This window comes from Apostichopus japonicus, chromosome 19, assembly GCF_037975245.1.
Source record: "Apostichopus japonicus isolate 1M-3 chromosome 19, ASM3797524v1, whole genome shotgun sequence".
Classification (NCBI taxonomy): domain Eukaryota; kingdom Metazoa; phylum Echinodermata; class Holothuroidea; order Aspidochirotida; family Stichopodidae; genus Apostichopus; species Apostichopus japonicus.
This window is the reverse complement of record NC_092579.1, coordinates 8,745,310-8,806,257: the sequence shown is the minus strand read 5'-3', so window position 1 is coordinate 8,806,257 and position 60,948 is coordinate 8,745,310. Positions and strand designations below refer to the sequence as shown.

Here is a 60,948-nt window from a genome sequence, read left to right as displayed (position 1 = left end):
CGAAATAACTGCATGCGAAGGATTAATATCCTACAAATCAAATGTTACAGTCACATTATTGCCGCTAGTCTCTGGTTGATTCTGAAGATATTATGTCTGTTCAATTGCAAAGACATAGTAACCACACGAAAGTGCTTCAAATGTAGTAATCGGGAATTCAAAACTAAGCCAAACGTGTTCAACTCGACAAACCACGTCGTAGTGTTGCAGCTATTCGTCCTGATATGTTTACCTTAAATCGAGACCATAAACGTTCCAAGAAGAAAGAATCTTCACGAAGAAAGTGAACCCCCTTTGTCCTCTTGCATACAAATGAAATGAATGTGACGTCTGCAGTTCACTTTGGTGGCATTAAAATGGACAACCTCAACAGTACAGTTGAGAATATATAGTGAGGAAGGTATAGGGGAGTGATATCATTATTTTCAAATATGCCAATTATTGTACTGTTTTGTTACCAATTTGAGGTAATGGAAACCACCGTAACATCATTGTGACTATTGCACTATTTATTTCAGTCGCCAGCATCATAGTTAGTCCATATGAAGCCTTTTTTTTGTTGAAGGATTTAAGATCCACAAATTATACACCGAATGATAGATGTGAGTTGGTTATGTATTTGATATTCATATCTGCAACGACCAATGGGATTAACGATCACACAGTCATAACTTAAGCTGAAAAAATTAATGATTCTCGCAAAAATCGGGAATCGATTTACATATTATATTATTCAAACAAAGTAAAATATCCCATAATTCTAGCCGAGTTCAACAACCGCGTCCCTCTAAAACTTCCAATTGTTTTCTATTATACATTTTGATTGATTTAATTACTTAAACTGTAACACATAATATATTTACCTATAAGTAATACAAGTGTATATTCGTTCAGCTACATGGTTATGTTGTTGTTGTTATTGTTGTTGATTCGGTTTTTATTATCCAAATATCAGTTTCGTTATTCTGTTGAATGTCTACCTTCAAGGTGCTAAATTATAGAATCACTGTGGGAGTAGCTTCCTTTCACTGACGAGTGTGGTCCTCTACCTTGTTGCAAACATCTACGAGTTTTGGATTACTATGGCGGAAATGTGGGGTCATTCAGAGTACAGCCTCAGATTAGTCAATACATTCTGGCTTTTGCTATGCTTAATCCGTACCATATTTTGGCTTCATGCTGCGCAGTCGGAATCTTATTCTGTCGAGACATCCATTCTGAGTGGCCTACAGTTCTTAACATTAAGTACTTGGTAAAGCGAATGCAATTTCTGGATTTACCAAACAAAGGAATTCTTTGCTCATCATAAGCAACAGGAAGATTTGTTCCGTCACTAGACCTAAGAAAGGAATATATGCAGGGGAAGAAGAGACATTCCTCCGTTTTGTACAGGAATGGTGCAACAGCTCGACGTCACGTTTTTTGATCAATGGTGAAGTGAGCCCTCATCCACATTAGCATCGATGCATCGTTTTCCTTCAAAAAAGTAAGAACAAGGATAAAAAGGAAGACATCGGTAACAACGATAGCATTATATATAGTTCAATTTGATAAGCCTTGTTTTCTTAATTAATTAACTTACTTAAATAATGTAATTCACGAAAAAAACAATCATGCATATGTCTCTCATTAACTGTAAATTTAAGAGTAGTCATCTAATTCAAGTCCGAGTCGTTTATTTACATATAGACACATAGGCTAGTACACATAGTTGCATACATCAATCAAGTGTATGTGCTATATTCCATTCTTAAAAGTTTGAACAATTTATGATGAATATAGATGGTATCAAATGCAGTAAACAGTAAATACAGAGTATGGGAATAATATATGTGAGATGGAAGTAGAGGAACCAGAAATAACTGGATACTTTTATCGTATGGTCCCTTTGTAACACAGAAATTACAATGTACAACACCCACCTAACCCCCACCATCACAAAAGATAACCAACAAAATCTATATCTTATGGGGGGAAAATATATAAAAATATAAGAAAAAACAGGAAGTATAACTTAGATGGATTGCTCTGCAGTAGGTATTCTTTAGGTTTTGCTTAGTGTATTGAGTGTTTGAAAAATTGACATGAATAAGAGAATTCCAAAAGGATACACCTGTGCTACGAATTTGAGAATGATTGAGACTAGTTCTAGAGTAAGGATGATGTAAAATATTCATCGAAAGAGTGTTATAGGAGTGATAGCTTGAATTGCAAGTATAAAAGTTATTAAAAGCTGGCTTGCTCGCGTTACGGATTTCATTCGGTAGGATGTGAATTTGACAAGAATTGCTCTATTTGCCCAGGGTCTTTGTCGTTCCTACTCGGTGAGATCTGTCTATGTCTGGGTCGGTAATGGTTACAGATAGCTCTTCTGCTGCCAGTTTCTTTACAATTTGATTTGTGTCTTCACCTTCAACTTGGTTGATTCCGGTAATCCGTACGCTGTTTCTGCGGGAGTTTTGTTCAGTATTGTTGAGTGCAGCATTTTGTGATAGTGGGGCTTTTTCTAAGTTGTTGAATTGAATTTTTATGCCAGTTTCTTGTAGTCGCTTATTTTATGGTCTAGTTTATTTTCGACTGCAAATAGTCTTCATTCATGCTCATCTATTTGCTCTAAGGGGCTGCTAAATTTGCGTTCAATAGCTTTGGTCACACACAGTTGTATTAGTGCCTTTAACTCTCGAAGAGATCAGCTGTAACCATGAACGCGACTTCGGCTATTGACTGCTTGCTTTGTATTGTAGCTACCGCAGGTCATTTGCTATTGCTTCCTTTGTTGTCTCCAGTCATTGTTGCGCAAAAGAATTCAGTAGATCCAAGGATTTGAGACAAACTTAAATTTTATCTCGGAAGTAAGCAAAGCTTAGACTCCTTGCTGTGTGTAGATCACTTTGGAAGGATATTTGTGTCACATGAATGCCTCACTGGTTAGAGCAGAATCATTACCGTTTTTGCCATTTGTGTTAATAATAGGACGAATAATTGGTCTTCAAGTCGGTATGTAGTGATAGCTCACATGGTTTTTAGAAATTACTCCATGAGCGTTATGTTAAACATTGTAAGAGAAGAGAAGTTGCAGACTGAAGAGATAATTTATAGCAACTCATATAAGGGTATCATATCTATGCGCAGTGATGGGGCTAAGGAGGGCATAGGGGGAAATTGTTTACTATCGCTGGGTGTCAGGTTCCAGGAAATCGCATCTAATGGTATTGAATTTTAACAATTTTTTTTTTTTTTGGGGGGGGGGCTCCTCCCCTCACCCAAGACAAACTAATGTGTATCATTTCTGGCTCTCATGTGTCAGGAAATCGCATCTTAAGGAATTGAACATTTCCCGGGGACACCCCCACTCGACGTCAAGTTCATTCCTTGGGAGCTCCGGTTGGGAAATGTTCTTTATTCCTTCCATCTAATTTGCAGAATTTCCGCCACCAACCCCCTCCCCCTCTTCCAAATTTAAGAAAGTTCCTACACATTGTCGTAGATATCATGGCAACCGAACTCAAACTGGCATTCAAATTATCATCTGGGAGTATCAATAAATAAACCGATTTGTTTCACTAACAGATCGTATTAGTTTTCAGCAGGAATTTAGTGCAACGATGAGATATACAATACCCTTTAAAATCCTCTGACAGCTATTTCGACACTTCAGTGTGGCTATGAACTTGTTTTCAACATTTGAAGTTGCGACAGTAACAAGCTGGGTTACAGAAAGAAAATAAATATTGAATGTAGAAGGAAAATAATCGCAGACAAAGCAAAACACACAAACAGTTATTACTCAAAGCAGAAAATTCTCATTTTAGTGTCTATAACAATTTATGTCGAATTTGTTAGTACATTAGTATACTGTTTAAAAATAATAGTAATTATTACTTCAGACTGTGAAGAACAAAGAGAGATAGAACATTAAAGTACTTGTATAACATGAAAACTGTGCAATTCATTCTCCACAATGCCTATTTGCTAGGCCTACTATGTGGCTAAACAAAACTTTGTTTGTCTTTCAAAATATGACCTCATACTATGGACCATCTGAGCCCCTAACTCTGAAGATAAAAGAGTTTCGGAGGCAATTTGGAGAGTTTTGGTGTTGTAAACTGCCATTTTTAGACTACCCAAATTGCATGAAAACTAACAGTCATGGAATATCAATTATGAATGTATTGTCAATAGATTGTTGGAAAATTGCTTCGAAGCAATAATAGAAAGGGTTCTATTGATGACATTAATACCAAAAAAAGTCTTTGGCAATGTAAAATGCAATTATAGGCACACATGTAGCAGCAATGTTAGTCAGTCGTGTACCAGGCATGTCCCTTATTGAACATATTAAATTAGAGACGCGACAGAGGAAAGGGGGAGTGTGTTAGAATGGAATGCACTGCAACCCATTAGAAAGTGTCTTTCAACTTTTTTAAGTATACGAAAACATCAGATCACTTTCAAATTACATTTAAAGCTGTTTTAGTGTTCACGAGACACCTTGATTTCCTCCTTTCTGCGAGAGTTGACGAAAGCTATATTCACCCATCATTCCGTGCTTATGATTGTTTCACTCTATCAACGTTATAGTAGAATACCTAACATCATATAACGTAACATAATAATTAACTCTGGAGGACTTTGTTGTTTCTCTTTTTAATTTTTGTTAATCATGGATATGCCACTGAGTGGAACAAGTTAACATCACAAAATAAACAGTATTAAGGATAGTAGAATAAACCTTTAAATAGATTACCGACATTTATAGGTAGATTTATCTTAATTATTTGTAAATATTTATTGAAGCTTAGTTGGAGTGAAACTAAAACTAAATTTCGTAGAGGAAGTTTACTTTCAATGTTAAAGTTACCTTTCAACAATCGATACACCGCGCATGCATCCGGCGTAAGAAATCAAATCTGCTGATTTATGTTCACAAAATCATTGCTTCCTTTTAGATATACATATCTACATATACAGTTTCACATATCATACAGATACAGTTATACATATCATAAAGACACATTTACATAGCTAGGTCTTTAAATATTCCGTGAACTACATGTAGTTAAACATTCCTTGGAAGGTTCACTGACATTTATTCTTGTGTAGCGATAGTAATTTAAATTTATTTAAAAAAAAAAAATTTCACTTTAACTGATATCCGTCGTTGAGTCAAATGTTGCCAGGTGCATTCGAAAAACTATCACCCATTACATGATACATATCAACAAATGCTACATTTGATTCTCTATATCAAGATTGCTCTTAGTTGATCTACCAAAAAAAAAATCACAATTGGTCCATATACACTTCTAACGCCCTGCCAAGGGAAAATAAACTACGCTAGCTTTCTCTTAAACTTTGGCGTTCGACAGAACTTTATTTTGATGACAATTTGTAAACGACAGTGGTACAGTTCAAAGCCAAAGTAAAATAATTGTTTCTCTTCATATAAGTCTAAATTGCTTTGCAGCTGATAATAAGCAAATCTCAGTGGGTTAAAGCATAATACAAAACATATACTACTATAATGACTTCTCCCTTCGAGTCAAAGTACCCCTATCATGTGTACTGTTTAACATGAGGAATAACGTATCAAGTTTAATACATTCACGAGATATTTCTTTCAAATATGAGTGTCACCGCAATAGAAAAGGATATAATCAAATGTTAAACGGAGAGCTTAATGTGACAATTATATCCAACTCCAAGCATTGCGTGATCGATTCTTATAGGTGTTTGATCTCAACACAGCCGTTAACGGCCCAGGAACCTGGTCGTTGTTGACATGATGTTCCTTGCCAGTATTTGTGTCTGTACTCAAAGGTGGGCTTGACGTACTGGCTTCGTTGCTCTTGACTGCCTCAGTCCTTCGAGAATACGTTTGTTGCGAGAGATCTTCTTTGAACTTCTGCACTGTGACCAATTCAACACGCGTGGTTTGACTTGTGTCACACTCAACATGTCTTCCATATACTTCATCTTGGCGAGCATAGCGGCGAAAGTTTTTCTTTGTTGAGTACCACTGATATAAAGTAGCAAAGAGGGTGGCTACAAGGATTGCCATAATTATCCCCGAAATACCCAAGATATACCACACCAACGAATCGTCGTGAACTGGCATCTGATCTGTTGGTATGGTGGAAACATCTCTTGTCATGTATGTGGTTGTCACAGAGTCTAGCAAATACGTTGTCTGAACTGTACTAGTACCAATCAATTCTGATGTACCTTCTTTTATACATTCAATATCAGGATCACATGTATAGTCGCATTGAGTTTGCTTCGGACTGGAGCCATGATATTCCTTGCTACAATCAAACGGATTACCTCCTACGTAAACTTTTGTTTTCTTAATGCAGTTTAAGGAAGAAATATTTTTCAACTTGTGACAGGTAAGATCCAAAGCTTGTAAGCTGATATTGTCATTTGCTATATATTGTAGGAAGTTTCTGCTCAGATTTAGAAGTCGCAATAAAGGAGGTGATGTCGCTTCAAATATTGATATATGATTATAACTCAAGTTTAAGGACTCCAACTTAATAATATTGGAGAAAGCCTCTCTCGATATGTTAGAAATATTGTTATTAGAAAGATCCAGGTCAGTTAGTTTCGTCATTCCAAGAAATGCGTCATCTTGTATTTCAGTAATTTTATTGAAGCTTAAGTTAAGGTATTGTAATTCTCGATTCTCTTCCACTAAATGATTTCTAAGATCTTTAATTTTGTTCAAGCTTAAATCTAAAAACTTTACATCAATTTGAAGATTCAAATCAGGAAAGGAAGATATTTCATTTTGACGTAAATAAAGACTCAGGAAATCTCCGCTTTCGATATGTTTCCAACAGTCTTCCTGTAACGATGCGTTCGAAAAGCTGGTCAGATTACTGCATCGGATAACACTCACATTACACTGACAATAAATTTCAGAATCCACATACGAAATGTTTAGTGAAACGGCTAATAACATAAAATTAAGGTAGATTAAAGCATTCCGCAAGTTTTCCATTTTGAATTCAAAATGCCAGATATCCGTATAACTCATTAATGAGCTGATTCGAATAATATTTTCATGCTAACATGATGGTTGCCCCTAATGTTATAAGCGTTTCACTTCTTCTAGCTCTTGTTATGGCAAAGACTGACTGTAATGACGAGGGAAATATACGCTTTCGATATGTTTCCAACATTCTTCAATTAACGTTGCGTTCAAAAAGTCGGTCATATTCAGATAACTGCATCAGATAACAATTACATTAAATTGGTAAGAGGTTAAAGCCACAGACCAAAGATTCAAACAAACGACGAGCTCATTATACAATTCCCTCAGCGAGTCGTGTCGTAATTAGAAAATAACATACGGTCATTATGTTATGTTTACTGGCTATTGCGTTTATCTTTGTTCACTTGGCAAAGCTCGTTTATTTGCAAAAGAGCTGCTTTCATTTTCGTTTTCATTGTGCAAGTGCTTTTCATAAAGGGTTCCATGATGAACAATAGGCCTATACTTTAAATATGCACTTAGTTGCCTTCTTCATGCTTATTTATAGCTAATCGAGTGGTATGGTTTGGTAACTTTATTGTATCCAACAAGGGAAAATACATGTTTGCAGGTACAAAAATGTAAGATAATACGAACAATAAGAACAACAAAACATAAAACTACTAATACATCTAACAAAAGAAAAGCATGTTCTTCACCAAATGTCCAGAAAGAAAAGCCAACATCACTAACTGATCATCATTTCCCTTAGCCGAACAATCAAAGCAGCTAGCGAAAGCGTTTAAACTCTATATTTGCGTGAGCGAAAAATAAAATCAATGCCGGTGGCGTACGACATTCTAATGATGCATTTCATTGAGTTATTGATTCACCAATTAACAAAATAATTTGCAATCACACAATTGTCTAGAGCCAAAATGTTGGTCACGGTTCTACGGTTGCGTACGTACTCATTATCATATACTTTACAAACGTTTATGTCACTGCGCAGTCCTGCATGTAGGCCCTACATTCTAAATTCACACGAAGCCTACTGTAACTTTTGTATGTAGAATGTAGTAATTTTCTACATCACTTATTTCAAATGTAATTGGAACCACGTTAGATCCAACTCCAGACAGTACGTGTTCGAGTCAAAGATCGCTTTGGTCTCAATACCACAACCCTGGAAGCTCCAACAGAATGTTTCATAATATCATTTTCGTTTACAGTGGTTGCCATGATGCGTGTGTTTACTCTACCGAGGTTGATTTCGTTAAATGCCAATTCCCCTAAACCTGTAACGGATGGTTGTGATTCGTGAGCATCCTGGAAGCTTTGCATTGCGATTAATTCAGGACTGGTCCTTGGACATCTGTGACTCATAGCAGGAAGTCCATACACTTCGTCTTGGCGAGAGTAACGAAGAAATTCTTTCTTCGTTAAATACCACTTATATAAAGTTAGAAAAAGTAATATGAAAGTAGCTCCAGAAACAGCGACAACACACCAAAACGATGTACCTAGAATTGTGCTAGTATTGTTACCACCAATTTCAAAGCTGCGTGAAGTAGCTGTTGTTGTTGTTGTGGCATATAATACAAGAGTACTCATCCAATTATCATTAATGTGAGTACTATAACCTTGGTCGTTTCGTGAATTCTCTGAGCTCGTTGTCTTCCACTTACCATTACTGATTATGGTTTTGTTTTCATTGCAGCTCATCTTACACTGAATCTCAGGAATACAGGTATAATTGCATGTTTTCCGATTCTGGTTTCGGATAAGGAATTCATCGCTGCAATCAAATTGGTTACCTCTAATAAACACATTCGACTTATGGGTGCAGTTCAGAATAGGAACGCTGGTAAACAGATTGCAAGAGAGATCAATAAATTTGAGGAAGTTAGTCTCAATTGTTATAGTGTTCAGACAGTTTGCGTTCAGATTGATCTCCTTTAAGAGCTGGGGTACTTGCAGGCTTAGTCTTGAAATAATGTTAAAACTCAAGTTTAAGTACTCCAATTTCAAAAGACTAGACAATGGCTTAGAGGATAACACAGAAATGTAATTATTACTCAAATCCAGGGTTGCAAGTTTCACCATTCCTCGAAAAGAATCTTCCGTTATGGACGTTATTTGGTTGAAACTGAAATTAAGGGATTCCAGTCCTCCACAAAGTTCCTTAGAAGGATGCGGCAATGCAAGATTGATAATATTGTTAAAACTAATATCAACAGTGGATACGGTCGTAGCGAGATTAAGATCCAGAAAGGAAGAGAACTCATTATGACTTAGAATTAGTGTGAGGATAGATTTTCCAGAAATAATATCCCGGCAATTCTCGTCTAATGAATTATTTGAGATATTGGTCAAGTGTAAGTTATTACATGCAATGGAAGTCCCGTTACATTTACAGTAGGTTATCAGAACTCCTGAACAGAAAATTGTTAAGCAACTTAACAAAGAAACAAGAAAGCAATAGAAAGATAAGCGGAATATTCGAGATAGTTCCATCTTCATCGCTGTTTGTGAATTTGTCAACATTACCTTGGGATTTGTCAAAAGAGTTAGACTCGCCTGAATAATGCTTCAGTCATGTCAACTAATTATTGGCAGTCATATAAAGCAGTTATTTAATTGACTATGAACTGGATTATTCTATTTAATTATCACTTTCGACAGTATTATTGATGAGAGGCGATTTGCTTAACACTGCCTGGGAATTAGAGTGCGATACCTTTGTTATTATTCTATATATAGATGAATTTATATATTACTGCAATTTTCTATCTTACTATTCATGAGAGATTGTTGATCTCAATTGTACTCTATGTACTTCAGTAGACTTTCAAAAGTTGTGATCCTCATAAATCATATTCGATGTAGTAAATCGGCTCCTAAATGCCTTTGAAAAGCACTGTAGAAACAGAAAACAATATATGATGAAACAATGAACAATCTCTGGGTCGCTGTGTACAATTGTAGTGAAAATAAAAAATCATAAAAAGAAGTAACTCGGTAATATTGTTGTCAATAAAACCTTTTCAAATGCATTCAATTGATTACAATATGAAGTATTTGACAATGATGACACATAATACCCTGTTGTGACACATTCATGTTTTGTTCTAAACTTGCTGACATGCTTAAGAAATCACCTCAACGATCAACGTTAAGGATTTGGCAAGTTGCCAATACCTTGGAATTTAAATTATAACGAGAGAGAGAGAAAAAGAGCGAGGGAGCTTGGACCCTGGGAATATTTATCACTCTAAGTATCATCAGACTGAGTGAATATCTCTGTTAAATCGATATGATCATGATTTTCACGAAGTAAGCTTAGATCACTGGTGGTCGCATATTTGTAGTCACCGCAAGTTGGTTTTTAAAGCCATCAACGCGGCTCGTGGAACCATTTCGCAAAGAAAAACATGCAATATGCATATTCCGGGGATATTTTATTGATATGGCCGACATGTGATGTGATATTGTAAACATAACAGATGGACTATGGTGTGATCGTGATAAGTGACATGGTTCAGAAGGCGTGTGTCCAGAGATGTGATTCTAAAACGCTATATTTGCCTGACAAGTACTCTAAAATATGATAATTAGTTCGTGGAGTGACAGTGACGGCTACAATGGCATATCGTATCCAGTAAGATAAAACTATAGTTTAATTTGGTTAAAAGAAGTGGTTATTTGCCGGACATTTATAGAAAATATAGAACACAAAAAAAAAACGATATTGGAAAGCCATCTTCTAGTCAGTAGCAGAGGTTTCCTCCAATGCACTGATTCTTTAATACACATTTTGCTCGTATTAAAGTACGGTAAAATGCTTGGAAAGAGTCATTCAAGGATGTTAGCCGTCAACGTGATTGGTTATTTAAATACTTAATGACAGGCTGGAAGAAGATGGACTAGGTGGAGGGGGATGGGAACGTTTTCTTCTTCTATTACTCGCCATATCAACTAAATGCATTCATCATTTCTTGTGACAAGAATGTTTCATACAGCAATTCGCACTTTGTAACGTTATAAACATTATAAATGACTAAATTTGGTGGGGAAAAAACATTAATTTTGTAATTTTAATAATAAAACTAAATGGATATGCTTTGTATCATATGTACTTGTTCATTTTCAATAGCAATTAAGTGCAGAATGAGTGAATAATAGACAAACCAAAGGTAAAATGAGTAATAAAACAGCAAGGAAGACATGCTACCATATATAACATTATCAACTGCTTCACTGAAGTTACTAGTGCAATGTTTCACACGAACGGATAGAGTTGAATCCATTCTCTCCCCCCTCCCCCACCACCATTTCTACTCAGCTGCAGTGTATACCTTATGGTTATTCTACTCATTTCGCTTTTTCTAAACTAAGTGACTGCCACATTTGTGAAGAATCCAACCAGAATAATTGCCTATTGTCTTTAGTGAAAACTACCCGTAAATGAGAATTATACTAATTTTGGTATGAACCTTCAATCGTTCAAGCGGTGAAGAGAGGCAATGCGAAGGATACCGGGGGATCAATGGCACATGTTCCCCTATTCAAAGTGATGAACAATAGACATTTGCCCATTTTTCATAGACTAAAATGTCCTATTGTTCATACGTGCGACTGGCCCTCCCCAACCCAAAGCTCAGTCAAGAATCCAGTTTCGTCTGTTGTGCCTGCTAAAATGCAAGGAAGACTACAACAGCTATATCAAGCAGTTGTTGCAGACCAAACCTTCATATTCACACATAAAAATTCGCACGGAATGGAGAGGCAGTGAAAGGATCAACACATTAGCATGACATTATACCCATAATAGGGTATAACTGCAGTTTGAGACAGGGCTACAGAAGGATTGAAGACAACTTGCCTAGGAAGATTTTGAAATTGCAGAGACTGTAAAACTACTGATATTCGTTTTGGAACTAAGGAAACATTTCACGGAATAACAATCAGTACTATGGTTTTTTCATGATTTTCAATTTTTTTTTTAACATGTACATTTCTCATGGCCTTCGACAATATACATCGAATTCAATCATTTGCATAACAATTAAGCAGTATATTAAATTTTCAAAACACCCTTGCAATCTAATATATATCTTATCTGCATTTATTTAAAGTTAAATCAATAACAGAAATCTGATTGGAATTACCAATAAAATTTTGAAAACAACAGGGAAATTATAAGTTAGAAAATGATACAAAAATAATATATAATAACACACCTTCAAGTATGTGTAACATACGGGGTCTTAACTTCAGGCTGACTCAAATGTTACGTTTCTTGCAAAATGCAAGATATACATTTGCTGTATAGCCTAATACAATAACAGGGATAAATCCATGTTTAATATTTCCAACTTGATATTGTAATTCTGGAATCGATGTCTAGAATTTGTCAATACCCTGACGCTCCCGCGTGTAACCCCATTCTACACATCTCAGCATAGATGGCTACAGCTGAACAAAAATGTATATACTACATAATATATATTGATTTACGACGCTCTCTTAATTGTTATTTAGCCACAAGCAGCACAAACGATACCTAACTGTTTTAGTTAACACCTTACTAGAGACAATATAGATAATTACCCAATTGTGCATTTTAAATAAATTGTTTTGTAAACTTATGTTTTATTTTAAATTACTGGTATACATTATAGCTTTCAAATAAAGACTATAAAGATATTTTATAAATTGAAGTCCGTCTAATTCAATTAATCACCATTTAGCTTAATTACATGGACAACTATGACGGAAAACTCTGCCCCTTGCTATTATTATACCCTGTCCCCAGAAAGGCAATGCATGGATTTGTATGAACTTGATACAAGTTCAACCACCCGCCATCGTGTTCTCTACTTTGAAAAGCTCTTGCATTTATCGTTCTGGTTTCGTGCGAGTTATTATTACTTTCTTGTCAGTGTTTGGTATTCTCTATTCTCAGACAGATTGGACCCAAGAATGCCGCATACAGAATAAACGACCGTGCCCTATTACAACTTACCATTTCCATTCTTTGCACAAGTGAGGGTATTCTGTCTAGTACAAATTCTACCGCATGAAGAAACCATCCCTTGTCTTCTTTGAAATATCATTTGAAAATTACAATCAAAACGGTTTCCACTAATGAAAATATCTCCTTGTACCGTTTGATTCTCAACGGGATAAATTTCCAATCTGTTACAAGTAAGATCTTAAGTTTGTAACTGTTGGAAGTTTGTTTTGATGTCCATTAGACAGTTGTAACTTAAATTTACAAATCTCAAAACGGTAGGAATATCTGACTCAAATACAGACAGTTTATTGTGGGTCAAATTCAACTTCTCCAGCCTCAAAACTCCTGATAAAAGTCTGGGATGTAGCAAAGTGATGTTATTATAACTAAGATCTAAACTTGATAATTTAGTCATCCCATGGAAGGAATCTTTTGGAACAACACCGGATCTCTCATTGAAACTTAAATTCAAGGATTTTAAATGAACGAAACCATTTGCTTTAACGAGCGTTTGAAGTCGTTGAATGTTGTTGTAAGCTAAGTCCAAATATTGCACTTCCGGTTCGAGTTGAAACCCCGAAAATGAAGAAATTTTGTTATGCGACAAATTCAAGAAACACTTCTTACTTGTGTTATTATAAAGACACCTTTGGTTGATTAGTAAACTTTCATAACTGGTCAGATTTCTGTGATCGCAAGAAATGACGTTTTCAAAGCAATTACATTCGATGGTCGAAGCTACGAGACCAGAAATTAAAGTAAAGATCACCACAATCCTCTGGAAACACTAGCCGGTTATTTTCATCCTGCATTGCTTTTAAAAAGTGACGAAAGATGTGATTTCAAAAGAAACTATATAGATAGATTCAACAAATTAACAGATAAAAGCAGTTTATTGACAAAATTGGGAAGAGTCAACAACACAAATTCTTGTTCACTTTGTCTTCTAATATCCATAGCAATTGCATATCGTACATAGAACAACATATGAAGTTGTAGATTTCCGAAAAGATATTTGGGAATTCAGTCTCCTACCAAATTTCGCACAATTGATCCACGCTATAAAAAATATACACACATGATTGTTCGGGCAATGAACGTGAACAGAAATGTTATTCAGTTAAAGTATATAGATGAAACAGTGTTGTTGAGGTTAGAGCTAAAGAAACTGTTTGTCATAAATCATCTTAAAATAAGTAAGAACTCGAGTGTGGACGATAGATCTTTTGAAAACGATTAATTTGTTGCTATTCAGTTGTTTCAAATCCTTTGTTAACAACAAAAAGATAAGAAAGAAATTTAATAAAAGAAAAGAAAGAGCGAACATCGGAGGCATATTTTATTCGGCTGGATGATGTCAATTAAAAGCAAAAGTATATATCATCAACTATCGTGTGCTAGAACTATTGGCTCGAACTTTCCTTTGTTACTTATAATACATGAAGTGAAAAGAAAAGTACTATCTTCTGTTAACTTGATTTAGTGTCCGTTCATTCCCACGGTTTAAAATTGAGATGAACAATATCAGCCTATTATGTAAAGCGAAAGTAGACTATAACATTGTAAATATCGAAAGAAAAGGAAGCTTGCAACTGCCGAATAATAGGACACATGCCCACTAAATGGAAACTGCCAGGCATCAAACATCATATACAAGGCCGAAGTGAAAACCACCGACAACTGCAAGACATACATAGGCCTAACGGAACCCCCTTTCAAGCTCAGATACGGTAACCACAAGATGTCGCTCAACCACGAAAAACACCAAAACGCAACGGAACTCTCGAAGCACATCTGGCAGCTGAAACAGAACAACCAGCCATTCACTATCAATTGGTCGATCGCCAGCAGAGCCAAAGCCTACAACAACGAGTCGAAGCGGTGCAACCTCTGTCTCACTTAAAAACTTATCATTATTAACGCAGACAAACGGACCCTCCTGAACAAACGCCCAGAGCTCATATCGAAGTGCCGCCACGAAAACAAGTTCTACATGAACAAGTCCAGTCCAACCACCAAACACCGTCAAGGGAACCACACAAAACCACACAAAGAGCGAGCACCGAAGGAAGGCAAAAAACCCAACAAAAGAACGGACGCAAAAGAGAATACACCAACAGCCGAACAGCGAATGATATGATATGATACACCTCGTATTACGCTTCCACCCGAAGGTGCTTCAGCAGACTAAGGAAATCCTTAGTCGGAAATTATTGAGGTTCCAAGTTTTTGTGCGTGGAAGGACACCGGCGAATCTCGCCTTCTCTTTTCGAATAGTGCCCGGAAGTAACGAGGCAGGGGTTTGTGTATATATATATATATATATATATATATATATATATATATATATATATATATATATATATATAAATATATATATATATATATATATATATATATATATATATATATATATATATATATATATATATATATATATATATATATATATATATATATATATATATATATATATATATATATATATATATATATATATATATGGTTTGACTTTTGTCACACTCAACATGTCTTTCATATACTTCATCTTGGCGAGCATAGCAACAAAAGTCTTTCTTTGTTGAGTACCACTGCTATAAGTAATAAGAACATGTTTAAAGTGGATGTTATTTTTCTTCACCAAATTTTCAGAAAGAAAAACCAATATCAACTAAATAATCATTTATTTCTCTTAACCGAACAATCAATAATGAGAATGGCTCAGAGGATAACACAGAAATGTAATTATTACTCAGATCCAGGGTTGCAAGTTTCACCATTCCCCGCAATGAATCTTCCGTTATTGACGTAATTTATTGAAACTGAAATTAAGGGATATCACTCCTCCACAAAGTACCTTTGAAGGATGCGGCAAAGGAAGATTTTAATCTTGTTCAAACTATTATCAACACTGGTTACGGTCGTACCGAGATTAAGATCAAGAAGGACTCAGAGAACTTATCATGACTTAGATTTAGCGTGAGGATAGATTCCCAGTAATTTTATTCCAGCAATTCTCGTTCAATAAAGTATTTGAGAAATTTTTCAAGGGGATACAGTTATTGCATGCAATAGAAGTCCCGTTACATTGTCATCAGATTATCAGAACTCCTGAACAGAGTTTTGTTAAGCAACCTACCAAAGGAAAAAAGAAACAATAGAAAGAAAAGCGAATATCCGAGATTTTTCTATGAATCTTCATCGCTGTTTGTGAATTTGTCAACATAGCCTTGAGGTTTGAGACTTGAGATTTGTCTCGTCAACTAATTATTAACAGTCACCTAAAGCAGTTATTGTGAACTGGGTTCTTCTGTTTCATTATCACGTTAGCCGGTATTATTGATGAGATATAAACAAATGCTTCACACTACCTGGGAATTGTATATATAAAGATGAATTTATATATTACTGCAATTTTCTGTCTTACTAATCAAGACAGATTGTTGATCACAGTTGTGCTCTATGTACTTCCGTATACGTTTATAAGTTGTGATCGCCATTAAATCATATTCGACGTAGTTAATCAATTACCAATTGCTTTTGTTAAGGAATATAGGAACAGAAAACAATGTATGAAGAAACAATGAGAAATATCTGAGTTGTTTTTTAACAATTGCAGTGAAAGTGAAAAAGTCATCTAATAATATGTTTTGAATAACACCATTTCAAGTACATTCTATAAGTTATTGCAATATTAAGTAGACGACGATGACGTATAATACACTGTCGTGACAGAGTCATTTTTTTGTGCTAAACTTGCTGACACGCTTGAGAAGTCACCTCAACGTTAGATCAATAAAACAACGAGCAATATCTGAGTCTCTGTGTACAAATGTAGTGAAAAGAAAACCAAAATCAGGAAAAAATTGTTACTCGGCAATAAGTTTTTCAATAACACCTTTTCAACGTGTAAGGAATGCTTCACCTTGATTTCGACTGGAGGTGTCAAGTCAGTATTTAGGCAGAAAACACTTAAAAAAGAACACAAAGAAACAGTGTTTAGCTAGCTAAGTACACCATATATACAGAAAATTGTATTCGAGCACTATAGATTCAATACAAACAGACCAGTCTCATATACTTCTGAAAGGTCAAATATGTAAAGTATAGAATATGAATATTAAATAGTGATATGAACATTGGTAGGAGGGGATTGAAACTGTTGGGCCCAGTTTTAATGTAAAAGAAAGGAATTATTTAAGTTATAGTTTTGTTGGTTGTTACTTCCCATTCGCACACACAAACACCCATTCTTACACAATATGAAAGCACGTAGGGAAAAATAAATTAAAGTCCACGGTTGACCCAAATGAGATTAGTTGTTCTGCAGGAACTGTCACCCTAGGGTAGAAACCAAGGCTAGTTATCCTCCAAAGTTACAAACTTGATGGAAACAAATGGAAAATGTAAAAAGTTCCATAGAGACAACCAAATCTTCCAATTAGAACAATAATAAATTTACCAATGTGACGACCACAGCGTTAATATAGTAAAAATAGTGTTGAAGGGTTCCTGTTGTAGCCGAGAGCAAGGCTTCTGTGGAGAATCCACTGCATGGGTAGGTCAGTTCAGGGACAGTCCAATATTAGCAATGAACTGATCTTATGCGGATATATCAGTCTTCTGCACTTTAAATGGAATTCCGAAAGAGCAGATTCAGATTCTCAAGATTATATACCAATTGGTTAACACTCTTATCCATTTTCAAACTTTTAACTTGGGATCCAAACAATCTCGCTCAATCTACATCCTAATGGTTTGGAGGGTAAAGGTTCTCTGCAGCCACATGGCCTTCCTAGCAATTTCTTTGTCTATTTAGAGGGAGGGGCCAAATTGGAGGGAGGATACAGTACCCAATCAGGAAAGGTACTTTTCAAACAAATCCTTTGGAGAACTCCTGATTGGAGTTGCTCCCAGAAAACTCACAGCAGTGATGATGCCACTTTTCCAAAAAAGGTAGTCCTGTACAAATGTGCAACCCATATGCTAATGGACATCTAAAGTATACATATACAATGAAAACTGCAGAAGAAACAATAAACTTTTGTTCTGATGCACACAGTCACACTGTTATCTGGATAATTACACACCAAATAATTATAATTATCAAATAATTACAATACCCCACGTTTATGACACTTTCCAATGCAAATGAAAGAGCAGACTCCTTCATTTCACATTAATCGAAGTTAACGGGGTTTTGTTTTCAGTCAACTTCAAAAATATACGAGATTCTTTCCCAATAACGCAAAATATTTAAACAACGAGGTTTAAAATGTGAAGATCTCATAATTATGTGTCGTAATTGTGTTATAATTGTGTGTATGAGTTATCGCAATAAGACATATCTTGGAAATGCAAATCTTAGGTATATCCACCGTTTTCATAATTGACTTTTTTCAGAATATTGCACTATCGAAATCAGTGTGTAAGTGTAAGTGAGTAAGTACGATTGTATATAAAGAGCTTTATCATTCTCAAACAATACGATACAAATGCGATGTGACCTTAAAGAAACAAAAACCTTGTATGCAGTACTGACAACAGTAAATCAATAAAAGAAACGAACGAGTCTAATGTAAATTGTTTAACATTTATTCAAACCCTTTCCGGATATTTAATGACTTGATAACTTTTCCACAACAGCCAGCTTCCTTTTCTATTCCACTGACCGAAACTATAATGTTATATATATTCCCTGTAAACTCCAATACCGTAACCTGTTGAAGATAATCTAAATTAACATGTTAAAATTAGTCCATTCAAACAGCTATTCTGTTTGAATGCAAATATATCAATTACATAAAAAAAAACCTACAACAATTTCTAGCACGTAATGAATATTTACATAGTAACACATAAAACTGACTGGGAAATTTTAGACTACAGAAAATAGCAAAAAAATGTATGGCTATCACCCATTAAGCTGCTAGCGCTCGCCAAGATTCGACGGTCTTAATATAGATAAGCGTACGAGGCGTTGGAGGGGGGGGGGGGGGGACGAGTGGCAAACGGGGCAGAAATGTTCCTGACTCTTTCCCAAATCGATCCCGATTCTAGCCCGAATTGTCAACGACTCTTGCCTGAATATTGCAACACATAATAAAAAACGTCGCGAGACAACAAGAAAATGCCAGTCTTCCTTATAACCCTTAACTTCAGGAGACTTAAAACTCGGCAAAATTTTGTGAAAAATTCGGGCAGCCTCAGGACATTTACTTTTCCGATGTAAAATTTCTTCCAAGAGCACTGTTTAAAGGCTCTCCAGACTGTCCATGCTATAATATACTTGGCCATAATCTCCCCCGTAGTTACAAAAAATCCATCCCCATTAACATTAATAACAGCGGCCACACAGAGGTGGGTCTATCAGTAATTTTAAGAAAAATATATTACGGAAAGTCAGATCTCCGAATGTGAAGCACCCTTATAAATGCAGTGGCGTAGCCTACTAAGCAGAGCGGGAGATCTGCCAAGGTGCCAAGGGGGGAGCCATGCCACAGCTCAAAACAAGAAAAAGAGAAATATGTAATAGAAATAAAGTGAGAAATCCAAAACATATAATCAGCCCAAAGTTTTGCCAAAGATAACACCTTTTTACATCCAAGCCACCTTAAATAAACACAAATTTCTCATAAAGGAGGTAAACACCTCTCATCTTTGACCCTTATTCAGGACTGCATACCCTGCACGAGGCGGCAACGAAGGATCCGCCCGGGTGCGAAATATTTTGGGTACACCACTGCTTACAAAATGACAATATCAATAAAATCATACTCGCAACCAGCGTCAGCATGCATGTTTCATGCGGCTCGTGTAGTTCGTCTTGAAATTCTGGCAAAGTTTAAATATTCGGGCAAGTAAGACTTGTAATTAATGATTTGTAATTAATGCAACCTTCTGCTACCCTCAATCTACTATAGGTGAATGTTGAGGAAAGTAACTTCGCAGTCACCAGTATGTAAGTTAGATTAATACTGCAGCTGTGTGTATTGCCAACTTTACATCTTATATTTCATCAATACAGATTGAGTATGAAGTATAACTGTGAGCAATACTAACGTTTACTTATGTTAAAAACGAAAAATAGCTGATTGCAACACTTAGCTGAGTCAATGCATCAGTTCTGGGATTCGGAGCGTTTACTATTATTATACTAAACTGTACTTAAAAATTGAATTTGTTTCATTCTGACCAGCCCCTATTCGCAAGCATATAATTGATCAGCTCTCTATTTAATTAATAGGTCTAGTTTAATTACACCATTCGGTTTTCCTAATTAGCAAAAAATATCCTTGTAATTAATCCTGTCCAGAACATGCTGTGGCCCACAAATTCATGCAAATTGGGAAGCATGATAAATTTATTACGTAGTTTATGTTCTTTCTGGATATTGACAATATATTTAATATTTCGATCGAAATATGAATTAAGTATGTTCTGCACTGTGAAAAAAATGAAAGAGATAAACATTGTAATAATATCTGAGTATAAACACAATCAATATAAAAGAGGCACGAAAAGTCTCGTCTCTCGCTCTCTGTAATCACTCGCCAGTTTTCGGGTCACAAGTGTGACTACTGCAACGCTGGGTGCAGCCTGCTCCGTATGTACCTGGTGAGCATTCTGTGAAAGAAAAAAAACAGGTTGTTAATAAATTTACATCCCATTAGGAATTATCTTATCTGCAAATAACACCCATTTTATGCAATGAAAGGAAGAAGTCTAAATATATTAATATGTATACTGTAGCGACGCCGCCTTTCTTTATAACAAACGTATATTGTAACGTTCAGCTGGATTTTCCTTTTGTTATTCAATTACCAGGCGCAAGATATCGTTAATCAAGAGGTTAACCAAGATATAACGTAACCATCGTGCTTGTAAGACGGAGCTTATACGCTTGAAACCCATTTCCTTTCTCCCATTTTCTTTTATTTTCCATAATTTTAAGGTAAAATGTGAACAGAGTTGAGACTCAAACCCCTGCCATCATAAGGCAATAATACTATAGCTTGACTATGTTAGATTCAGCATTTGCAAAAAAAAAAAACATCTACATGTCAACAAATAATCATTGTAATCAATCCAGAAACGCATAAACTCAAAACGGGCTCGGATATCTCATATTAACACTTCAAGTTTTCAGCCTGGAGTGTGGAGAACCTTAAGCCCGTGATATTTCCTAAACACGCCAGCCTGTTAAAATATTTGATTCATCACAAGCACCCAATCATTCGTTATAGCGGCACTTGACATTCTTGTTCGTAGTTTACGTAAATATCATTTTTTTTGTAAGTACTCTTATTTTTTATACATAACATCAAATGTAAAGCCTTTTGGTGTAACGCAGCCCGCGACTTCTGTTAAATAGTTCGTCAACACGCATAGATACTGAACATTAAAACATTTAGTTTCAAAAGGGATTCTTAATTTGCCGTAAATCTGTGTCATGAATATATTACTTGACATCACTTGTGTTTTTAACAATAACACTGACTACATAATGATGTGATTTCATTGTATTGTATTAAATATAGGAACTTAAGAGGCTGGCTAACAGCCATTTGACATAATTCACAGCTTCCAAGCGATATGTGCAAAAATCAATGTATTAACAAGCCCAAGGACAATGGATGTCCCAATGGGTTGTAAGGACATGCAGACTAACTAGTTAAATATAACACAAGGAAGTCGGAATCGGAAAGAACGAACATTAATAATAATAATAAGGATTACACTTTGTAATACCATGTAACAGTGTATATACTGCTATATGGCCATTTTTGGGATCATCGTCTGATAATTTTTAATAAAGAAAAGCCCAACTAACGGACAGTAGTCTTAGCAAGACGTTGCTATTAAAACTCACCATCTTTACAATCCATGCCTTGATATCCGGGCCCACAGATACATCCAAACTTTCCAGCTAGACAAAAGAGGAAGCCGCGGCAGTTGCGTGCACCAAAGTCAGTCGAACATCTAGAAACCTCGTATGCTGTTTTAAATGAAAGAAAAAAAATCTCCAATACTCTAGGTTTTTTCGTTTCCTTATTTTAGTTTTATGTCACTGTGGTGTAAGTAGAACATGTTTTAACAAAGCAACGCCATCTATTGACTCACTATATGTCTAATGTCAAAATATATGTCTATATGTAAAATGTCAAATAACTGAACGCTTTTAATGCAGCTCACACTATTAAAATAATGTCTCTTTCATGTAAGTTCCTTCTGGATAATGTTTATGAACACCAGGACTCTCGGTAGGAGAGCAACAAGTTACTTTAGTGCTTATAAGATCCTAATGTAATATCTACTAGAAATAATTGAGTATTATCACACAGGACAGAACACGGATTACGACAAAAAAAGTTTAATACATACATGACACCTATGTAATGGACCATAAAAAGTTTTCCTTCAGATAAGCCAAACAAGATTCATTGTCATTTTTGGAAAATCTTTTTTCCTTTTATTTAGAACTCACCGAAGCGGCTTTTACTTGTTGGGATAAATACCTTCTTTTATACGTATTCTGATACTCTTGAATTAACCTTTTTAAGTTCCAGTGCATTCAAATGAAACACAAGGTTTAATATTAATTTCATCATTGATTAAAGTCAGCATACTGCCTAACAAACGCCCCACTCCTCCTCTGGATCCGGCGCCCCCTCCTCTGGATCCGGCGCCCCTTCCTCTAGATCCGGCGCCTACTCCTCTGGATCCGCGCTTGGAGGTAATGCCACTAAATTCGTCACAACTTACCTCTGTCTCTTCATCCCTTCAAGCAATATCAACGAACAAAAACAGGTGTATACAATACAGAATACTTAGAACGTTTGTTAATTTATAGCTTTCGTTATGATAATACATGACTGCATAATTTTTAGCCGTTAAACTAACGTTCTTCACACGTGTTGTCAGTGAACCCAGGTGGACATACACACTCTCCGGTCGCTTCTTCACACATGCCGCCATTTTGACAAGTAGGACAGACCTGATCGCAATCGGTAGTACCGTATCGGTTAGTCGGACAAGCTGATGAAAGAAATGGCATCGATTAATATTTCAAGGACGAACGCACAGATGTGCCTTTGTTCCGGTTAGAGCATTCAAACGCTAAAATATTCACACTATGAAACATAGTTATTATCATTTACGTTGAAATGTATTCGGTTACGTTTATTATAAACACTTGATATTAGTAAGAAAGTATTTTGGTACCAAAAATCTTCACTTGTAGTTCTGTTGCAAGTTTTGGGGGCCCTTTCATATGTTGAACTGCGGGCCTAATTATTAATTCATTTATGCATTACAGCAAGAAAGTATATGCTATTTAAAAAAAGTATTGGTTCATCTCATTTTCCATCTGAATTTCATATTTATCAACATATACGGAGGTGCGCCGAAATATACTGGAGACCGAACGTCAAAGGACACCGGGTTAAGTGTTTTTTTTTTCCTATTTTTGGCAGCTGTGAAAATTTGAGAATTTGAAACGTTACTATTACCTCGCACATAAAGTTGAATAAATGTTTGCAATCCTCGTACTCGGCGACCTCTCTGGACTACTTCATAAAGTCCTCCGTCTTTCACTTCCACTTCCGCTAACATTACACGTGTCATACCATTCCACCGTGCCATTTTCCGTCCGTTTATCAACCACCTGATTCGCCTAGCCGTACCCGCTGTTCTGGTTACACTTAGTTTTACGTTGTCACCAAGGCTGACCGTTCGTGTTACACGTTCATCAGTGGGTATGAGACCTTTTTGTTTTTTGGTGGGATACAAAAAAGGATCATGATATTCCTTGCAGAAACTACAAACTAGAAAATCTTTAAAACACGATCAAAGATGCAGTAACACGAAGCTGATTTCTAAGTTTATCAGGAATTGAAAACGTAAAAATGCACCCTTTGATATTCAACATTACAGGACTTGGAGAGAGGGGGGGGGGGGGGGGATCATGAACTATACTTTCACTCATACAGTGTTTGTCAGTGGGATGATATTCCCTGTTACATAGACCACCGTTAAAATTCTCTTTTTGGTCGGACTCTGCAATGTGTGTTACATACCGATATATTATCATGATGGCAGTACGGGAATTTTAAATTTATATTTTATACTAATAGATGTTCATTTATTCATTTGATCTTGGGTTCGCATTGCAACCTGCCACTACCATCACACGATTTATTATTCAGACCTACTGATTGTGGATGTAGTTTGTTAAAATGATATCAAATATAACCTCACCTTTTCTCTTGTTTGTTACGATTGTTCTTACGCTGTATTCTGTACCATCGCTGGAAGTGAGCCAACATGCAAAAACGCCAAATCTCCTCCCGGCATTTTTCCTTGACAACGGCATTTCTAACAGTCTTCCGAAGTTGGTGTCTTTCTCCTTGGAGAGAGGGAGCCCCTTGCCATTAGCTGTGTCAATTGCTCTGTTAAAATGCAGACCCTCGGGTTTACTTTGTACTCCTTGGACATCATAGATGAACACCGATACGTCCTCACGGATGCCAACAAACGGTCTTCGCACAATGCAGCTTAGCGGAGAAACCACGACTGCCAATTGAAAGAAAATACCAAAACGTTTACAGAACAAATTTGCTTTCGCATTATTGTTAAGTTGGAAGTTTCCGTGCATACAACCAACTATAAATTAACAGAGCACGTGGACGGAGAAAATTTTAGCATTGTAGAAGACTGCCTTTACAAAGTCTTATTTACAGTAATATTTGATAACGTTAGTATACCCACCACATCTTGGCGCAAGTCCTGACCATTGCGAGTTCTCCTTGCACGTACTTACAGCATTACCCAACAGCTCGAACCCTATGTCACACATGTATGTAGCTGTACCCCCTACAAGTGCATCGTTGACGATACCAAATCCATTTGTTGGATCAGGCAGTTGCGGACAAGGTACTGTAACCAGACACGGGAAACAAAAGTCATGATTAATATGGAATTCCGACAAATACATACAATATGAAATACATAGAGAAAGGAAAAACGTACCGTTATCAGCAGTACCTTAATCTAGTAAAAGGCAAAAATACACGTCGCTGTATATCCACAACCGAGTTTTCAAGTAAGAAAAAAAAGTTTGCACAACTTTATAAAATCAGTGATTCTTTTCATTGAATGTGTGAGAAACATTTTGTCTTTCAGTCAAAGTAGTTGATCGATGTTTCTGATCATGTTCGTTTAAGCTCTACGTTTACATACCACCGACAGCCGCATTTTCTGCAATAACGTCCATGGCCATTTCTACAGCTGTGTGGGTGATAGCAGCAAATTCACTGTCTCCAGTTGCTAGAAAATCAAATTCACAGGCGGATTCGCCATTGCAGACTTCTGCAAGCATTTCAGGTGAGACATCTGGATCTGATGGTTCAAAATCTGGGGTGTATCCTAAATCGGTAAATCCTTCATGTGTCTCTCCAGAACGGTAGTAAAGACACGATTCCGACATTGTTATTTCCCCTGCAACAAAATATTAAGGTAAGTACAATATATGCTATGATATTATAAAGATATCCCGATAAAAAGCTTTTCTTTTGTTAAATACTCCACACATAATCTTCGCGCCTGTGACTGTTCAGAACCAGAATGAACACAAGTTTGAAATCACAGAATAATATGCATCGATGTAAACTTGGTTTAAACGGACAGAAACTGTGGTGCCCGTAAGTATTGGTTCGCCATGCAAGTTGTTTTTCTTGGGTCATTTTCTTTGAAAATATTCAGATTTTAAACATAGCTTACTCTGCAGGCACCGCCAAAAAAGCATATTTGTGCGTTACAATTTGTCAAGTTAATTTGCTTACAATTGGTCGAATATAAACATGTCCTCAAATAAATATTACGATGCCTAGATGTGAAGAGGAACTCAAGTGACTGTTTAAAATATGGTGTTGATTGTAGTGCAAATCCACGTAGCAACTATTAAAATGATGCCATATCTTGTCTGAATCACTCATGAAAACGTCAAGACATATCAATGATAGGTATTTTTCACCCTGTCACAGGTTTGTTGATTTCATTGTCAGGTTTATCGCATTTTTGTTCCACGTAACCCGGCTACCAACGAATGGTGACGAAATCCTGTTGGTTCATTCAATTATCAGTCTTCATATATATTTTTGTCTTCTAAACTTACAAGAAATACCAAACTGATGTAACTCTTCAATACTACTATCTTTGTCGTAGACTGTTCCATTTTTAGCCATAAAATCATCTGTATCATTGTCGTTCCATGTGCCGAGCAGCCCTCTTGTCTCTGCGCCGTTTGGTCGTAAGCCCGTAGAAGCAGCCGTAATAACACCTTCACTTCCTGTGTTCCAGTTGAAGAACAGACCCAAGCCAAAGTCATAGGCGATCCAAAGGCTGTTATCTGATTCAAAAATTCCGTTTCTACCAAGGGTTATTGTTAATCCTGCACAGTAAAGAAGACAATATTTGCAGTGTACATTCCTGTATTGTGTATCTTTATGTCTGAGCATATATCAACTCCATAGATCAAGAACCATTTCAAATTTATTTTTAATCTTTATTAATTAAAATGTATTATCGATTACGATTACGAACTGAAAGGAGATGAACTGATATTTTACCATTATACTCTGTTACACTGCCGCTTTGAAAGCTAACGAAGTCCCATTCTTGATCTGTAGATTGACTGTTTCTCACCCAGGCGTCTAGACCTCCACCAGCTCGAACTCCAACATATTTCTAGATTGAAGAACGACGTCACGATCTCCAACTTCAACCATTTGAAATTCTCCCAAACCATTGAATGTGTACATATTGCCGTCGAAAGTCAGGATATGAGGATCACCTGTACACAACCCTGAAAATAAACAAGATTCAAAACATACGTCGATACATACAGTTCGTCAATGCTTTTCATTTCTTCATAGTGAGTTATATGGGAAACATTCAATGTGAGGTATATAGGAAACATTCAGTGTAAGGTATGTAGGAAACATTCAATTTGAGGTATATAGGAAACATTCAATGTGAGGTATATAGGAAACATTCAATGTGAGGTATATATGGAACATTCAATGTAAGGTATATAGGAAACATTAATGTGAGGTATATAGGGAACATTCAATGTGAGGTATATAGGAAACATTCAGTGTAAGGTACATAGGAAACATTCAATGTGAGGTATGTAGGGAAAATTCAATGTGAGGTATATAGGAAACATTTAATGTGAGGTATATAGGAAACATTCAATGTTAATTATATCGGAACCATTCAAAGGAAGGTCTATAGGAAACAGTTAATATATAACTTATTAGTCAATAATTCGCTAAACATAACAAATCAGATGAGGTTATATGCATGTCTGTGCAGGCTGGGGTGACTATAAAAAATACGAAGGGAAATTAAACTGACCAATTGTCGGAGCCACATAACCAGCGCAAACTGGTGCTGGACGTAGCTCCCTAAAATAACTACACGTTTTATTGTTTTGTAGACAACAATGGTAATAAGGGAAAAAATCTATTAGTAAATGAGACAGCCAGGGAACTTTTCCGGCGCTCTTGTAGGGTTCACATCCTTCTTGATGAGCGCGGTAAGAGAAACTAGCTCCCGTTTCGTTCGCAGGAACCAAACGACCAGAGGAATTATAGCAACACTGCTGGCCATTACAATCTTTACCGTCGCCACCGATACTGTTTAAAGACAAATGTTACGTTAACAAGTTAGAACGTTCTTTATTACGCTGTCCTCTAAAGTATCAATCTTTGATGGAGAGTAAGTTAAACAATTATTTAACCAAAACCAAAAATCCAACGAAATACGAGGCGTTTTAAACATTCTGACAAAGTGTTGTACGATATAAGTGAATGAGTAACGAGACTAAGAAGTGTTAAGATGTCATTAATGTAAGCCCTTCATTTGTTCCTTTCTTTAATTATTATGGTCCCGTTAGTTGAAGAACAACCATTGAAACTCATGCATAATTGCTTAACAAAAGCCATCAGAAAACACAAACATTTATTCGGCTATGCACATCAATGGCAGTATTTTATGATATGTTATATCACATGCGACAAAGGGTGCCCTTTTGTAGAGCTGCTTTGTTTTTAAAGCCTTATTATAATATTTTTCGAAAGAAGCTTAAGGTTTGTGAAGACGTGATACTTTAAACATGTGAATTCCTATTTCCTACTCGTTTTTGCCTTTAATGGAGACAATCTTTTTCAGATTATGCTCTTATTTGGTAAGGAATTTACAGGTCTTCTTGTCATGAAGAACATCAAAGACAAATGGTTTCAATTTCTGGGTTTAGCGTTGTTATCACTCAAGAGGGAGTCAAGAGGACAGAGCCATTGTAGTGGATGGAAATCACTCCATATCGCTCGACCACTGCAAACAAAAGCGTACCAATCCCACTATCAACATGCAAATATGATATCTCAAAGAGTATCCGTTGATAAGAGGTATGCGATTAATTAATAATTAATAAATAATCATGGTTTAAGTCTAGAAAAGACAAGCGACCAAGCATTCTTACCTGTTAAGGTCTCTTATACGAATGGCACCGATACTGGTGCAATCCTGGTTGTCACCGCAGAGTGTGACCATATTTGATTTTTCTACCATGAAAAGTTCGTCCGCAACGTTGACGGCGTTTGAACATTCATAAAGTAACGTAATCTCTGGCACACCATCTATCGGTTCACAATACCCTATCACCTCCACAGAAACTTGAGTTGTGTCGATTGGAAAATCCGTATGGCTCCAAAAGTACCGTTCCCCCAACTGTCCAAGTGTCAAACGAATCGTCTGGAATAACCTCAGGCGTTACATCAGAAGGACTTACTGCATAAAATGGTACAAATAACTTCAATTTGAAATACGCTGCAGACATGCAAGACAGGTATATTAGTCATTGTTACCGTCCTCAAAACAGGCAAAGTACATATTAACGTTTTCGTTTCAATGACAGTTTCGGAATGACGGCCGTTCATCAATAAAATATGAACAACAAATTCGATACGGTTTATAAATGCTTTTTGATTCATTCGAGTCTCCTTGTTCCTTCAACTTATTTGACATCTAACCAATTCGTGTATCCAACACCCCCCCCCCCTGCCCCTTCCTGTCTACTCTTCTTTAAAGCGCTGATATTCAAAACCCTTTATTTTTGAAAACGGAGCAAATATGAGTACACCAAATGATTTTTTTTTCTGAAAATACAAGAAAAATAAATAAATCGGGGTTACACCTTCTGGGTAGAAAGAAACTGTATTATTCTTTTACGAACTATGAGACACATAATTCTATTTCAATTAGCAATAATTGTCAGTATAATTTAGGGGCAAAGTGGGTATCACAAACATGGCTAATAAAATGTTTGTTGCAACTCTCCGTATCATATTTGCTCATTATTTGCTGTCCTGTATGAAAGGCCACAATAATGTAAATCTTACAGTAATATTTTATAACAATCTGCTTTGAATTTCCATTACACTCACAATATATGAACTTTCCATGAAAGTCGAAATTGACGCCGCCATCAAGAGATATTTCGACGGCAATTGGTCCAACACGGAGGCAGGTTGGAGTGGCGCATTCGGCCAAGCTGTCAGATGTTACTGTACCGTTAACCGTCTGTGTTCCAAATCTACATACTACATTTGAGGTTTCCATGTCAAAACAGGGACCAATGATAGAAACAATTGTGCCTCCAAGCATGACGCCCGATGATAGAGATAATCCAACACGACCTGCTATCCAATGAGAATGTTTAATTTATTTTAATTTAGTTTTACTTTATGCTTGCTCTAGAAACGTGTAGGCCGAAAGGAAAACCCAAATTGGGAGGCCTTGTATGTATGTGTGTTTGTGTGTATGTATTTATTATAATTATATATATATATATATATATATATATATATATATATATATATATATATATATATATATATATATATATATATATTTGTTTGTTTGACATTAAAAACGAAAGTGTATAGAGCTAAATGACTAAATGCAAGAAAAAATCCCAAGATTGAATCACTGACGAAGGAGGTGGGGGCAATAGTCCTCTGTTTCTGTCACCCCCCCCCCCAGCCCCACATCGTTTTCCACGAGACAGTCTATGATTACGTACCATTGCTGCTGCAACTAAAGCCTTCGATCATATCACCATCGACTTTGAATACCCATCGTCCCGGTATTCCTATATTTGAATTTTGCATCAAATCACGAACTTTGTCACTTCGAGATCCCGGTAAGGGGAAGTTTCTAATACCATCACCTGCGTTGAAGCCGGCCTTTGAATGATTGGAAGCAAATGTTGCAAATTCTGGTTAATCGATTACTGCATGTAAAACATACCGATATGCCTTACATTATGTTTTAGTTTTGTACTTCTTCGAACAGGTTTGTTATTAGCTTTAATATAAGTTTAAATATTTATCTGTTTTTAGCTAGTATTGATATCTCTTGATGTAATCCTCTGCTAGGAATGAACTAAACATTGTATGACTGGTAGTTTGTAATGATACGATTACTAATGTACAATATAAAGTTATAAATGTCTATTAATTTCATTTGCCTTTTTTTATATAAACTACGATGTAACGTCGAAAAATGTTAAGAGGACGGATAAGCAGCTGCGATTATCGTGCGCTTTGTCTGTGTGGAAGACACTTTGTTATGAATAACATCATCAGAAAACCTGCTAACAGTGTTCTTTCCATTAATTTAAATTTGTACAAGTAAACAGTCATGTTCCGTGATGCTTAAGTTACTTTCTGAGTTGGCATTGTTTAATGATGCGACGTTACATGATGCTTAAATCTCGAAGAATTATAGCGCAATCATCAGCTTTTTAAGTTTCATGTGTTCACATAATAAGACAAAAGTAAAGTTTCTCAATGTTCCAAGTTACTTTACTTTAAAAATGCGACTTTTTAAGCTTCATTTGATACAACAGTACTATGGGGTTTCTTAGCACATTAATACATTACAACGTTACTTGGAGTATTATTATGTTTATACATGATTATTTTGCTGAAGCTGCCAACAGCTCCCCTCACATACCAATACAGCAAGTTAACGGAACTGCATTCATAGTTTAAAGAAAGCTGTCTCTAAACCACACTTTTCTGCCCTAAACCAAAACCTTCTTATATATAGAATACACCCACGCCCATACCCATAACCACACAGAACAATACAGGGTAAATGTGAACATGTACAATGATATTCATATTGAAAATATATTCTTGTATTTTATAATTTGATATTGTCTGATTTGAGGCATTCTAAATTAAATACAACATGGAACATGAAAGTGTAGGGGAGCAAGGGCAACCTTAATGAAACACAAGCATTGAGAAGTAAAGGGGAACGGTTGCAACTTAAATGAAACACAAGTATTGATAAGTATATGAGAGCGGTTGCAAACAAAATGAAACACAAGCATTGAGTAGTATAGGGGAACGGTTGCAACTTAAATGAAACAAAAGCATTGAGAAGAAGAGGGGAGCGGTCGCAACCTAAATGAACACAAATACAAGCATTGATAATTTTAGAGGAGCGGTCGCAACTTAAATGAACACAAACACAAGCATTGATAATTTTAGGGGAGCGGTCGCAACCTAAATGAACACAAACACAAGCATTGAGAATTTTAGGGGAGCGGTCGCAACTTAAATGAACACAAACACAAGCATTGATAATTTTAGGGGAGCGGTCGCAACCTAAATGAACACAAACACAAGCATTGATAATTTTAGGGGAGCGGTCGCAATCAAAATGAAACACAAGCATTGAGAATTTTAGGGGAGCGGTGGCAGCTTAAACGAAACACAAGCATTGAGAATTGTAGGGGAGCGGTGGCAACCTAAATGAAACACAAGCATTGAGAATTTTAGGGGAGCGGTGGCAACCTAAATGAAACACAAGCATTGAGAAGTTCAGGGGAGCGGTCGCAACTTAAATGAAACACAAGTATTGAGAAGTATACATAGGGAGCGGTCGCAACCTAAATGAAACACAAGCATTGAGAAGTTTAGGGAAGCGGTCGCAACCTTAATGAAACACATGCATTGCGAAGTTTAGGAGAGCGGTCGCAACCTTAATGAAACACAAGCATTGCGAAGTTTAGGAGAGCGGTCGCAACCTTAATGAAACACAAGCATTGAGAAGAACAGGGGAGCAGTCGCAACCTAAATGAACACAAGCATTGAGAAGTTTAGGGGAGCGGTCGCAACCTAAATGAAACAGAAGCATTGAGAATTGTAGGGGAGCGGTCGCAACCTAAATGAGACACAAGCATTGCGAAGTTTAGGAGAGCGGTCGCAACCTTAATGAAGCACAAGCATTGAGACGTTCAGGGGAGCGGTCGCAACCTAAATGAACACAAACACAAGCATTGAGAATTTTAGGGGAGCGGTCGCAACCTAAATGAAACACAAGCATTGAGAAGTTTAGGGGAGCGGTCGCAACCTAAATGAAACACAAGCATAGAGAAGGTTCAGGGGAGCGGTCGCAACTTAAATGAAACACAAGCATTGAGAAGTTTAGGAGAGCAGTTGCAACCTTAATGAAACACAAGCATAGAGAAGGTTCAGGGGAGCGGTGGCAACCTAAATGAAACACAAGCATTGAGAAGTTTAGGAGAGCAGTTGCAACCTAAATGAAACACAAGCATAGAGAAGGTTCAGGGGAGCGGTGGCAACCTAAATGAAACACAAGCATTGAGAAGTTAAGGGGAGCGGTAGCAACCTAAATGAAACACAAGCATTGAGAAGTTTAGGGGAGCGGTCGCAACCTAAATGAAACACAAGCATAGAGAAGGTTCAGGGGAGCGGTCGCAACTTAAATGAAACACAAGCATTGAGAAGTTTAGGAGAGCAGTTGCAACCTAAATGAACACAAACACAAGCATTGAGAAGAATAGGGGAGCGGTCGCAACCTAAATGAAACACAAGCATTGAGAATTTTAGGGGAGCAGTTGCAACCTAAATGAACACAAACACAAGCATTGAGAATTTTAGGGGAGCGGTGGCAGCCTAAACGAAACACAAGCATTGAGAAGTTTAGGGGAGCAGTGGCAACCTAAATGAGAATCATAAAAGACTAGTACCGTTCATAATCAATAGATAATTTACATTTTGAAATGTTGACAACTATGAGCATTTGTTGTCATTGTATACAGATCTTGTCAGACTCTAGCACAAGCTAATTAGCTGAGATTGAGGTCTTACCAAGTGAGGGTGCAGATGGGAATATTCTTTGGCAACAATAGGCAATGAAGGAATGGCACTTAGATCGAGTTCCTTTGTTTGATATTTCGCCTTCTATTTTTCCTTAGAAAAGTATCATCCATTCTGCTTGAACTCTGACTTTCACTTGCAAAATAGGTAACGGTACCATTACTTTATGAATTGTTACGATTACTATATCGACACACACTGCTCTATTTGCTAGCCATATTCCCAAATGTTAAACTGCTGCTGGCTATATTACTCGCGAACGTTTTAGATCTTCGTCACGGTGTGCCATCATCAAATTGCTGAGTAAAAAGTACTGCACAGAAATCTGACGTTACAGAAAAATTTTGAAATCAACCTACGTGACGACTAGGTCTCTTTAATTCTGTGAGCGTTTCATCTGTTGTTTAAAAAAAAAATGGGTTCCGCAAGCGAGCAAACATCAGTGGTGCCTTGGATGACTAGAAAGTGTTACGTGAGTTCGCGCATTTATAGAAACCGTAAATGGTAGTCATGTTTTAACTTGTGAGAGCATTACATATGTTTTGGTAGATACCTGTGCTTCCAATCCCCCTAGTCCATTCTCCTGCCCATTCATGTCCCCGTTTGCTCCAGTTGTCCAATCTAATTTACCATAGTTAAAGATTACGAAAGTCGAGTAGTACTGGCGATAGTAGTCTACAGCCGTGCTGTCACTTGCTTCCATATATGCAGTTACAATTACAGCCTGAAATGTATTCTTCTGTGGGTGGAAAAGAAAAGAATACACATAACGTCAGCATTGTTAGTGAGACAGCAAAATAGCAGTTTGCTGCAATTCCGAGCAGTATACTCAGCATTAGTTAGTGTCAGTCATCATGTTTACAAGAGTGTCATATATTTGGTTACCAGATAACAAGTTTAAAAATAATGCGGTAAAGTAATGCCCTTGGCGTACTAGTTCATAGTAGATGTAGCCTAAATCATATAGCGTGCAACGTTTAGTGTCAGGTAGGCTACACAGTGTCTTGTCGGCTTGTATGTCTTCACCATGGAAGTAGTACCTCCATGGCTATACCTGGAAAGTACCATGGTTATAACGTACCCTTTTGTAATGTGTTATTTGTCCAAACATGATGAGAAAAACCCACGCTATCTTTCTATATACTGTACCATTTCGACAGATATAAGTAGCATATTAATAGGTTTGAATTCACCTACATATAAATCGCCGCTTGTCCAATGCCCTTTATTTCTTTATGGAATTTCATTAACATCATTGTAAGTCGTAATATGTAGGCCATACAGTACAAGGCGGTGAAACAATAGCTATGCTAAACCACGTTTTACCAAGGACGATTGAGACGTAGAACCGTTAAATATAACACTATCCCATGTGTAGGCATATTCATCGAAGATGTTTCTTATCTTTTCTTCTGGAAAGGCCCCCTGAACCAGTCCTTTGAAGTCGTCTCCAAAGTCATACAAATATGATATCCAAACGCTTCCACCCAAAGATAAGTCCACGTCAGCCATATAAGGAGCAATAAGGGCTGTACCATTTCCAGAAAGAGGGAACTCCTCAGACGTGAACACAAATTGTTCGTGATCTGTCCCAACTGATATCACACCGTCAGCATAAACCTGTTTCAGGTTAAGAAAATAAAATATTATATGTATTCAATCATTCTCCTAGCTATAGTTTCCTGTATGTATAACAACTATACATTAATATACATACATATATATATATATATACATATATATATATATTTATATAGATATAGATTATTTATTGATTTATACAATATGATAATAATAGAAAACGTCAAATGTCTTGGATAGGTCAGCAGGGAAACAGACACACTTAACATACGCATATGGGATTGTGGGAAAAAATAGTTAAGTGTCAAATGAGTTTCATATGGAATTTTCCTGATTATGTTATATATGAACTATTTGAATATAACCTTTTTGGAATTATTTTCTTTGAAGCAAATGGAAAAGACAAGAATTAAATACAGGAAACTGCAGATATATATAAATACATCAACAAAGAAAGACGTTGCCTGGTATAAATGGTACATAAATCGCCTTCAATATTCAATATTTTATCCATACACTATTTTTTTCTTTTCAAAATTGGCATGTTTGGATGAATTGTAGACGTTATGCTGTATATAGCTTGCTCTCGTGCAAAGACATGCGTTGAATGCCTCTTAACTATACTCACCGATATGGAATCATCATTCACATTAGAAAAATTCCTCCCGTATAACAGGTTTGGATAGAGACCGCTCCTATAGCGTTCGGAATCATGACCCTCATAGCATCCGAGAATGCAGCGGCTGCTGCTAAAACTTGGTCCAAATGGATAAAGTGGGACTTTAAGAAAATTTCAAAGCAATAAACTATGGTAGGTCAGGAACGATATGCCGATCATTTCTTTTCAGATGACTCCAAATGTAGAGAGATTATATATATATATATATATATATATATATATATATATATATATATAGTTATAGATATAGATATATATATATACATATATACATATATATATATATATATATATATATATATATATATATATATATATATATATATATACCCGTTGTGTTTTATGTTAATTCGGGATAAAGATTTATGCATTCAATGAAATCGGCATCAACTTGTATAACAAGAGTAAGTGGGAAAAACTTACATTGGCCAACTGCAAAGTGGGATCCAAGAGCGATTAATATGATGTAAGCAGTCACCATCTTCACGGTGTTACGTGCCTTGTATTCAGATACGAACTTAACCTAATTAAATAGACAAAACATTATAAATATAAGTTTACTCATATTAAAGATGCAGCAAATTCCTCAAAATAGAACTATTTGCCACGAAACAGTCTCTACTGTCATATGGCTTTAAGCGCATCATTAATTTGCTCATTACCTCCAAAGGTATGTATCAAATGATTGCTTATTATTCTATTTGTCTCAGAGGAGTTGCTAAGTTATTATCTGGATAGTCTACGGAATCTGCCTTATACAGTCTTAACGACAAACACGCCTAATTCAAATATTAAGAGAGCATGATAAGAGAGCATTCTTAATTGGATCACTTGAACGAGATTCAATACTCTACTTATATGAAGACATTTTCAAGAAAAACCATCTAAGATAGAGCCTGGGTACGAAAACAAAACAGTATGAACCATTGTCAACGCCTTTCTCCTTACGTTTACACTGTAAACTGAATTTTTACGTCTGGTGAATATCCCGTGTCCCTTTGAAAGGGAATATAAACTACACATGGAGAAACGGTTAATAGAGCGAAAATTTGCTCTTAGTCAGTTAAAACCGTGTTTAAAAAAATGACGACTCGTGTCCACCACATGGCTCTATAGCAGTCTTTCAAATGTGCAGCTAGCATCTTATTATATTTCTGAAATCACCAACAAACAATGCAGCTCCAATTTGTTCGTTAAGAAATTCCAAGTCCATGAATGGCGTATACAGATGAACCTCAGGGGAAGTTACAGCGGCGGAGACCGGGGCTTTAACCCATTTCCCCACTTACACATAATATACTGAAAGCTAAATGAGGACTTAAAAAACGGTACCCGGAGACGTATAATTGTTCCATTGCCCTGACCTACCTCTCAATGTCAAAGAATACAACATCAAGGGGGAGGGGAGGGGCACTGCTGTAAGTTAATGATGTATAAGTTATTAATGTCTCCCCTTGCCCTCGATCAAGTCCGATATATTCTGAATTTCAGATTGAAAAAGCACTGAAAGTAGATGTTATAAGACGACCACCGCACATTACCCAGCTGGACACGACCCGAATCAACTCGATTGTGGTTACTATTAATAGGACGGTCGATTTGCGTTGGTTCCCGCTCAGCCGGGCAGTGTGCAAATGGCTTTAAATAAAGCACGGCACATTTATTTACCTTTTCTTTAGCCTAAATATGCCTCTGAATTCACCATTTAACGTTTTTTTTTTCTGGACAAGGCCCCTTCCCCTCTTCCTATTTCATATGAACAATCTCAATGGTCTTTACTCCTCAAGCGGGATAGTCACATCATTACATTCATTTCATTGATTTTCATTCAGAAGTTTCTCGTTTTTCGTTAAACAAATTAATTGATATATGGTACATTGTTGCTTTTTACCTGTAATTCGACGTTTACGTGACGACCGGATCGACTAACAGCACGTATTTAACAACGTTACATATACTCTTTAAAAATATGAGAAAGTGTTCATGACTTTTATATGACTTTTCTATTTTACAGTGAACAAAGTTACTGCTGCGACGTTGACTCTAATACTATTTTTTTTTTTTTTTTTGTTAATTGAAAGAAAAAGTTTCTATCGGGCAGTTTCAGCTTGGATGTGAAATCGTTTCCTGAAGAGCCAAGTATTGTGTAACGTACACAATTCAGTTAGTCCGCTTGAGCAACTAGAAAGCTATACCGGTATCATTACCCTATTACTAATTGTGTCGTAGCTTGGATGAGGAACTCGTATAGGAATGATTACGACTTGGAATTTGTACAACAAAGCTAATGTCACGATAACATCTTCGTGGCTGAAATGCTCTTCCAGAAAATTCTGTGCGTGTTTTTGTCCCTTCTGTTACTGTTACTTGTCATTTAGCCTTTGAAGAAGATCATGCTAGGATCGAAACGTCAGGCCAACTTACTTTTACACGATACTAAAAAAAAAAATAAAAAGAAGTTCTTTCTTGTCAAAGATAGGATATAATTCCTATCCATAGTGCAGTGTTAAAAAGAAATAACTCATTGTGGATAAATGCTTTGTATTTATATACATGGGTGAGCTGGTGAATGCGTGTGTGTGAGAGAATGTACAATTTACTATGCAAATTGTGATGCATTGTAAAGATGTTGGCTGATGCCATGCAAATCTTTTGTGCTCCAACACTCAAATTTAGTGTTTTTGTAAGGTTGGCACTGTCTAAATCTTGGTCTGTATGTTAGTATAAGGGATCCAGCCATTTTAATGGATCATCCGCAGATGAATACATGTTAATTTCTCGATAAGTAAAGATAGACTTCTAAAGAAATACGAGATCGAACGATAACACTATAAGGTCTGCAAACAAATCAATATTTCAATTTTGTGTATTCAGTTATAGTTTAATTAACGTTCTCTATTGTCTGACAAGCTCCTGTGATATGCGAAATACTTTCAAGTGTAAGCAATGAATTGTTTTTTTCTTACACATGTTTACATATTAAACTGTTTACTGTTCAAGATAAGCTTCCAGTATAAACTTCATTAAGCGTTATATACAGCCAGCATCTAAGTTTAATCTCTCTCGCTCAAGGTAACTACTGGCGCGAAGGGAACACATGTGAGGAAGAAGTAGGTTTTAGTATAGGACTCGGCTGACGTCTATATATAATACCGTTGAGACCTTGCCTTGTAAATGATGAGATCAAAAGTAAAACTTTCGATATGAACAGTTAAAATTTTGGTTTAAAGAAAAATATCATAAAAAAAAAGATGTAAGTCGAAGCTTTGACTTAGCAATTTATCTAATTTTTACCCTAATTTCGTAACGATAAATCAATAATAGGTTAAGGGCTCACTTTGTGGGGCGTAGAGTGGGGCGTACCACAGGGATCTGTATTGGGTCCGACATTGTTCAGTTTATACATGGGCCCCTTGGTGATATCATGCGCCGACACTAACTTACTTACATGTGTTACAGGCGCGTATCCAGGATTTTCTAACCCGGGGGGCGCGAATTACTATCTAAGCGGAGCGCCACCATCGGTTGGCGCGGAGCGTACAAGAAAATTTTTGGTTTTGATACCCCCCAGATCACCGGAAATGGCACTTCTCGGGCTTGAAAATGAGCAACCAGATGTACACTTTTGCCTGAGAACCAAGTATTTCCCAAAAGTTTTTTCCATTCATAACCTTTTGAAGATTGTCACCAGTCACACATCATGTTCGACCTGATTGCATGTCCTATGGATCATTGCTTTTGTAGGTTATTCTACGTCACGGCCCACAATATCCGAAAGCCCCACTTTTCAAGGTTTTAAGCCCATTACTTGTTGAGAATTTGAAAATTCACTTTTCTCGTGAATAAAATCACTTGAAAACATACCCATAATGTTGCAGAAAATTTAATCTATAGACAACCAATATAGAAAAACCTCCTTGAACCCCTAACAGACAGGTCAAAATTGAACGAGTAGAGGAAAATGAAGAATGTTGGTGAGGAAATTTTGGAAAATTCCGACACAGTTAATTTCTTGGTGTAGAAATATTGCAACCTCTTATAATGGCTTTTACAAAACTTGGTTGAAGGAACAGAAAAATAGGAGATATTTCCGATATGAGGTATATCGAAACCGAACACTTCACTCATAGGCGTAGGTCCCGTAGGAGGCGGGGGCTGCAGCCCCCCCCCCCAATTGTTTTCCCATTTTTTTTGGGCACCTACTGAAAGAAAAATAAATAGCAATGAATAGCTTAAAATGATCTCCTTGGTAATTGAAATAAAGTTGTAAGCTTGGCCGACATTACTACTGTAAAAGAGAGTTTTGACTAAATGGATCTGTATGGTTTTTCTCCTGATCTACATAAGACATTTGGTTGTTTACATTAGCATCCGGCGGTATACTGTGCAACTTTGACGGACCGTAAGGTAGACGATGCCATACAATGTAATGACCGATCTTGCCTATACGATATTGGCATCAATATGTTGAATGCGCGCTTTGCGCGCGAAAAATTTTTGCTTTTTTTTCGGGCAAGTCATTACCGCCCCCAAATCCAATCTGGCTCCTACGCCTTTGACTACACACATTGACAGTTTTTGAGGCTGTACATCGTGGAACATGCATTTCAATGCTCATTGATATGATGTTATATCTGCTCTTTGCTTTACAAATTCGAACAGGCGTGTAGCGAGTAATTGCCAAGGGAGGGCGAAGCCTGTAGGCAAACTATCTAAGCGAAGCGCCACCATGAGTTGGCGCGAAGCGTACAAGAAAAATTTTGGCCGAAAATGCCGCCCAGATCGCTGGAAATGACACTTCCCAGGCCTTGTAAGTTGCATCTAAGCATTGTCTATTTTGAAATTACTAGCGATGTCATAAAGAAAATTTGCTCGGGGGGGGGGGCGGTCGCCCCCTTCCCGAAATGCGTTATGTTCCCCGACGACTCGGTCGAGTTCAAGTACATTAGTGAGAGAGGAAAAACGGAAACGTCAAAAATGGAGTTGTCGGGGTAAGGGGTAGGGTGAGGCGCACACCCCCTCCGTAATCCTTTTTCTGTCACTGGCTACCCTGTGTATATAATAGGGATCTTTCTCTTCCCGAGGTCTTGGCTATCTTCTACTCCCTCCTTTTCTCCTTTTTCTCTCTTTTTTCTTTTTCTTTTCCCTTCCTTCCTCTCCTCCTTTTCTTTTTTCCCCTCCTTTTCCCTTTTTTCTTCTCTTTTTTTTCTCTCCTCTTTTCCTTACCCGGGGGGCGCGCGCCCCCAACGCCCCCCCCCTGGATACGCACCTGTGTTATGCCGACGACAGCCAGCTATATATAAGCTTTGGTGGCAATCACTCCTCAGAATTACAACGTCTGGACAACTGTTTGTCAGATATAAGAAGTTGGATGTTAGCAAACAAATTGAAACTCAATGATAGTAATACAGAAGTGATACATATATCGTCTCGGTTTAGGCCAACACACACCATTCCCCTCGTCTCCGTCGGTGACACCAGTATCAACTACACTGATCATCTCCGCAATCTTGGTGTCATTTTTGATAATCACATGACAATGGATCGACTTATTCAACACGTTTGCCGAAGCGCCCTGTCTAGTATCCGGTACATTGGTCACATCAGAAAGTACCTCGACTGAGATTCATGTATAATGCTAGTCCATGCATTCGTTACGTCGAAGCTCGACTACTGCAATAGTATTCTGCATGGATAAATAGGCTGTAAAATTGACAGACTACAACGCGTACTAAACACCGCCGCACGTCTCGTTACTATATTGAACTCGGAAGTATGATCACATTACCACTACCATGATCGAACTCCACTGGCTCCCGATACGTGAACGAATCAACTACAAACTACTTCCGATGGTGTTCAAATGTATGCACAATGTAGGACCAAGCTACCTCACCAACTTGTTTCAGTTCCGACCATCATCCACACGCTCACTTCGCTCTAATTCATCACTGATGTTACTCATGCCTAGAGTAAAAACACAGACTTACGGTTTGAGAACGTTCACATCCAGTGCACCGTGCCTGTGGAACTCACTTCAAGAACATATAAAAATATGTAATACTGTAAACAGTTTTAAATCAGCACTAAAAACGTATCTCACCAATGCATATATGTTATAATTGCTATTATTTTGTTAAGCGTTACGAGAATTATATAACTGTTTGTTTGGCGCTATATAAAAATTATGTATTATTATTATTATTGTGTCGTGAATTGTGTTTTACGGGAAAAGATATAAAAAATAAACGAATAAAGGAAGTAAGCAAAATGCTTAAAAGGTTGCCCCAATAACATGGGGAATTACCTTTTAGGCACCTTTCGGTCAAGTGAGTAGTGTTTGGCCTTCCTTTAAAATTATCTTTACAACACGTTACGTATGGCATCATCATAAAACGGTGTTCTCTTTACTTGCATAAGCGCAGGTGTGATCGGACAGCTTTTGAAAAGTTGGTTACCATTGTTCTTGTCATTTTAGTTCATCACGAATTATATTCAAAAGGAAGTTAAACACTTCACAGTGTTCCTTTTCATCCAGGCAGGCTTTTATCCAGTAATTGTATGACATATATAGAAGCTGAAAATGGCATTGTTAAAAACAGGGTTAGCCAAATTGCTAATTCTGAAGAAAATATGCTGGAGACTGAAAAGTGCTTTGTTGTCTACAATATTTTCCCTCCTCCCTCGTTAACTGTTCAGTATTATCTCAGACGAAAAACAGAGTACCGTCAACAATACTATCTTGTTGGTTTTGTTAGATTAAGGCCTTGATTCGGTAGGGAGTAGCCCAAACCATGTAAAAAAAACTACTTGAATTAAGTGGAGTTTGACGGTGAAAAGTGCATACATAGGTCGTTTGGAAATTAGCCTTTATTCTAGAACAAGCCCTTTACTTGCATGACGCTTAGGTTACTTTGGGTGGGACTCCGGTTGAGGATATATATATATATATATATATATATATATATATATATATATATATATATATATATATATATATATATATATATATATATATATATATATATATATATATATATATATATATATATATATATATATATACATACATACATATATATATACATATATATACATATATATATATATATATATAAATATATATATATATATATATATATATATATATATATATATATATATATATATATATATATATATATATATATATAATATAACAATGAACCCCTTAATAACGGTTTACCCCCTCCCGATAAATTTCTATCTAGACTGTTATCTTTATAAATTCGTGGGCGATTGGGACTTCATATGGTGATGAAGTTGTAGCGTATTGGTCGGAACTGATGCAACCCTTCACGGAGCTGGGCCTTTCTTTTTCTTTGTCAATATTTATTGACGTTCTTAGAACCAATATATTTGTCCAATGTAATAACGGACGAAAACTAGACTTTGAAATTGAATGATTCACTTTTATATATTTGACTTACGAAGGGGCTACAGCCTGCTTTCGGAGAATTAGACTCATTCTCCCGAATTATCTATAGCTAATACTCTTATCAAGTACTCGTTGAATGTGGAAAATGCCACCCGATGCGCACAGAGACCACAGTATTTACTTTAAATCTTAAAGTTTTGTATCACAGAAGAAGCTGGATCGTGCTATTAATCGGTAGCGTGTGCTATTATGTTTACAGTAAGAACTGAGGATATGTGTAATCCCAACAAATCCAGTTTCATGCATTTTGGGGATTACACATACTCTCAGTAATTACTGTAATCCTAGTAGCATTTGCTACCGATGTATCAGAATTATCAGCACAATCCAGTTATTACTTAGGTACAACACTTTAAAAAATACAGTAAAGTTACTGCAATCTCCGTGTGAATCTTTTGACAATTCACTAGTTGTGGCACATCCATAGCTTGTAGAAAAATCAATGCCTGCGGCAAAAAAATCAGTGCTTTTGAGGCAAACTGGAATGCTCATGTCATGGCTTGTGGCAAACGCACTGCTTTTGGCAAACGCACGGTTTATGGCAAACACACGGCTTGTGGCAAACACACGACTTGTGGCAAACACACGGATTTTGGCAAACACACGGCTTGTGGCGAACACACTGCTTGTGGCAAACACATGGCTTGTGGAAATCACACGGAGTTTGGCAAACACACGGTTTGTGGCAAACACACAGCTTGTGGCAAACACACGGCTTGTGGCAAACACACGGCTTGTGAAAAACACACGGCTTGTGGCAAACACACGGTTTGTGGCAAACACACTGGTTGTGGCAAACACACGGTTTGTGGCAAACACGCTGGTTGTGGCCAAATCAATGCTAGTGGTAAACGTACAACATTGTGACAAACGACAGAACCTCCCTGCCCACACATATAGCCAAATGTACGGTTATGAAAATAAAGGATTCAAAACATATTGTCGCGAATACATCCGAGTAATGTTTGGTTACGTTTTATACTGAAACAAAGGATCTGTTTGTATTCATTCGCTCGACACTGTGACGTAAACAAACTCATGACAAAAAAGTACATCGTTGTGATTGTGTGATTATGAGTACATCAACAAAAAACAAAAACAAAAAAAGAGTTGCTGAGAACATCGACATTGAATGCATACTGAGGTTAAACATTTTAGGCATGCACTGCCGACAACAAAACTTGGCTTTCAAAGGACCATTCGTTATCAAACAGTATTATTACCATTTTGTTTTCATTTTCTCTCTCTCCACCTCCACCCACCTCTCTCTCTCTCTCTCTCTCTTGGACTATAACGTATCAACACTAAGAACATGTCTAAGGTCATATTTTATGCACAGTTAGATGAAAGATTGCGTGAAAATAGCCAAAATAATGAGAAAAACTATATGCACTGGGTGAATTGAGGGTTACCTATACCAGTATGTGGATCAATAAGGGCATATAGAAGCATGTAAGTACTGCTTCCATCATTAGAGCCTATTCCCATGAATTCATTCACGCGGCTCTAAAAGCTACATGCCGCATGTAATCTACTATGCAATAAACTATGTACTCTACTATCTATTAATCTACTGTCTACTAAACGACTATGTAATCGACTATGTAATCGACTATGTAATCGACTATAGGGATGCACCGGATATCCGGTCCGGTCGGACTATCCGGCCGGATAGTGAGCAATTATCCGGTTCCGGCCGGATATTTTTCAAAATTCGGCCGGATCTTTTTCAAAATCTGGCCTGAATTATTCCTTAAAAAGGTGTTGGTATTAACTTAATCAATGTAAACTATTTCCAAAAATTAATAAAAATATTCACAGTAAGGAAAAATTAGGTTTAACCTGTTTAATTTAATTTTCTCAATGGTCTAACCCACTGTTTCTTAAAGATCAATCAAAATAATACAACTACAGGTACTGTAATAATATGAAGCTATATACAACAAATACAGTTTGCAGTGAAATCGTTTCTTGCAACCTTCATCAGTTTAATATTGTGCTTAAAATTTGTTACCAAATAATGAATAATAAAAGGCAATTCTAAATACAGATAGTAGTGTTATTACGACAATTAAATAATCTTTTTATTCAGTATAAAGTATGAGATTTGTGAAATGTAGCTTCTCGTTTTAAAACAAACTTCATAGGTAGTATGCAGTATTTTTCCAGCAACAAATTTACATACTGTATCAAGCTTTTCAACAATTATATTGTAGTTATTTTATTAAAGGATGTAGATTACACCAAGTGCTTCAAGTCATATTTAGCCTCATAAATGGGTCTTAATTTCATCTTCTTTGTAATATGCGTATACCTCACCTAAGATTTGCTCCTTGTTTCATACTTCTACTTCGTATTAATGATTTTCTTTTGTGTAATGAAAAAATCCGGTTCCGGCCGGATTTTATCCGACCGGATTTCATGTACTATCCGGCAAAATCCGGTTCTGGCCGGTTCCAAAAATTTGGATCCGGTGCATCCCTAATCGACTATGTAATCGACTATGTAATCTACTATGTAATCTACTATGAAAAAGATGCAAATACGTCTGGGAAAGAGGGCTACATAAGAAATGGGGAGGGTGGGTGTGAGCAGTTGGACATATTAAAAAAGGGCGATATAATTTATATAAAGGCATAGACGAAATATTGGTCTGGTGTTCCTTTAAGTACACATTGCAATCATTAGAATGAAGATAAGTTTGTAAAAGATATATCCTAAGAAAATCATTAAGACATATATTTCAATATATTTTTTATTAAGTCTCCTACCTTTCGCACTTTCCGTGGTCCTACTTCCTTTTTCAAATGCGACTATAGGGCACAGGTGCACGGAAGTTTCAGTGACATTCTGAAAGATCAGTTTCTTATACACATATATATAAATATACGTATATAGCTCGTTCAATAAATACAGAGCTCAGTCATGCGGTTCGTTTATTCTTTAATTTGGATTTGATTGGTTTAAAATAGACCTGTCGGTGGTAAGCAAACACCAATTACAATTATTTGTGCTGTTAACATTTGAAAGGCGACTTGTGACCGGCTTAAAATTTGAATTCGAATGACAAACAGGTCGTTTTGAATCTTGATGAAACCTTTTAAAATATCCTGAACGATTCGGTCGAATTGGCCGACTGAGGCTCTTTTAAGAAGGTGTAACCACTAAATCTGTTTCAATATAATATATATATATATAAATATATACCGCGCATCCGTAGGAAGATATATGATGATGGCATATGTTGTATATCCACCGCACTTCCATTCGAGAACCGAACGTTTCCGTGCATGAGAAATGTGCTAAAATGCCAAAAAGCCCCGGGAACACTTAGGGGGATAGAGAACAAGTCCTACCCCCCCCCCACCCCCTATACACACCACGCTTCATCGGTAAACCAAATGTTGATTTATGCAAGTGATGACTATTGACACTAACTGCTGAGAATAGTGAACCCTACTGTATTTTTACGTAGCCAGTGTAATGCCATCAAACAACATATACTTCACTAAAACACTGACATTTGCTACAATAACATTAACAGCATAAAGTACTCTTACTTCCAAAAAGCAAACAGTAGACTACACTGATTTTCATCTGTATTGTATATGTATTTCAAATCATAATTTTGACCCATAATTTTACACGTAATTGTAACCCATATAAAAAAACCAGTAACAATAAAGGAGAAAAATTCAACGAATTATGAGTATCTGTCTAAATGAAAACAAATCGATGATCATAAATTGGAACTGAGATCATAGATAAGTTGGACAATATTGATATTGCTTGAAAGATAGATGCTGTAATAGGGATAGAAGCTGTAGAAGGGATTATGGTGGGGTATAAAAGCAAACACGGACAAGACAAAAGGTAACAAATTAACCTAATTATGAAACCCACCTCTAATAAAGGAGAACATATGCTTTACGTGACATTTGAATATATCAATGTTGTCAATACGGACAAGGATAGGAAGTAAAAGATCCAAAGCTTTGATCCAAAAATTGAGAATGCTCTAGAACCAAATTTGCGGCATCATTGCGCTTTACAAAAGTAGAATAAATCTTTAAAAACTACACAATAAACACATGATTAAAGTTACACAAGTTAATACAATGGAAAGATAACCTTAAACATACATGAAAAATCAATCAATGTAGGTGGCAAGACAACTATCAATTTAGCACACCGAGATTACGAACTTCCTTTGATGGAGAAATGTTAGTGTTGCCGATGTTGATGTTTACATTGACGACGTTCTTGGCAATATATGTTGAAAAGTAGTTTTGTTGTTACTGATTTATTTTTGACTTTACTTATTAACATTTATATTACTTGTAGAAGTAGCATAGCACGCAAATATACAATCGCAAAATGAGTAAGTGAGAACCTAGCCAAACGGCATTCACAATACTGTGCCATTTAATCATGACAGGTATATAGAACCAAGGTTTCTTTTACCAGATTCCATTTTGCTGATCACAGATATGACCGCTGCAGCGTTGGGTGCAACCTGATCCTATTTATGAGGAATCATAAAACGTTTGCACGTACAATGAAAGTTACCTCGTGTACATAAAGTTGAATAAATGTATGCAACCCACGCATTCGGCGCCCCCGTTGGATTATCTCGTAAAGTTTTTGATCTATCATTGACACTTCCTTCAATATTACCCAAGTCAGATCATTCCACTGTGGCATCTTCTTTCCATTCACCAGCCACCTTATCATTCTTGCGGCACCTGCGTCACATGTAGTTTCACAGTGTGGCCTACATTAGCTGTTCTTGTCACACGTTCGTCCGTTGGTAGCAAACGGATAAACATAAATGAATACTGATTATTTTTCTTGCTTTTAGCTTCCACCCTGATGGTTAACAGTAAGCAAATCAGATGAAATTAATTGTTAAATAATCTTATCATTGTATCTCTTTGTGTTAACTTCCAACTGATTCGTTTACTGCGAGAACATTCAAAGCCCCTTCTATAGCCAAGAGGATTAAAGTGGCAAATTTACTGTCTCCCGTTACTAAGTAATCAAATTCACAAGCAAAATTTCTACCACAGACTGCATCAAGCATTTTAGGTGTGACCGAATGATTCGAGGGTGGCCCAGGTGATGGTGTGTTTCCAAGTTCGTAAAATATGCGTTAGTTTGTCCAGAACGATAGTAGAAACATGATTCTGCCGTGTTGATTGCCCCTACAATGTAAAACGTGACAATAACAAAATACACAGTATTCCAAACATACCCTTAATCAATGATCTGTTATAGCTAGGATAGCATGACCACTATACTTCCAATACAAAATAAGCTGAAGGCACCTGCAGCCTAAACCTAGCAGAAAGGGGTAAGGCCTAAATATCGTGTAAATCGTTACGCCGAATCGCTCCTAAAATATCACAGTCATATGAAAATATAAATAATGTACGCTCATACAAGCAGTTTTCATACAGGTATGTTTATCCAAACGTATTAACGAACAGTTTCGACCTTGTCAAATAGTTTTTTATTGATGACACTGTAAGTTGCTTTTAACCCGGACAGGTTTTCCATTTAATATAATATTCACATATCAATTCAAACTCACCAAGATAAACGCCCTCTGCAATCTTATGCACCCCTTATTATAAAGACACAATCCGAAAATGCAATATTTTTAAGCTTAGCCTGACGACCCTTGTCATTTGTGGCTGTCGCGGATTCTTTTCAAGAGAGCAGTCGACAACGGCGTAAAGACGGACAGAGAGAGTATATGCGTTTCAAATGTTCAGTATAATTATTAACAACAACAATAAAATTAATATCGGTTACATAGAACAAAAAAGTCATCAATTTCTATATATATTCTATTAAACTTTCACGTCTATACTTCATAGGGCATTCTTTCTTATGGTCCTAGTATATGTTTTGCTGAGGGTTCTGTCAACGTTTATGGTAAACACAATGAATATTCCTTCTTTCTATACGAGCGTCGGCCTTTTCCTTTTCTTAGTTTCACGTTCTCTTTCTTTCCTCGTTCAAGCTTAATTTAGCCTCTTCCCTGCCTCTTTTGCCATTTCATAATTAAACAAAAGCAACTTACGGTTTTGCTTGTTTCCGGTTCAAGACCGAGATTGAAAAGAGAGAGCACGTGGCTTTACTGCTCTATTGATACCTCATGCCGACGGAATTCCGATACTCGTTAACAATAAATGATTACGTAATGCTTAAGGATACACAAAACCATGGCTAAAAAATTAGCATGCAATTAACTAAACACGTAAAGTAATCAATAAAATACCTGAGGGGGTTATCCCAGAACGAGTTGTAACAGGGGCACTAAGCTTCATCTACCTATGCGGTAATCTGGCACTGCCTAAAATAACCACAGGTATTTCTATCTTACACACCAGAAGAAAAAGGTACATGGGTCGGTCGTCATCTTCACAATTGCAACAATTCAATTGAAGGCTTCAATACGACCCAAATGTCAAGCCTCTACGGTGACTTTGGCTCTAAAACACGTCTTTGCTCCGGATTTACATCGTTACATATACAATCTTCATCTTCGGTATCGTCAACATCGTCTTTGTAGTCGAATTTTAGTTTCCTTCATCGTGCTAAGTTGAAACCTTTAATTACTTTTCTACTGTTTAATTTGTAGAAGTAGTCTTACATGAAATACCAAACGAATGCATATCTTCAGTAGTGCTCCCCACAGGGTAGACGGGTGTTATCTCTCGCTGTGAAATCATCTGAACTGTCATCATTCCATACGCAGAGGAGACCATTTGCTGTTGTACCGATGGGTTGCCACCCTGTGGACGCAATCGATATTACACCTTGGATGTCCTGTGTTGCCACTAAAGTAGAGCCCTAAACCAAAATCATAAGCAATCGAAATACTGTTTGTCGAGTCAAAAAAAAATCCATTGCTACGACGTGTAATCACAAATCCTGCAAAAGAAAAGGAAACATGAATTGTTTCATATGTGTTTAGAATTTGGTCATGTTCAAAATGATCCAAATACATTTTATCGATAACTTCCATTAAGGTAATAGTAGGCACAAAATTCACCTTTCCTTTTTATATACCTGTGGTAAATGGAGTTAATATGAGTCATGGTTACATTTCAATATCACCTTTAGCTCTTGAAATGTCACCTAAAAAACATCCTGTGAGGGAGGATACATATTACTAATTGCATGATCTAAGTCGATCTCAGGGGATTCCTCTCCGATAACGTAGAACATTAAAGGTTACGTAAGGCAAGACAGTCTGGAATAAAGTCAGTTGCTTACAATGTATAATACAAATATTTCAACGACGAAAAGTGATGGAATTCCTTCGCGGGGCCCTGTGATCTACATGATCAATAGTTCTAACAGAGATATTGTAATTAGAAAAACAATAGATAATTTTATAGGCATTGATCCAAATAAACGACCTCGTTGATTGCCTGTGTTTGATTGTGTGATTTGTGGTGACTCTAGAACCACAAGAAAATACAATAACACTGAGGTAGCTGGTTTAAGCACATGTCTATTCAATAGGATAACTGTAAGGCAAGTGATTAGATATATACAAGAATGAATGAAGCTTGGTGACGTATATCACCATAGCGTAGGCTGGGAGGTTCAGCCGTTTGGTGTGATGACAAACAATTAATATGAAACTATGAATCTACTACATTATTGATCAGTGTTAACCATAGATTTGGTCTCATGAGTCGTGGTCTTATCGTTGTAAGTTAATTCATGGCGGTTTGCAAAATTGACCAGTTCCCATTCTTCATCTGCAGTTAAACTGTTTCTCACCTACGCTATTAGATCTCCGCCAGTTGCAACTTCCACTTGCAGCCCATCGCTGCCTTTGACACAAGCAGCCACTGCCTTGATAACGGTGCCTTGCCCTACTCCGACTTCGTAGAAAGCAATAAGAAACAGTTCGTTGGTTGATTGACATTGTGATTGCCTTGTGAAAAGCTTCTTTAGGTAGAGAAATGACAGCTTAGAGCAAAGTAGATGAATATTTCCAGTGGCGTAGGAAGGTACTTTTGAGTAGGGGGGGGGGGCTGAAGACTGATGGCCGGCCTGGGGAGGGGTCTAAGGGGAGGGGGTGTCCCCCTCCCCTTTGGAATTTTTTGCATTTCCAGGTGGCCTCAGATGCAATTTGGTGCAATATAGCACACTTCAACACTCACTCCATTTTGTAAACTTAATTTGTATTTTCACCTGGCCTTAGATGCAATTTGGTGCTCCAAATGAGATTTTTTTTCTCATTTGGAAATGAAAAAGGGGTTTTCTGACTTGCGAAGCGGGAGGGGGGGCGGAATGATACTTCCGCCCCTCCACATTTTTCACTGGGGGGGCTGGCGCCCCCAGCCCCCCCCCGGTTCCTACGCCCTTGAATATTTCTCTAGTAAAACATGAAAAACATTATGACGTCACTAGTACAGCTGTCAGAAAATCATCTGCAGTGATCTGATATAAAGATCATCAAATGGTGAATAAAAAACGTAAGCCTTATATCGAACGATCATCCTTTTTTCCCCTCTCATTTTTACAAATAACTCTGCGTTAACGATGATAAAGTAACCTTTGGCGCAGTACTGAGTATTAATGCGATTATATTACCTAAAATGTATTTAACAGATAAGGAAGATTATGTTAGCCAAAGAACCAAATAGAGGATGTTGTTAACCAGTTCATGGATATATTTCTGAAGAAAGTAACTAACTGGCTATTGGAAGGCTTATGGCTTGAAGCATTACGTCGCCGTCTCCAACTATAATCATTAGAAATTCTCCCCAGCCATTGAATGTATACAAATTGCCGTCAAGGGTGAGCATATGAGGATCTCCTGAGCACACAGCTGAAAATATAAGTCATAATTAACGTGAATGCAACCATCTCGACGTTAAGAGCACCTATGCTAACAAAATAATTTATAATAATGTTGTTGGCAGGTGTTCAGCACAGGATAAGAATGTACCACTGGCAATACACATAATATGTCGTATGTAATCAATTGTAAAATCGTAAACGAATCAATCTATTTTTCTTAGCATGTCACTTACAATGTTTATTTTGTATTGATCATTCAATTAAGTATCTTTATAACTCTGCACGAGGAATCCTGTATTTGGATAAAATCTTACCAAATCTGCCGGCGATGTAGAACCGAAATAAGTAACAAGAATCCATCGCTGCAATCAAAATGGTTACCTTCAATACACATGTTTGACATATGGGTGCAGTTCAAAATAGGAACGTTGGTAAACAGATTACAAGAGAGATCATTGAATTTAAGGAAGTTAGTCTCAATTGTTATAGTGTTCAGACAGTTCGAGTTCAGATCGACCTCCTTTAATAGCTGGGGTTCTTTCAGGTTTAATCTTGAAATATTGTTCCAAAAGACTAGAGAATGACTCAGAGGATAAAAAAGAAATGTAAATATATCTCAGATCCAGGTTTGCAAGTTTCACCATTTCTCGCAATGAATATTTTTTATGGGAGTTATTTGGTTGAGACTGCAACTTTTTATCAGACTTCAGAGAAAAGTACCACATTAACTGCCCTTTCACTGTTTATTATGGGATTTTAATGCCATCCCAGTTAACTGGAGAAAGTCATTGAATCAAGCTCACATTGGAAATGATACCTCATCGTTAAATGCGACTCATCACAACGTACATCTGTCGAAGTGTATTTATAAGCAACTTATTTCACAGGCGATCAAGAGTCCTAGGTCGATTGTTAAATGGAAAGTTAATTTTGATTTTAGTGAAAACCAATAGCAAGTGATTTTCCAATCTCCTTTTAAAACCTTCAGAGAAACTAAGATAATTTATTTTCAATTCCGTTTTCTGCACCGCATTGTAGGCACTTATAATGTGTTATCGCACATGAAGAAAACGAAAACTCCCGCTGTAATCCGTGCGGACGTAGAGATGAAACAATTCTCTTTTTTTAACTTGGGATCCAAGTCTGCTCCTACAATCTCACTAAATCTACATCCTAATGGTTTGGAGGGTAAAGGCTCTGCAGCCACATGGCTTTCCTAGCAATTTGTTTGTCTATTTAGAGGGAGGGGCCAAATTGGAGCGAGGATACAGTACCCAATCAGGAAAGGTACTTTTCTAACAAATCCTTTGGAGAACTCCTGATTGGAGTTGCTCCCAGAAAACTCACAGCAGTGATGACGCCACTTTTCCAAAAAAGGTAGTCCTGTACAAACAAAAAAAACAAAAAAAAAAAACATATGCTAATGGACATCTAATGTATATATATATATATGCAATGAAAACTGCGGAAGAAACTATACATTTCTGTTCTGATGAACACAGTCACATCGTGTTCTGGAGTAAATTACCCGATACACACAGAGAACACAGTTACTACTGTAAATCTTAACGTTTTGTACCCAAGTAAACACTGGATCGTACTGTAAATCGGTAGCATGTGCTATTAGAACGGTATTTTTGCCCTTACTATTCCTTTGGCAACGTCACGAGCAATTATTAATAGTTGATTCCGTCCTACTGAGTATATAAGATCTTCCTCCAAATTTTCTAACTGAGTTGAAATTGAGAGGGGTAAAAATACATTAGTAACTTTAAGATATGTAATATCAATTTTGATGCATTGTTTGAAAGGATTACTGTCCAAAGTATTTGGAGTTGAATGTTACTTTTCTTATAATTTTTAAATTGACGTAGTGCAGACATAAAATATAGCAATTCAATATTGCACAGTTACATCTTCAGAACGGAACTGGAAAGTCACTGCAGGATTTCAAAGGATGGAGTGAGGGATCATTTGACCCCCCCCCCTCCCCCGATTGTTTTAGGGCGGAACGAGTATGAACCTTGGTGGAAAAGGTAATATAGAGCGGTGTCCATGATTTATAAGGAAGGGTGTGGCCATTGGGTTGTTGACGCCTACTTTCATAAATGGCGGCCTTTACAAAAGTTGAACGATGGCAAGTTGCTAATTTTGAGGCATATCGAGACTATAAATTAGGTATTTATTGTTAAAGAATATTTGTGAACTTCTGTCTGGTTGAAACAACATTTTGGATCCCGCACGTGATATCGTAGTGGGTCGGAAGGAGTATTCTGAACTCTTCTCCGACATTTTAATGTAAAAACATTTCCGCTACCGAACGTTTTGGGTATGGCATTCCCCCCCCCCCCGCCCCCGGTCGTCCTCCCTTTTCTTCACACGTGTTCATGTAAGATATATATATATATATATATATATATATATATATATATCAATTGTACAAATAATTGATACAAAAGGGTGTGGGGGAGGGGAAACAGTTAGAGTATTTTTCTAAGTACCTTTCCATGACACTTAAGTCAATATAATATTCTGTGTACAATTATATTTATTTGGTTTCTTAAATTGCATCCAGCGACATCTATCATACAAAAATGTTGAGCTTATCTTTCTGCACTTCCTTAAAAATCCCAGCAAGTCCCCGTACTGCACTAACTCTGTTATAAGGTAGTACGTTTCGGTCATAGAGCAATACGCAAGAAGACAGACGATGTTCATATGATCACCGAGCTCTGCAATGAGTTTCATTTCATTCAGCAGGTCTTCCTTTACATCGGAAAATTTTCAACCGTAAAATAATACTATATCATGACTGGAAGTGAGACATGAAAAATGATATGAATTATCTATGCCCATGCACCGATAAAGAACTACGTTATGAAAATGTATCAAATAACGTCCACGTCATGTAAAGGCACTCTCCATGTTAGCTCGTTTGGCTGTTGTAGCAATACGTTGTAATCTCCATACATGATGAATACAAGACCTTTGCTGCTCCGGCAATGTTTCCTACGTTTTTGTACTTCAGCAATCCCCCTCATGCACATTTTACATAACAATAGGACACTTTCTATCATTAAAATAGTGGAAAAAGATCAATTTCAACACCAAAATCTAATTTATTCAAAATTCATGTTGGAGGTTTTTATGGAGTTAACAATAAATGCCCCATTATCCCCCCTCCACCCTCCCTCCTGTACATATTGTTGCTTCTTACATGAATGATGATTTTATTTCACACATTCTCCTCGATAAAGTTCCATACACATACTCTTTTTCTTACCAACATTCCTTATTTGATTTGTGTCACTGTTCGCAAGTGTTCGTGACCGGCGAACATGTACAATTTATGTCTCTTAAAAATGTACGATTTTCCGCCTTGATTGCTGAAATTATCGAAATTGGAGAACTGCTAGTTACTGGATTGCACAAACGGCTCATTTTATTTAATTGCTTGGTAAATTGAATTTGCAAGACATTTTGGGACGAAACTGTTTCACAGAATTGGAGGCGGCTGCTTCTTTCGGTGCAAGTCAGCCCTTCACTACAGATATGAGTTATGCTCATTCTAGCCAACGTTCACCTGTTAGTATGGAGCAACGGCAAAAAAGTAACAACCTGAAGGAGAATAGCATAAAAATAGTAGATTACTAGTTTAACGCTATTGATGTGATAAATGCTATCTCAAGTGACGTCGGAAGGAAGAACATTATCGGCGGTTTTAAAGTTTCTGGGCAATGGATTGTCAAACTTAAAACGTGAAGGATGCTGATTTGTTACAGGAGTCGGGTTTACAAATTGGGAATTTCAAAGAGCATTGCGTCGTGATGGGTGTAACGAAACATAAAGTGACTGTAAGTTAATTCAACGTCTCTATTTTTATTGATGATTCTGAACTAACCGACAAATAAACAGAACTTGAGTGCAAAAATTCGATCTGAATGGACCCATAAATTCTACAGGGATTTTCCAAACATCCAAAACGGGACACGATTTGTGCGGCTTGAATTATCAAGCATGGTATAAAGTGTACCTGTTGTTATTGGCGGCATTCATATAAGACTCAAACACAATGGCCAAAGTAGGGTTTGCAAAAATTGCTTTGGAGAGGATCATCTAATGAGAAACTGCCCAAACTATAGATGTAAACAATGTGATGAGCTGGGACACTCCAAATCAAGATTCCCATCAACAGAGTGCTTTAACTGTCATCGCTTTGGCAACAAAAGCTTCAACTGCACTGAATATGAGGAAGATTACGAGCAAGAGACGATGTAGGATCAGCAAGACAAAGAGACAACAAGAGAATCCGATCAAGGGAACAATGATGAAGTTCACAAACAACCTAACCTTAAAGGAGACACCAGAAAAGACAGTCTAGTGACAGATCAGGCCACTAGATCAAACTTCGACACAGGTGAAAGTGAAACTTTGATAGTCGTGGACACAGAAAGCGAAGATTTACCAAAGCAAAGCCATAGTGAAAATAGCAATAACAAACAGACCAAACCAGCAGATAAATATAATAAAACGCAGAAAGAAAATCTTCCTACAACATCAAATTCCCAATCCCCGAGAACTCGATCCTCGGCAACAGAAAACACAAGAATGAAGAGAGCCAGCCGATTCACACAGAGATTATAGTAACAACTGTAAATCTTAAAGTTTTGTACCACAGTAAAAACTGGATCGGGCTGACAAATCTGATAAGTCGGTAGCATGTGCTATAAGGATTACAGTAAGAACTGAGGATATGTGTAATCCCAGCAAATCCCAACAACTTGATTGTTGGAATTACACATATCCTCAGTTTTTCCTGTAATCCTAATAGCACATGTTACCGATTTATAGCACGATCCAGTTTTTACTGTGGTACAAACCTTTGAAATTTAGAGTAGTAACTGTGTTCTCTGTGTGTAGCGGGCGAGAGAGCAGCTTCAACCGATGAAGTCTACACTGTACCGTAGAAGTTAACTACTCAACAAAAGAAAACCACACAACCAGCGATCGAGGAAACCTACAATTTCCGCCCTTAGGAGAAAGTGCAGACAGGAACTGCTAATAGGCCATAAAAACTAACTAAAATTACTATTGGACAATTAAACTTTACTTTCTACTAGCCATTATGCCTTTTTACACTAATTCCACTGAGGTAATGAGCGAAAATAATCTTGTAAGTACTATGGCATAGATTCTCTTTATCACTCACCACCCCATAAGTGTGTATCATTACTTCATCACAATAGTCGTAATTTAAAGAAACATGTTTCCGATATTACTACTTTATATCTTTGTTAAATCACGATTTTTCCATAAATGGTTTTACTGAATGACTTTAATATAAACCACCGTACAGATTTGTCTATTTTATACAATTCTATGGAAGCAATGTTCATTGAAACGAACACACCTAGTAACGAAAAGCTTATCGTTGGTTGTGTATACAGACATCCCAACAGTTTAAATAATGATTTCAATTGTAATATGCAGCTTATCCTTAGCATATCCTATATTATGGGAGATTTTAATATTGATTTTTCTAAAGCTAGCATATCTACTGACTTTCTTAACCTTATTCATTTGAGCTGGGTTTATCCCACAATAACTAGTTAGTAGTTAGTCCATCTTCTGCCACCATAATTGACAACATTTAAACTAATGTTGATGCTCTAATGACATCTGCAATACTTATTACAAATATAAGTGACCATTTTGCTTCATGACCCTGTGAATCAGAGTACAGTTAGGTATAGCCCATTGCAAGTCCGTAATTATAGCAATAAGAGCAGTAATATTTGTTTGTTTTATTTCTGAAATTAAAAGTAAAAACATGGGATGCGGTGCTTACTAAATCTGACGCTAACACTTCTTATAATGCTTTCTTTAATTCATATAATTCAACGTAAAATGCCTGTTTTCCATTGCATAACATCAGTAAAACAATAAGGAGGAAAAAGAAACACCCTTGGATAACTAATAGAATCTTAAAATCCATTAAGAGGAAAAATCAGCTCTATAGGCGCTACCCAAACAACAATACTAATGACAGTAGGTCAACCTATACTATATACCTCAAATAACTTAACAAGATTATTCGTTTTTTAAACAAATTATACTTTTGTAATAAGATTAACAACAGCAGAAACAATATTGGCCAAACATGGATAACTATAAAGAAAATTCTCCGACAAAATAAGCATTCCACTTATCCCACTGCCTTTAATGATAACAATCAACAAGTTAGTGACGACGACAAAGAAGTAGCAAATCATTTTAATATTTTTTTTTCTTAACTTTGGCCAGGAACTTGCAAGTAAGATTAAAAGTATGAACACTGCTGAAAAATTCATTCACATGTCATTCACATGTCATTCACAGTTATCCTGTTACTGAAGCTGAGTTCATTAAAATAGCAAGCTCCAACTTTAAATCAAATAAGGCAGCAGGTTACGATGTTTTTAAGCTAGGTATTATCAAACATGTTATTTATTTTATTACCAAGCCCATCACTCACATCTGTAATATCTCTTTTAATACTGGCATATTTCATGATTAACTCAAAGTCGCATAAGTAGTACCTATCTTCAAAAAAGGTGACACGAGATTTTAACAAAAGCATCGCCCTATATCACTGTTATCATGTTTTTCACAACTTATTGAACGGTTAATGTTCAATCGTATTTACGGTTTATGTGCAAGTACAACATTCTTTATAACCAACAGTATGGTTTCCGCCCTGGTCATTCTACTGAATTTGCTCTGGCAGTTGCTATTGGCAGACTTTACACTGATCTCTATCATGACAACACTTGCATCCGCGTCTTCCTCGACCTGTTTAAAGCATTCGACACAATTAACCACTACATTTTATTATCCAAACTATCTTTCTAAGGAATCAGAGGAACAACCCTAATTGGCTAGACAGTTATGTCAAAAATAGGTTACAATATGCTACATAAAAAATTCAAATTCTGGATTTGGTGAAATCGCCTGTGGTGTGCCTGAGGGCTCTGTATTAGTTCCTTTGCTGTTTATTATATACGTCAATGATATCTGCTATGTCTCCAACATCGCTCTCATACAGTCTTTATTTGCCGATGACACCAATATTTTCTTTCACTCCAAAGTACTGTCTCTTGTGAACTGAATAAGTTATGTGATTGGTTCGCAGCAAACAAATTAAGTATTAATATTGATAAGACTGAATATATTGTTTTCAGTAGAAGGAGAGCATTTCTTTGGGATAAGGATATTACGATGGACGGTAAAATAATTAAATGTGTAACTGATACTAAGTTTCTTGGTGTTAACATTGATAGCAAACTTTCTTGAAATAACCATATTTCGTTAGTATGTAACATTGTAGCTAAAAATACTGGTATATTATCTGAACTGAAATATGTCCTCCCACATCATGTCCTTAGAATGCTTTATCAAACATTAGCTCTACCACACCTTTCCTACTGTATTATTTGGTCTGGTTCATGTTAACATTGACCGCCTACATATTCTCCAAAAGACAGCTATACGTCACATTGCTAACGCCCCACAACTTAAACATACTAGTGGAATATTTAAGTCCCTAAATTTATCAAAACTTGGTGATATTATAATAGTCAAGGTTGCTACTTTTGCTTACAAAGCCTGGAATGGATTACTGTCAGTCACTTTTAATGACTTTATGTGTAGTAACAGAGTCTTACATTACCATCACACAAGACAAGCTGACAACGCTCATTGCAATTTTTACCATAATAACATATAACGTAATAGAGCAATACAAATATGTAATGATATATAAAAAAAAAACATTGAATTTTATACCTTCAAAACACACATTCACCAGACATTTTAAAAGGAATTTATTAACTCGTACTTGTATTATATAATCTATTCACGTATCCATCTCAGCATCATCAGGATAATATTATTGTATATTTCATCCTTATGTATATTATTTATCTTTGTACATTTTTTTTTCCTTTTCTTCCAGGGAGTCTCCTACTTTGTTAAGTCTTTTTAAGACTTTATAGGATACTTCCGTTCCCATTGTATACAATTGACGATAAAACAAATAAATGACTGAAACAGCGATAGCAAGTACTCGTGCTTAGAGTATACTACACACGCATACGAAGTAGAATTCTATACCTGACTGTAATGGTACTCATGCTGCAGCTGGTAGCCTATAGTATTAAATTACAGGTTCCCTTTGTTTTTACTCTAAAAATGTTGGACTAATATTTAACTCAACATTACGAACGTATGAATCCAAACAACGTTGAATAATGTTTTTCTCCAAAACAAATAAAAAAAAGATCAATGTATCACATTTTTGACAATTAATTCGGTTCAACTGTACATCTTGCTTTCACAGATACTACAAATGCAATAATACTCCATTATAGTAAAACATTTCCTCGCATGTTTCTAATATGGTACGAATTTGTCATTTAGGCATATGGTGGTGACAGTCACGAAACTCTGGACATTTCAAGAAACTGCTTAATTTAATGGCTATAATCTTTGCAATTCTAGATTAAACATTTTCATCGAGGCTATCCCTGTGTCATCGATTGATTATCAATGCAGCTTTAAGGAATATTCCTGACCTTTATCACATTATAAAGCTTCAATATTTGAAAACTGGAATTATATTTGGGAACTTATCTAGTCTTGACTATGATATTTCAATGTATTTCGTTTTTACTGGTCAATGTGTGCCACGTGGGCGGAGTCAGACCAGCTTAACCTTAGCCCTAACATTATATTATATCTTGCACGTGTAACACCATTGGTATCTGACCTTCAATTATACGCCAGTCCTGTTTCAAACGTATTCTCCCCCTTATAAATGTCAGTTTTTCAGACCGACAAGGGTCTAAAGTCTATTCTAGTTAGATTAGTTTGATTGTTATGCAAACCAGGCCTTATCGAATTACGCCTACTCGATAAAAGAGACTGAGTTTTGTGGGTTGATTTTCATTCTTATCAAAGTTTCTTTAATAAAAATCAGATTAGTTTAAGAAAAACTCAGGTTTTTCTAGCGGCTAGAATTCAAAATTTATTAAAGTAATATGTCTGAATTTATTCTAGGATCGTATCTTTATAGATCCATCATAT

The 60,948-nt window shown here is 36.6% G+C and overlaps 4 protein-coding genes across 5 annotated transcripts; all 4 read right to left on the bottom strand.

Annotated features, from left to right (window-relative positions):
* Positions 1-764: 764 nt before the first annotated feature.
* LOC139960666 (uncharacterized) lies at positions 765-9,943 on the bottom strand. Its single transcript, XM_071959217.1, has 2 exons — positions 3,622-9,943; positions 765-1,476 (listed from the first exon to the last, which is right to left on the bottom strand). The coding sequence occupies exon 1, from the start codon at positions 9,521-9,523 to the stop codon at positions 8,099-8,101; it is 1,425 nt and encodes a 474-aa protein (XP_071815318.1). The 5' UTR covers positions 9,524-9,943; the 3' UTR covers positions 765-1,476; positions 3,622-8,098.
* A 5,601-nt stretch (positions 9,944-15,544) lies between these two features.
* Positions 15,545-27,688, bottom strand: LOC139960626 (uncharacterized). The gene is made up of 10 exons (XM_071959145.1): positions 27,414-27,688; positions 26,624-26,859; positions 26,170-26,445; positions 25,236-25,493; positions 24,765-24,932; positions 24,255-24,569; positions 23,507-23,761; positions 22,899-23,033; positions 21,868-21,993; positions 15,545-20,621 (listed from the first exon to the last, which is right to left on the bottom strand). The coding sequence occupies exons 3-10, from the start codon at positions 26,237-26,239 to the stop codon at positions 20,542-20,544; spliced, it is 1,407 nt and encodes a 468-aa protein (XP_071815246.1). The 5' UTR covers positions 26,240-26,445; positions 26,624-26,859; positions 27,414-27,688; the 3' UTR covers positions 15,545-20,541.
* Positions 27,689-28,545: 857 nt separating this feature from the next.
* On the bottom strand, positions 28,546-36,039 carry LOC139959953 (sushi, nidogen and EGF-like domain-containing protein 1). Its single transcript, XM_071957905.1, has 7 exons — positions 35,940-36,039; positions 35,466-35,617; positions 34,583-34,876; positions 33,810-33,995; positions 30,142-30,304; positions 29,504-29,755; positions 28,546-28,847 (listed from the first exon to the last, which is right to left on the bottom strand). Exons 1-7 carry the CDS (start codon positions 35,995-35,997, stop codon positions 28,705-28,707), a joined length of 1,248 nt encoding a protein of 415 aa, XP_071814006.1. The 5' UTR covers positions 35,998-36,039; the 3' UTR covers positions 28,546-28,704.
* Positions 36,040-50,727: 14,688 nt separating this feature from the next.
* LOC139959957 (sushi domain-containing protein 2-like) lies at positions 50,728-53,201 on the bottom strand. Of its 2 annotated transcripts, XM_071957909.1 has the most exons (3): positions 52,140-52,584; positions 51,719-51,853; positions 50,728-50,900 (listed from the first exon to the last, which is right to left on the bottom strand). In XM_071957909.1, the coding sequence occupies exons 1-3, from the start codon at positions 52,183-52,185 to the stop codon at positions 50,797-50,799; spliced, it is 285 nt and encodes a 94-aa protein (XP_071814010.1). In that variant the 5' UTR covers positions 52,186-52,584; the 3' UTR covers positions 50,728-50,796. The 2 variants fall into 2 exon arrangements, 1 of the variants encoding a protein (XP_071814010.1); XR_011790267.1 differs by lacking the exons at positions 51,719-51,853; positions 52,140-52,584 and adding an exon at positions 52,629-53,201.
* Positions 53,202-60,948: the final 7,747 nt, after the last annotated feature.

What these genes read in the sequence shown, in the direction of transcription:
- LOC139960626 (XM_071959145.1), bottom strand. Translation starts at nt 26,239, where the DNA reads ATGGCTAAAAATGGAACAGTCTACGACAAAGATAGTAGTATTGAAGAG. An exon ending in AGGACTTGCGCCAAGATGTG is followed by an intron (nt 24,570 to 24,764) that starts GTGGGTATACTA and finishes TTCAATTGGCAG; the next exon opens with TCGTGGTTTCTCCGCTAAGC. An exon ending in TGACAACACGTGTGAAGAAC is followed by an intron (nt 21,994 to 22,898) that starts GTTAGTTTAACG and finishes CATTTAAAACAG; the next exon opens with CATACGAGGTTTCTAGATGT.
- LOC139960666 (XM_071959217.1), bottom strand. Translation starts at nt 9,523, where the DNA reads ATGTTGACAAATTCACAAACAGCGATGAAGATGGAACTATCTCGAATA.
- LOC139959953 (XM_071957905.1), bottom strand. Translation starts at nt 35,997, where the DNA reads ATGGTGACTGCTTACATCATATTAATCGCTCTTGGATCCCACTTTGCA. An exon ending in TGAATGATGATTCCATATCG is followed by an intron (nt 34,877 to 35,465) that starts GTGAGTATAGTT and finishes AACCTGAAACAG; the next exon opens with GTTTATGCTGACGGTGTGAT. An exon ending in TCATGGAAAGTTCATATATT is followed by an intron (nt 28,848 to 29,503) that starts GTGAGTGTAATG and finishes CATTTTATGCAG; the next exon opens with TAAGTCCTTCTGATGTAACG.
- LOC139959957 (XM_071957909.1), bottom strand. Translation starts at nt 52,185, where the DNA reads ATGGATTCTTGTTACTTATTTCGGTTCTACATCGCCGGCAGATTTG. An exon ending in CTACATCGCCGGCAGATTTG is followed by an intron (nt 51,854 to 52,139) that starts GTAAGATTTTAT and finishes TTATATTTTCAG; the next exon opens with CTGTGTGCTCAGGAGATCCT. An exon ending in CATAAGCCTTCCAATAGCCA is followed by an intron (nt 50,901 to 51,718) that starts GTTAGTTACTTT and finishes CTTTCTACGAAG; the next exon opens with TCGGAGTAGGGCAAGGCACC.